This window comes from Nelumbo lutea, chromosome 1 (genome assembly GCF_056320005.1).
Source record: "Nelumbo lutea isolate HS-2025 chromosome 1, American lotus-T2T, whole genome shotgun sequence".
In the NCBI taxonomy this organism is placed as follows: Eukaryota; Viridiplantae; Streptophyta; class Magnoliopsida; order Proteales; family Nelumbonaceae; genus Nelumbo; species Nelumbo lutea.
This window is the reverse complement of record NC_142684.1, coordinates 152,411,252-152,483,340: the sequence shown is the minus strand read 5'-3', so window position 1 is coordinate 152,483,340 and position 72,089 is coordinate 152,411,252. Positions and strand designations below refer to the sequence as shown.

Genomic DNA, 72,089 nt, shown 5'->3' with positions numbered 1-72,089 from the left:
GACCCCGAAGTGGTTGTGATGGAGGGCCGCGAGGAGGAAATTCATCCCCAGGAAGCGGAGGATGCATCAGCTTCAGATGGCCCTGCTGCTGAACCAGAGTTCGCTCTTGCTAGCGAGGAAGAGAGCATTACGAACCATGTCTTCGCAGTGCGGAAGAGTCGGGACGCTGTCTTTCCGAACAAGGTCGTGCGATGGGCTGACATGCTCCCGAACCGACTCTTGGAGCTAGCCTCTAGCCATTGTATGGTGGTAAGTGTTTGGCTTTTATCCACTTTTCTCCTCTTCTTCCTTTTTCTCTCTTTTTTTTTTACTTACCTCGATTTTCTTTTGATAGGTCAACTCCGCCCTTCACGCATTGGCTTGCCAGTCCGCGATCCACTCGAAGGAGGCTCAGGACGCCAAGGTGGAGGTATGAAAGCTCCATTCGAGCTGGGCCCAGCTCGGGGCAAGGTGCTTCAGGCTAAAAAGGGAGTCGAGGGCCAGAAGCAGTTGATTCTGGACTAGGAAGGGCGGATCTCCTTGCTGACTGAGGAGAATGCCAAACACAAGGAGCAGATTTCCGTGATGACCGCAAAGCAAGAGGAGCTGATCGTGACAATGACTGAGGAGAGGACGTGGCTTCAACGAGAAATCGAAAACCTCGAAGCAATGGTCCAAGAGCGAACTCAGATCTTCGAGACCGACATCGAGGAGGCGTGGCCAGAAGAGAGAATTAAGATCGTTGAACACTTCCAGGGGTCCTCGGAATTCCGCGCTCTCCAGGTCAAATACGGTTCAAGCTCCTACCGCTCCGGGTTCAAGCTATGTAGATATCTAGTTTGGCAAAAGTTCCCTGATCTCGACCTCAGTGCCATCACAAGGCGGGCTTAGCTCCAGAAGTGGCTAGGGCAGCGAACGAGGAACCTGACACATTAGAGGAGAGCGATGATAAGGTCAAAGTAGTGGACCCCTCGGACGTGGCTGGCAATCCTCCCGCTTGAGAGTTTTTCCCTTTCCCTCTTTTCCATTTCCGTTTGAATCATGGATGTACACCCTGAAGCCATTGAGCTTGGGTCACAATGAAATCTTCTGTACTTACAATCACTTCGTTAATGAAATATACCTTTTTGATTAATCTTTGTGTAAAAATATTCTATGTGTGAGTGACTCCCGAATTGTCGAACTATCGAGCTGGACAACAAGTGAGGATAACTAACCATATAAATTTTCTAAGTAGAGGTTACCCCGAACTGTCTGCCGAGACTACTAGTAGGAGTAACTTCATGTAATGTGCCTCAAGGTGAGTGGCATTATAGAGCATATACTCGACCTGTCCACGCACGGGCTACACATTTAGATGTCGGTTGTCCCTAACGGGTCCAATCTATTGTTATATGCCAAAGTGGGATAGACATCGTAGTACTTATACCTGAGCTATCTATGCCTTAGGCATTTAGAGGTATTATGCCTATGCCGAAGAGGCGACTGGGACTTATATAGTAACGAGCTCGTCAATTCAGTACTTTAGCCTTTAGGCCTTGGGAGTGACTTATTGTCCACTCTTCTTGATCCTGCCATGCCGAAGAGGCGACTAGGGCTTACACAATGCCAATGTCTTTTTACCAACTCGACACTTTTAGTCCTTAGACTTCTGGGAGTGACTTACAGTCCGCTCTCCAGTTAGACGATCACAGGTAGTACCGCCTCAAATTGCTGATGTTCCATGCCTGAGGCACCTGTTTTCCTTCTAAGGTTTTGAGCTTGTACACACCTTCCCCGAGCTGCCGCTTTACTCGGTAGGGTCCTTCCCAATTTGGTCCAAGCTTACCAACACCAGGCTCAGGCACCATGACTTTACGAAGAACCAGGTGTCTAGTGCGGAAGTTCCACTTCTTGACTCTAGCATTATAGTACCAAGTCACTCTCTGTTGGTAGGCTGCAGTCCGGATGTATGCGAGGTCCCGTACCTCTTCAACTAGGTCGAGGTTGGTGCATAGCTTGTCATCGTTTGCCTCTTCATCGTATGCCTCCAAGCATAGCGTAGACACCTCGATCTCGGCTGGGATCACTGCCTCCGTGCCGTAGGTGTGGTTGAAGGGGGTTTCATCCATGGTGGTCTTCATAGTGGTTCGATAAGCCCACAATACACTTGGCAGCTCGTCTACCCATAGTCCTTTAGCTCGAGCTAGACGTGCTTTCAGTCCACGGAGGATGGCCCTGTTCGTGACTTCAGCTTGACCATTCGCCTGGGGGTGTGCCACCGAGGTGAAATTCTGTTGTATCCCCATCTGGCTACACTAGTTATGAAACTTGATGTCTTTGAATTGTTTGTCGTTGTCAAAGATAAGCACTTGAGGTAGTCCAAAGCGACACACTATGCTCCTCCAGAAGAAGTTTTGCACATTTCGTGCTGTGATCGTCGCAAGAGGTTTGGCCTCCACCCACTTTGTGAAATAGTCTACTGCTACCACTAGGAATTTCCTCTATCCTGTCGTTGGCGGGAATGGTCCGAGGATGTCGATTCCTCACTGTGCAAAGGGCCATGGGATAGTGAGATACTTCAGGTCAGCAGTAGGCTGATGGTGGACGTTGGCGTGCCTTTGACACTTGTCGCATCTTTTGACGAATTCAAGCGCATATGCCTTCATCATTGGCCAGTAGTAACCCTGTCGTAGCACTTTCTGGGCGAGAGCTCTGCCCCCCAAGTGTCCACCACACAGGCCTTCTTGAGTGTCACGAAGAACGAGCTCGGCTTCTGAGGGTTCCAAGCAGCACTGGTAGGGGAGCATGTAGGATCTTCGGTACAGCCGTCCGTCTATTATGACGTACTTGGCTACCTATCGCTCTACCCTTCTAGCTGCATTACAATCTGCAGGGAGGGTCCCGTGAAGTAGGTAGCTCGTGAGTGGATCGATCCAGCTCGGCTCTACTTGTGCAACAGGAGTGACCTCTTCTGCCCCCCCCCCCCCCCGAGAATGCTAAGCCGAGGCAGGTTCTCTATGTACACGGTCCTCATGGTGTTATCGCTTATGCTAGCTAACCGGGACAAGGCATCGGCCTCAGCGTTCTTGGGTCTTGGGATCTATCTGATGAAGCACGACTGGAAAATGCGTAGAGCCTCTCTGACTTTGGCTAAGTAGGCAACCATGGTTGGCTCGTGAGCTTCATACTTGTCGGTGACCTGGTTAACCACGAGTTGGGAGTCGCTGCAGATAACGATGTGCTTGGCTCTTACTTCATTCGCTAGGGCAAGCCCGACTATCAATGCCTTGTACTCCACCTCATTATTGGACGCGATGAACTCGAAGCGAAGCGCATACTCCAGTTTCACCCCGCTTGGCCCATATAGAATGATACCTGCTCCGCTAACTTGCTGATTCAACGAGCCATCCACATGGAGGATCCAAGGCTCCTCATCCCAAGTTGGCGTTGCTCTTACCGGGGGAGGTGCCGCACTGGTTGAAGTTTCCCCTCTATGCTTAGGCTCAATCGATTCAAGGACTACAGTGTTGAAGGTACATTCCGCGACAAAGTTAGCTAAGGCTTGGGCCTTGATTGTTGTTCGAGGCTCGTACTGGATGTAGTATTCGCTGAGTTCAATGGCCCACTTTGTCAATCTACTGGGGACCTCGGGCTTGAGCAAGACTTGCCTTAGATGTCTGTTGGTGAGGACGATGACAGTATGGGCTTGGAAGTACAGTCGAAGCTTTCGAGCTGCGGTGACTAGCACGTATGCTAGCTTTTCGATCTCAGGATACCTCACCTCTGCGTCCTGCAAAACTTTACTAACATAGTAGATGGGTCATTGAACCCGATCTACTTCTCTTATCAGTACCGAGCTGACTACCTTGTCACTCGCGGAGAGGTACAGCTTCAAAATATCTCCCTCATCGAGTCGAATTAAAACTGGGAGATTGGTCAGGTATTTTTTGAACTCGTTGAAGGCGAGCTGACACTCTTCGGTCCATTCAAAGTCTTTGCTCTTTTTGATTGCCTTGAAGAAAGGCAAGCAGCGATCTTCCGACTTAGACATGAAGCGGCTCAAAGCGGCTATACGACCGTTCAACCTCTGAACCTCCTTCAATTTGCGGGGCGGTTTCATATCTAGGATGGCCTTGATTTTATTAGGGTTGGCTTCGATGCCACGTTAGTTAACGATGTAACCTAGGAATTTACCCGAGGTAACACCAAAGACACATTTATTAGGCTTCAACTTCATATTAAATTTACGCAAAATTTCAAAAATACAATGTAAATCTTTTATTAAATCATTTGAAAACTGAGTTTTGATGACCATGTCGTCTACATAACATTCTACTTTTTTACCGATCAACGGCTCAAACAGTCGGTTTACAAGTCTTTGGAATATTGTCCTGACATTTTTTAGTCCAAAGGGCATGACCTTGTAACAGTACAGGCCTAGCTCAGTTATGAAGGCCGTTTTTTCTTCATCGGCAGGGTCCATCCTGATCTAGTTGTAGCCCGAGTAAGCATCCAGAAAGCTCAGCAACTTGTGCCCTGAGGTCACATCCATCAGACGGTCGATCTTGTTAAGTGGGAAGCAATCCTTCGGGCAAGCTCGATTCAGGTCGGTATAGTTGACGCACATGCGCCATTTACCGTTGGCCTTTTTTACCAGAACGGGGTTAGCCACCCAGTTCGGGTAATGGACCTCCCTGATGAAATCGACTACGAGAAGCTTCCTGACTTCCTCGTCGATTACTCTCCAGCGCTCCGGGCCTAACTATAGTCAACGCTTGATGTAGCTCCGGATTGATTTTCCCTCCCTTTGGACTATGCCGGGAAGGCTTTCCTGGGACCTCGGACACCTCTTGATAGTGATGAAGTGCGAGGTGAACCGCACGAACTGCGCCCAACTCTTTATTGTCCTAGGTGCGAGGTTTCTATACCATGTACGAGCTACTCCTTTAAAGGTTGTGGAGAAAGCAACACACATGCAGGGTTTATTAGCCCTGACTAGGTGCATTTGTGATTGAAATGCGTCTACGTGGTCATTCGGGTCGAACGACCTGTCATACTTGTCCAAGGAGGTACCTTGAAATCCTTGGGCATTGGGACGACCAGGAGCTTGGGGGATAGGGGAGACGGCATGGAAAGGAGCGGGTTAGTCTTCACTATTCCCAAGCTTGCCTCTTCTTTGCCTTTGGCCTGGTCGGGCTGACTTTGGACTGTAGCTCGGCGAGCCTTGCGACGCCGCTTCTGTCGCTTCTTCAATAGCTCCGCATTAGTGCTGCTAGCTTCGGTGTTGTCAAGCATTGTTCTTGCAGGGAGTTGCTCAGACTATTGGCGGCGGCTGCTGTGGACTGAGGGGCCTTGTCTGGAATCCGCAGCCAGAATCCCGTATCGGTTCTTTACGAGCGGAACTTCGAACTGTGGGGGCCGAGGTGATACGACTCTGGTAGGCTGGGTATCTCCTGACCTATTCACTTGCTGCAAGATGGGAGGAGTAACCTGTCTCTCCCTCCTATCGCGGGACGAGACCTGGCTCCCAAGAGGGTTCTGGATTTGGGAGGTCTCTCCCCGACGAGGAGGGCATTTGCTCTGACGGCGAGACTTGGCTCGTTGTGCGGCCGGATGCCGATGTGGAACCGATTGCTGATTCTACTGATTCTGCGGCAGTGGGGGAAACTGCTACTAGTACTGTTGCTGATAGATGTGGTGCAGGACTTGCTACTGATACAGCTGAAACTGCTGGACCTGTTGCATTTGGGCTTGCATGGCCCGCATGTAGTGTACCAGGCCGTCAAGTTGAGTTTGTCTAACAGCCGGGGGAATGATAGAAGGTTCGGCAAAGGTTGCACCTGCCGTAAGAGGGAGTGGGGCACTCACCGGTGCAATGACCTGAGGCACGTTCAGAGTGGGGACTCTGTCCATGGAGAGAGGTACGGTGAACTATTTGATGCACACTGTTGGGACCTGAAGTTGCCTCCCGGAGGTGTTCATGTCGACGTTCTTCCCGGCGTTACTGGAAGATGCCATGGAAGTTGAATTTAGGATGCTTGGTGGAAAAAGACTTTTTGAAGCGATTCCCACAAACGACGCTAAATGATGCAACGCAATCTGACTGCTCCTAGCTGGAGATGACTTGGCTTCCAGTAGACGACGGATCTTACTGATCTGCACAGAGAGAATCAGAGAACCTGGGGGTGCTTACCTGGCAAGGTCACTCCGATGCTTAAGTCAATAATGTGCGAGCTGAAGATAATTTAGAAAGGAAGAGAGCTAGTGAGTAGTGATTGCACGTACCCTTTCCCCCGAAGGGTTGGAGTCTTTATATACTGGAGTCCTTGCGGGTTTTTCGGAGTGGTTCAGGGATTCTTGCCGTGATGAGGCCCGTATCCGTATTAGTAGGAGATAGCGCTACCAATTGATAAGGCTTATCGCTTCCGCCCGATTCGGACGGGGGAGATAAGGCTGGCAGTTACGAGGTGTGATCCCATAAATCATGGAATTTGGTGGCGATATTTTCGGGGGTAACATGCAGAGGTCGGTCAATATTACTCGAACTAGTGCCCCTTGGGTCCGTCCTGGTATGAATGCCGATGTGCTTTGTAACTGAGGTGATCTTAATGCAAGTGTGCCCCGAAGTGAACTTGTCCCGAAGTGGATTTGCTTCCGAGGTGAACCTGCCCCGAGGTGATTTGGTTATCCAAGTTCGGTTCGTGGCAGACTTGCATACTTCGGAATGAGTTTTTGTCCTATCAATTAGATCGTGTTCAGAGTTAATCGGTGTACGCTCAAACCGAATTGAAAACGGGAAGATGAGTTAGTCGGTGTACGCTCAAACCGAATTGTAGAGTTAATAGATACTGTAGCATTGAAAACGGGAAGATGAATTGTCCCATTGAAAGTTCTTAGGCAGTGTACGTTCAAACCAAATTGAAAAAAAAATACAGTGAAAGTCACCGATTCTTTTGATTGAATGGAAGAAGTACTCGACACAAAAGACGACTTAAGCGTTAAGGTGCCTTCGTGAGAAGAATTCTCAACTAGGTTGGACCAATCCATCCTAGAAGACGTAGACGGGTCTGGATTATGAGCGGTGGACTTGATTATATCGGCAAAGGTGGTCACTGCGAGATGACAGTTTTGGGTATTCGGCGTTTGGGGGGTCGGGGGGAGAAGGGATCAATAGAGGTCGCTCAGTGGCCATGATGGAAAGACCAAAGGCCTCTTGAGCAACGAAGAGCCTCCAAACTTCAAAATGATGAAAGATTCAACGAAGCTAATTGACTTTTATCAGGGTTTTATTTTGAAAATTTGAAAAACATTGGAAGGTAAATTTGATATTTTATTTTCTTGGTTAGTACTTAACAATGAATAATAAGGATGAAAATAATATGTAGAGTTAGTCAATTAACTAAAACCATAAGGGTAGTTTAAGAAAATGTCTTAAAAATTAAGGCTGTCTTTGATTTGACCAAGAGTGCAGGAAAAGTTCTCAATGCACACTGTATTTGATTGCAATGCAATTTTAATTGAAATAATATAAATGCATGGGAGTGCAAATGAAAAAAAGAAAACAAATTCTTATTTATTTTTATTTTGGCTTTAACTGTATTCTGCTTCAGGTCTTAATTCACTTCATTTGTAATACAATCAAATAAAATAAGCTAAAGCTCAAAGTAAAAATAAACCATACTTTACACTCAAATCATTTGCACTGCTACAGTTTTGCATCAGTGCATATTTAACACAGCCTAAACAAATTTTAAGTTATTTGAAAAGTTGCTCTTAACTTTCTGTTTGTCACACTTTTTATCAAACCGAACATATCCTAATGGTTGATGATGAGTGTGGAAAGATTTTCGAGGAACTATATAATTAAGGGCAACTATTATATCATGTTCAATATTTCAATTACGTTTACCTTGATTATAACCCTTATCTTACATTTTCCTGATAATCTGTTAGAGCCTTAATTTTCAAGTTTCAATTATCTAAAACAACACTTTCGAAAAAAAATTATCTAAAACAAAATAAAATTTAGAGTAATAACATGGTCAATGGCTTTTTCACGGTAAGCATTCTATATACAAATATATGCATTATCAATTTATCATACAAAAAAGAGAGTAAACATGGACGACCATTGGGATGATGGGGAAAATTGCACATCAGGGACCGATGGATTGGACACAAAATCGAATCCGGATTTGCTGTGTGCTCCTTACGCGCACCTCACACAACTTCATAGCACATCCTGTGAATAACAGCACATAAGTTTGAGAGATGTTCATGACTTTCACTGTGAATCTGTGATGTATTGTGAGCCGTCGCGTATTAACCTGTATCGATGTTTTTTTTTTTTTTGAATTTGATTCAGATGGGTCGGTTTAAGACATGTTTATCCTCTGAATCACTGTCTGACCCAAAACATTCTCTGTAAGGATGTATCGAGAAGGCCTCGATATGATACTTATTGATTGATACAGTCTCATATATATCAAAATTTTAAATATTAATTGAGGTTGATATTTCATGAGTCGGATTTCAAACCTAACTTTACATTATGCAGGGTTTGGACTTTAAGCTGAATTTATTCAAAATTTAGCAAAAACCAAGCCCAAACCCGACTTATTAACAAGTGTAGATGTGATAAATGCTTTGTAAATAACAGATCTCAACTCCATAAAAAGGCTCAATCTGCTACTTATAATTTGCTTCCACATCTCACCCCTTGATATTGATATATTATTGTTGTACATTATGAATATCTTTTTATCATTCACGAGAAAATATTTTCAATATACGGTCGGTGGTGTTACGTGGTAGAGATGTAGTAAACTTTTTGTTTGTGGGTAGCAGTGTCCCGATTGTCCACAAAATCAAGTACGCTAGCCAATCCGCTGTAGTCATCCTTGACTCCCTACATCATTGTTCATGTCATATTTCAGGCCTCGTATGTGGGATGGGCCTGGTCCGGGCTTGAAGCACCGTATCTTATATACTTATTCCGGCCTGGTCTGGCCCATGATGAAGTCGGTGTGGGTTTTTTATTGTCGAAACCGGGATAAAAAGGAGTTGAAATCTACCCTACAAGATAATTTTCTACAATATTTCATAATACATCTCTGCCGTGTATTGAGAACATCTGTCGATGATGCTTTATCATTTTTTATACTTAGCGGAGATGTATTGTGGGTTGTTATGAGAAACTATCTTGTCGGGGCTGATTTGAATATCCATAAGATTCCAGACGAGAAACCATCTGTAATCTTTATTTGGAGATTAAAAATCCCAATCTGACGGTCTTAGACTGAAGTTCACCATTCTCTCGCAAGTCACCACTGCAACCCTAATACCAAACTAGGGTTTTAAAAACTTTTGGCTCCTCTCTTCTTGTTTCCCCTCTTTGCCGAATCCCAAACCTTCGTTTCCTTTGACCCTTCGACTTGCAGGGCTCAAAACCTAGAATCCTTTTTCTGCAACAATGGGTACATATTCATCGCTCATGTTCTTCGTTTCATTGAGCCATATATTTATATTCTTTTCTCTCTGATCTTAATGGCGATAAATCTCATCTTCTGGCAGGTATTTCTCGTGATTCCATGCACAAGAGACGAGCCACAGGAGGCAAAAAGAAGGCTTGGAGGAAGAAGCGAAAGTAATTGTTGAAAGTTTGAAACTTTAATCTTCAAAATTTGATCATTGCCTTTTCTTCTTGACTGTCTTGTGAACCTGTCCTCATCCAGCTTCCCTCTTTCTCTTTCTCTAGGTACGAGCTCGGGCGACAACCGGCGAACACGAAGCTGTCGAGTAACAAGACGGTTCGGAGGGTTAGGGTTCGAGGAGGCAACGTGAAGTGGCGCGCGCTGAGGCTCGATACCGGGAACTATTCGTGGGGGAGCGAGGCAGTTACTCGGAAGAGCAGGATCCTGGATGTGGTCTACAATGCGTCAAACAACGAGCTGGTGCGCACACAGACTTTGGTGAAGGGTGCCATTGTTCAGGTGGATGCGGCTCCTTTCAAGCAATGGTACCTCCAACACTATGGCCTTGATATTGGGCGTAAGAAGAAGAGCTCCTCTGCCGCCAAGAAAGAAGGCGAGGTATGTACTATGCTAGCCATATTTCCTTCGTTTCGAGTTGTACTTTCTTCAATTCTTTGCTTTGGTTTCGTTTTTATTGCTGGGTTAGTTTTGAGTAGTTTAAATGGTCTTTTTTTTTTGAGAGGAGGTATATTTCATTAAAGAAAAACCCTCTACAACTTGAGTAGTCTAAATGATCTTTGATTTTGCGGCCATCATTTTTTTCGTCAGGTCAGTAGAAATTTAGATTGTACCTGCAATAGCTATTACTTGAATGAGGTGACTAATGCGCGTTTGGAACGTTTCTAGTGTTTAAGGAACAGAAGAGAACTTTCTTTTCTTTTTGTTTCCCTTCTCAGGAACGGCAGAAACGTTCCAGTGGAGAGTTACCCAATGTTGCCTAATTTGTCCTGTCTTAGATGAATGCTGGAACCCTTGGAATTATTTGGAATCATTCAAGTATGTTAATTGTTTTTCGTTGCTGTGTTTTGATTAGGATTTTTGTTGTACCATGTACCCCTTTTTAACAACAAACCATTCCAAGTTGCTAGTATTGTGTCTAATTTACCTTCGTAGAGATTAGAGAGGGTCCAAGGGGTATCTCTGTTGTGGCATATCATGTATTGTATATTTACTCTCACCTGTACTGGTTACATGTTTTGCAGTGAAAAGTACAATTTTATCTACGTATACATTACATCATTTAAGAATTTCTAATATTTATTTTATAATGTGATTCATAAAAAGACCTAGAAAAGCTAATTAATTCAATAATGGACTGGTAATATTAAATTACCTCTATACAGAAGAGCTGTCCTAGAAAGAAAAAAGAGATGGCATGCGAAAAAAAGACCATATTGATAAAAAAGAAAAACACAATAAAGAAGGGTAAAGTTGGAGAGACAAGTTCTACTTCCGTTGTGTTAGTAACGCCAGCAAAATTATAATTCATTGAAGTTCTAGATTGCATTTGGGTTGTAGTCATGGTTGTCAAGGTGCCAAGGCAAGGCTAGGCAGCAGGGGGGGTGCCTTCAACTTCTTCCTTTTTTATTGGCTCAGGAAGCCATCAAGAGTTCAACACAGCTACCCTAATTTGTGTGCTGATTGAAGCCTAACAAATTATAAAATAATAAAGAAAATAACATAAAAATTTTGAAAATATTACAAACACGAAATGAATAATTTAATCTAATAATGTCTATTGTAATATTATAATCTCACAAAAAATTGTTATATGGTGCCTTCTACAACAACAACTAGGTGCATGGGCAAGGTGGCCTTCCATGAGTGATGGTGCCTAGGTATGTTGACAACTATGCCCTAGTTTATCTTATCATCTTAATAGTTATGGAGATATATAAAAGGATGGTGTCAATCAACTTATTAGCTACTAGGAGAGCTCTCTAGAAAAATAACACAATTTATAAAGTATGATTTCTCATAAATTATGGACTCCCGGCTAAAGGAGAAAAGCAAGAAAACTGAATTCCTTTGAGAGACATGAAATGGCTTTCTCTAACTGATATTCTGATGTTAGCTGTGTAACATTGTGCCTTCCTGACCATGGATCAGATATTTCTGAATGTCGTTACTGGTAGTGATTAAGACCTGGATTCGTAATAATGGAAAGCTTTTAGTATTTTGTTGTATTTTCCTTTAAATTATTAGAATGATGTAGCTGGCCCCATTAAGTTGGGACAAGGCTTAGATGATGATGAATATCTGAATCATGTATGAGGTGGCCTGTTGAAAAGTAAGGGCAAAAAAAGGATAAGATAGCTTTCTCTCTATCCATCTTCTTTTCTAATATGTGGAATTCATTACATAATCTATCCTACTGGTTGGATATATGGTTGCAAATTAATTTTTGATGTATGTCTGGCCCCGATAGCTAGGAATAAGTGCCAGAATAAACTTTCTGCAATATGGAGTCAGATCAGATCATCAGAACTAGCAAATCTATACCCAATTGCTCTCCTATCACATCCAAATAGATCATTTTCTGGCTTTGTGGAGTTCATAACAAAGATGCACCTTCTTCCTTGTCTAAGAGTAAGCTGGTGACTGGTTAGATTGGAAATGCATGCCTGTGGGCATGGTTTTGGTCTTCCCTAGAATATTTCTTTAGCAAGGTCAGTCTTGGCTTTTTCATGGAAGACTTCTTTCTCTATTTTTCATGTGCATGCTGTTTTCCTCTTTGTTCAAACTCTAGTTAGGGAATCACGGAAGTGGGTAATGTTTGGCCAAGGGCATATAAGCTGCCTTATATATTGAAGGTTGCTTGGCATTTGTTGAACAAGTGAAGCATGCTTTATGAAGCATTTCTTCTCCATAACTGGTTGGCTATTTTGTGAATAACTTTTCTTATACAAGAATTGATCATCAATATTCACAAGCCTCCAACTGTAAAAATATATCATTATTTCTGTGTATGAAAGTACATAAAGTTACCAACTGAGTGGTGTCTTGGTTGGTACATTAGCTGGGTAATCCCAGCGAAGATGTAGATTCGAGTCCCGCTACTCGCTACCTTGGAGAGTTGTTAGTATGTTGCAGTAAAATACAAAAAAGTACATACTGTTGTACTTGAATGGAATTAGTTGAGTGGCAAACATGCATTTGCATGTGCAAGAAGTGGTTGAAATGAGTATAGAAGGGAGAGAGAGAGAGAGAGTAAAATTTTGCTATTAGTGTATTGACTTTAGATCAAGGAATATATTGGCATTATAAAGTAAATATACGAATAATTAGAATTTATAAGTACATGATTCTTACTGCATCCATCTTAAATATTTGTATTCTGTTTGGATTATTCTTTTGCATTTGCTTCATTTTTTCTATGATTATATTCCTCTGCAAGAGCAATAAGATGTTGTGGGTTTGCTAAAAGACTACTCTTACTACTTGCTATTCTTTGCTGAAAGGTTTAATGATTGGGTTGATTTCTATTACTAACAAGATACTGCCTGATTGTTTGATAGGAAGGTGAGGCTACCACTGAAGAGGCAAAGAAAAGCAACCATGTTCTGAGGAAACTTGAGAAGCGGCAACAAGGTCACAAGCTTGACCCACATATTGAGGAACAGTTCAGTAGTGGCCGTCTGTTGGCTGCAATTGCATCTCGGCCTGGTCAGTGTGGTCGAGCTGATGGGTATGTGATACTTCCACATTTTTACATGGTACCAAAACTTTGAAGCTTGGAAGCATAATCTTTGTAGATGTGGAGACTGTTTACTAATCTCAGCATACTTTGTGTAACATGTGATGCAATTCATAGATTGCCATTAGATGTTTGATCATCATCATCATCATCATCATTATCTTTGCTTTTGGGAATTCAATAAACAACATGTCCAGAAAATTAGTGGCAGTTGTGTAAATTCTATGGATGAGTGGAAGAAGGATAGGATCTGGGGTAAAGTCATCCATAAGAACCTAGGGCTTGGTAAAGTGCATATAAGACTACCGACAGCTCTATTTAGAAGTGATTTGTTACAAGTTGAAGGGACTAGAACTAGAGACAAAAAAAGACAGGTAAAAGAAATACTAAGAAAGGATTTAAGCACTAACAGTTTTACAGTAGATGCGCCTTTAAACAAAATTGATTGATGAAACAGGATTCATGTAGCCTTTAGATGTTTGATATGGATTATATCATATTTTCCCTTCTTTCTTGTGTTTTTTCTCATTATAAATACAGAGTAGACATAAATCAATAAACATGTACATTAGATCTTCTATGGACCAATACCATGCACACCTATATTAAGGTCAACTCATTGTAGATAATAAAAATTGAATTCTCCCTAGTGTATCCAAGCTTGATTTCTATCCTCTTAAAATAAATTTATAATCTTTTGCCTTTCTAAGCAATTATCAAGGATTTTATAAAAATATAAAAAAGATCATATAATTATAACTATGATGACCAATTATTGTTAAATGGGGAATCTATTTGGCAACGCATCAACTTTGTTTATGATCCCATTAAATGGGAAATCTATTTGAAGGTTTCAGCATCTTTTGTGGAAATTGCATTGTTCCTCTGCCTTATTTTCTTTTCTTTTTTTTTTTTGGAAAGAGGGGGAGGGGGGTATTGTTTATTAGACGTGGGTTATCTTTTACCAACTTCGCGGTGGGGGCTATCTTCTAACTTGCTAATTGGCTTGACATTGCAACAGATACATCTTGGAGGGCAGAGAACTGGAGTTCTACATGAAGAAGATCCAGAGGAAGAAAGGGAAGGGTGCAGGAGGTGCTGCTTAAGATTTCCAAGGCAAACCTTCGCTTGCCAAGGAAGAGTGTTTATCTTAATGTCGTGATTTTTAATTTTATATTGACTGTAGATCAGCTGAAATGGGTTTTAGTTAATTTGAATAGGTTTTCTTGTTATAAATTAATGGCTTAGCCGAGTTAGCTATCCGTCTATATTCTAATGAAAATTTGAACAGCTGGTGAGAATGGCCTTCAATCGTATGGCCTGTATATTCGTTTTATTGTGTTATTTTCCATGGATTTTGAAGGTTTCAAACAAATTTCTCAGTTGGGCAAGTGTTGCATTTGTTATCCATCAACCATCAATGATTCCGTGTGGTGCGAATAAAACTTGGACAACCATGTTAAATGTTTTTTTGTCATGTCTTCTTAAAATTCCTTTACTGCAGCCTTGGTTAAATGAGGGGTTCAGTCATTGTTGATGAAAAATATATCCACAAGAGACTATCTTTCTTTTTACCAAAAAAAAGAACAGATATTTCTTAAAATGTTTGTATATTTGTTGGACTTGTTTACAAGAATTAAATAGATAAAAATAGGGTTAATTTCTTATACTATCTTTATGGTTTGGTTAATTGACTAAGTGAACCTCTCATGTTTAAAAATTGATTCAATTCCTTGTTCCCTGTTTTAGTTCTACTCTTACTGTTTGCATATGTTAATATTCCATTAAATTTGTATTCAATCCTTAAGGAACCCAGATCTGAATAAGGTCTTTAAGGCACGGTCCTGGCTCAGGATTGACCAACTCTCACCGAGCCTAGTTTGCCTAGGATTGCTCAGACTTCAGAGAAGAAGAGAATGGCTCTGTGCCTCGTGCTCGGGTTCTTCTCTTCATTAGCAACTATTATGGCTTAAAGAAGCATCAGATGTAGAAGCAACATTCTTGGTGAAGCCTGGGTGCCAGGCTAAGCTTGGCTTAAAGGTCGTTGGCGACGGAAAGAGGGAGATGGAGAGGAGGGATCTTTGCAATAAAACCAAACTTATCTTGAATTGCATTTGACCCTGCAACCCATGGCTGGATTGAATCCTTCCTCTTCTCTTCACCCCTGCAAACCAAACTTCTTTTTTCCCGATTGTTGGGGTTGGGTGCAGCTCTGCCACCGTCTACATCAGCACCTTCGTGGCTATATCAGCAATAGATTGGAGAGTGTTTGAAGGACTTGAGCGAAAGTATTGGCAGCAGAGGGGTGGCGAACAGCGGACCAGTTCTACTCAGATGTCAGATCTAGGTGGCAAAGGAGTGCAGATAAAAACCCTACTATCTGTGATGGTGATTCATCAAACCCAAAAATTTTGAGGCGAGCTCTTGAGCATTGATCTACCTGAGAACAAGAGAGAGGTGTAGGATGAGAGAAAGAAAGAGGGGAGACGAGAGAATGACCAAAGAAGCCGCCGTTGATAGGAGTTGCAGCGGCAGTGGCATTGGTGCAAAGAGGCAGGATTTGATGATTTGGGCAGGGATTCTTGGGCGGTATCCAATGGTTTGGACTTGGAAGCGAAGTAGCAGCAGTTGTGCGGACTTGAAGAACCCAGATCTGAGATCTGAGAGATACTCAATCCTGATATCCGGTCATCATCCGCCATTCCGGTAGTTTCAATGGTTCTGGATCTTTCGGTAGTTCTGACAAAGAAAATGAGGAGGGGAAGATCTGACTAATCTATAGTGGAGGGTAAAATAATCTTTTTTACATCTCTGTTGATGCACATTAATGACTAAGGAGTAGTCAATTGTCAAAAACAATAGAGGTAGCTTTAGTCAATTTTCAAACAGTAATTTAAACAATAAAGGTAGCTAATTTATTCAATTAGCTAAACTATAAGGGCAATTTAAAAAATGGAATGATTTGGAAAATTTTATTCATGTTATTCTAAATTAACATTATTAAACTTTCTCGCAAAAAAATGAAAGAGGTCCTTATTTTAATAGAAGATTTGGAAACGACAAATCAGTAATTCGAAGTTCGAACTATAACTAAAATAGCGATTATCTGAATGGTCCAAGTTCTAGTCATTAGAGCTATTTATCCTCATATGGTCATATTAAGTGTTAGTTCGTTAGAGACTTAGAGCTATTAATCCTCATGTAGTCATATTAAGCATGGTTTTTAAAACCGATCCGGTGACCGAACTGGTCCGGGTCCGGTTACCGGGTCAAACGGTCTGACCATTCGGTCCGTTCTGACAAAAATAAAAAAAAAAATCAAAAGAAAATAAAAACAGTCAAAACTATTCGAATGGTTCAAATGGTTAACTGCCCGGTTCAATGGTTTGCTGACCAAAATCAATGGTTTTGCGGGGAAATCTGGTTTTTATAGAAAACAAAACCGGTCACCTAACCGGTTCCCAGTTTTTCTGGTCCAACTGTTTGGTTCGGTCCGGTTTTGAAAACCATGATATTAAGTGGTCGTTTGGTTGGCGACAGGACAAGTATTAGAATTGGAATTAATTGAACATTTTTTTTATTTTGTATTAATCTATTTATTATTTTATGAATATATCATTATTATTTTATCAATATTTTGTTATTATTTTATAATTAGTATTTTAGTATTTATTATTAGGTCCGGTTTTGCAAACCATGATATTAAGTGGTCGTTTGGTTTGCGACAGGACAAGTATTAGAATTGGAATTAATTGAACATTTTTTTTATTTTGTATTAATCTATTTATTATTTTATCAATATTTTGTTATTGTTTTATAATTAATATCTTAGTATTTATTATTAATTTATGAATATTTTATCACCATATTATTATAATAATAATATTTTTATTACCATATTTTATTACTAGCGAGTCCCTGTGTAATGGACGACCTAGTCCTTAGCCTCCCTGACCAAGAAGGGATGGGGATGGAGATTGCCTCAGTGGGGACAAGGTGGGGATAGGATTAATAGGAATACCCGATTGGGAAGGAGGATGGGGATGGGGAGTGAAGTCCACACCCTACATTGACATGTTATATTAAAAATAATGTTATTTATAATATTTATTATATTATATATATCAAAATATGTTTAAAAACATTATTTGCATTCTAATTTTTCCTTTATTTTAAATAAATACCTTTTTGAAAACAAAATTTTAATTAAAAAATTCGAGGATTCCGGTCCATGATGGGGAACTCATCTTCATCGGGGACTGGGAATGTAGCCTAAATTTTTTCTCAACAGGGATTAGGGTTAGAGATGAGGATTAATTTAAAACTCGATGTCAGGATAGGGAGTATGATCTCCACCCCAAACCCACCCATTGCCATTCGTACCCAAGGGGCCATCCCTAAAACCCATAGCACCCCCCAAACCCATAAAATATAGTTCCAATAATTATGGTAATTATAAATGTAGTATCCAATACTTATGGAGATTATTAAAAATTTTTAATTATTTATTTTGAAATTTTATAATTTAACTTTCACTAAATTAAATTACCAAAATCACAAATTATTGCTAAAAATTATAGTAAATATCAAAATTACTGAAAATATAAAAAATAAAATTACATTTATTGAAATTAATTTTCCACTAAAAAATTATTGAAATATTTTAATTGGTATATAATAATATCATTAAATATTAATAAATTGACCAAAATTACAGAAAATGTAAAAATATAAGTTTATATTTATTGAAATAAATTTCCCAATGAAAAATACCAATATTTTTAATTATTAAATTTGTATTCATTAATATTTTAATTAATTATTAATTTTTAGTAATTATTTATTTTAATAATCAAATTTTCAAAAAATCCTGAAATTAAACTACCAAAATCACTAATTTTCATCTAGTAATTTTTGTAATTAAAGTTTCCAATTTACTAAAATTACAAAAATTATGTATTTACTGACTAATATTCAATAATATCTAATTATTGAAATTATCAAAAATATTTCACAAATTAAGTTAACTTTCCAAATTAATTTAAACCACATTTTTGGTTTTTAGATGGTTTGTTGGGCATGTAATGGATTAAAAAGTGTTTTAGGAGGAATTTTAGGAGAGATAGGTATTTAGGGAAAATTTTAGGAGGGGGTTGGCTAAGTGATTGGGAACATGTGTGTGTGTGTGAGAGAGAGAGAGAGAGAGAGAGAGAAATGGAATGGGACTACTCTAGCAAAGAAGAGAGGGCTACACAGTAGGAATTTGAGGTGGAAGAGAATAAGATAGTTTAGGGGAAATTTTAGGTCAGCCCAACACAACATCCCACGGGCTGTGCCAGGCCTGTCACGATGGTCTGTGTTGTGCTGGGCCTAAGTTTTGAAGTCCACAGGTCAGCACGATCAAGCGGGTTGTGCCACCCGTGGCCCAGCCCATATATACTATTTATATATATTTATATATATACATAATATTTTTATATATAATATTATATAAATCATAATTATATAATAATATATAGTATATAATATATTAATAAAACAAATAATTTTTTTTATTGCTAAAATAAGTAGGATGATATAGTGACTCCCAGTCCAGGTGCATATTTTAGTCGTGTGGTGGCAATTGGGGGTTACAGATCCAGAGCCAGGAACTGGTGTTATAAGCATCATAATCAGAAAAAATAAATAATAATAATAATAATAAAAAGCCAAGCCCATCCAAAGACGGTATGGACTTGGGTGATTGCATGGGCAATTCGATTCGTTTGCCTTAAAACATAATCTTGTTCGTGGAGTGTGTAAGTGTGTTCTCATTGGTGCTATTGCTATCATGTCTGAAAGGTGAAAGTATCTCAATCGTAGTATACATTATGTTTGATAGAATCTCTCTTAAAAATATTATAAATCTAAAATCTAAATAAGTTGTCTCCAATGACCGAAAGTGCAAATATATTATAAAACCGTAGTAATTTAATTAAATTATTTTTTAACTAGATAGTAGATATGTACGAGTATGAAAAAGTGTAGAGTTTAAACGTTTTTATTGCAAAAGCAAATCTCTACTGAAGCTTCCCGACTTTTAGGTCTGAATAGTAGTTTTACTGCTGGTCATGGTCATACATTGCTTTCTCTTTAATTTATGCGTGCTCATGGCTCTCAGCATTTCCATCTGTGGGGTGTGGAATAGCAACATTTGATATCCATTTGTAGTTGTATAAACAGAGGTGAAAATACTGACAGAAAATGAGTGGATATTGTAGTGCTGTAGACACAATACGTAAGAGTACAGAACTGCATGAAAAATGAGTCAAATGACGGCACACCACTAGATACTAGAACAAATATAAAAGAACGTCACCTAACATCCTTATATCCAGTGCACGAGATAAGCATCAATATATCAATACTCTCATTTCATCCTGCAAACCCATTAATATGTTAAGCCCAACTTCATGCAAGGAGCTAAATTAGGTTTATGGCCCAAAAGGGTGTATTCAGATCCACCCTATTAATTTCATTGACTGTTGATTGGTGGTTTCTGCCGGAGGGGGAAAACTTTTCAGATGTCCCCCTAGCCTGGAATATTTGGGATCAAAAGAACCAAAGAGCTTTTAAGAACCAATCAATCAACATTAGGTACACCTACTATATTGACTGAGGAAGCACCTCTTGAACATTTTGGTAATAAAAAATTGGTGCATTGACTTAAATGCCCCTTGAGTTACTCCCTTAACTACTAAGGGTGCTTCACCACTATGTGCTGCTATTTAAGTTTTCAGCAGTATATCCATGCTCTTCTCATGGCTCCTGATATAACAATTCAATGTCATGAAATACTTAATAGGGGTTTATATATATACCCATCCTTCTTTTGTCAAGGGTTTCCTCTTTCTCTTCAGTAAATGACTACAAAATCATGTTCTCATTATTAAAAAGAACAGCATGTTATGGCTTAAAAATAGACCTGATAAATATTGTCAATGATATGACATTGGAAATTTGGAATCACAAATGAGCATAAGCACTTTGGCAGGTCAAAATGCCAAAAGCCAGTTGCAAAAAAAAAAGAAAGAAAAAAAAGCTGGTCAAAGTTTGGTGGACCTTGATATTTCTTTAGATGATAATGGTCAAAATGACAAATTTGAATGAATTGGAGAACTCTGGTTCCGATATTGGAAGGTCCATCTCATTCTGCATTTCTTAAAGCCTCAATAAAAGCATCTTTAAGATGAGGGTTTGAAGCTGCTACTCGCTGAGATGTGATGTCAAAGTCCTTGCCAGATCTGATATAAATAAAACAATTGTCATCAGACCTTAAAGGCTCACTAAGTACTCAAAGAAGGCTGGGATAGCCTCTAAAAGACAAGATAATTAGCACCGCATATGACAATTCAGTATCATGGAAGAGAAAATTAACGACTGAATAAATGTACTTCGCAGATTAATTTTGGATTGTCCAGAATATAGATGATATGGTAATACTGAGTTCTGACTAAAGTCTCCAAGGTGTGTACTGACAATTTTGCACCATTATAATTTAAATAGCTCAGAAGTAATGGAGAGTAAAGATGGGGGGAGATTTGACTATATACTCAAGAACAATTTGCATGTGATCTTGTTGCATAAAGTTGGAACTATAGTAACAGTTAATTTGTTTGTTTGTTTCTTAACTAAATGAATAAAACTATAGGTTGTTTGTGATTAAAAAACAGTTAATTGTTTCTTACGGATCAAATATGCATCCTCCTGCTTCCTGAACAATCACGACTCCACCTGCCACATCCCTGAGTGCATAGCTCACAACATTAATCATAATGCACAGAGAAAAAATGTTGGAAATTTTTAAAAGGAGAGTATCTTCCAAATCTATACCAGGGGCCCCCAAATCCAAGCTCGTAAAAGAGATCAAGCCTCCCACATGCAATTCCACAGAGGTTCAAAGCACAGGAGCCACTCATCCGAAGAGATCTTACCTGATAATCTCAGATCTTAGTATGCTTGGGGGTTTCACATTTTGAGTATCAAGAGGTTCAGCTTTTACCTTAAAAAGTAAGCTATTAATTCTATTTGTAGTAGCATCTACAGTTGCCTTGTCACGCTTTGTTCCAACCTGTTCTTGCACAATATTATATGTTCATTAGCTTCTACGCATGTTCATGGAGAAACTTAAGTATTACCTCATTAGTTAATTGCAGTAAAAGCTTTTTATGGTCAAGTATTTTTCCATTTCATACAGTTAAAGTATTCATGTCTATATAATAGGATAATCGTTGAAAAAGGAAAAAAATAATAAATACAGATGCTTAAATCAGTGCACAAACTAAGCAAGCAAAGATTATACTAAATTTTCAAGTACTACAAATTCATAATTCATGTCCAAATTGTGTGTGCGTGTATGTGTGTGTGCGCTGCACGATGATACCTGGAAGATGTCTAATTTTCATGGTCTGTTCTCTATTCATCCAAATTTTCTTCAGTCTTGACACAGAAGCATCCTTTTTTACCCGTGACAACAATCATAGTAGTTTGTTAAAAATCCATTTAATAAAACACCAATGATTGCACCAGTAAGACTAAGGAGTGGCATGGTGTTTGACAGAAAATATGGCCATCGATAGCATAAAATAGGATAGAATTTATGTAGCCAGCCCCATATAGTTGGTATTAATGCTGAAATGAGTTGATTTGAGTTTGACCCAAGCTGTTCTAACTTTGAAGTTCCACTACCCACATATGTAAAAGTGATAGTTGGATATAAGCATAAAACATTTGAAGTGGCTTTGATCTGAAATATAATCTTTGGAGGGAGGCAACTCAACTCAATGTTAATCCCAACTATTTGGGGTTAGCGACATGAATCCCATCCTGCCATTGTGCTCTCTCAAGGAGGGCAATAAGATTTTTCTGAATATAGACTCATGACCAGGCACACGATCTTCCAGGGACATCCCTATGGTCTTTGACGCATTGCCCAGCCTTCTCTAACATGTGCAGTGTTGCAACAATCTTCCAGGGGCTGCTACTGTATCAGTTCAGATGATTCTTACAGGACCAAGATAGGTGATTTGAGCTAATTATTTAAGATGAAAGAGGTTCCCTCAATGTGCAGCCATGATGCCTTCTATGTTGATCATCTTCAATGGTAGAAGGGGCCTTATGAAGGCCAAGGAATCTGGGTTGTGTAACTTAACAGTGGAATGTAATAACCATATGGATGCCTGGGTTTGAGAAGTTTGTGCTACCATTATGACATAGAAAACTCAACTAAGACTTCCTTTGATAAGTAACATGAAAAAACTCAAGCAGCAAGACCATGAGAAGGTATGTTGTTCATATTCCTAGGGAGGTGAAATGCTGGAGATACCATCAATGATTTTCTAAAGCATCTTATTAGTCCATGTGAGTTCCCTAGTGACCTTTTTCTATATCATAGGGACGATGATAGGTGGTCGATATATGCTTGCAAGTAGTTTCTTTTGTACTCAATAAATTATTTCCTTCCCACCAGAAAGAGAAGTTCAGACGTCACCATTAGTCCATTACCTGAAGGACAGGATACATCCACCTGAGCTGTGGCAACTTAGTAAATCTAGAAGAGAGAAGTTGTTTTAGTTCATCTAATTCACTACCCATTATTCTCTTTTGAGAACAACAAATTTCCCCTAATTAGTAGGAAAATCTGAACAAAAGAATTCATATATAATATAAACTATAACTACCAAAATTCTAGAAAAACACTGTTTCAGAATGATAGAAAAAGGAGAAAGCCCAGAAAGCTGGCAACTGAAGCAACATGAGCATAGTTTCACACTCCCACTAGAAAGTTTCTTCAAAAAAGTAAAATACATAAACAAGATATTGCCATACCTCTGTTGCAAGGAGGGATTTCACCAGTTCTGTTTGAGAAGACACTACAGTATTTCAAGTGATAGCAAGTTGCAGTTTAGAATGCCATGGAACAATAGATGGAAAAAGGGAAATATATGATTAAATATTAAGAAAAAAACTCACCATTTATTTTGTTTCCATTAAGAAAAGCACCTTTTCCAAGAATCCCAGTAAACATCTATAAACCATAAAATTAAAAATCAGACTTGACTTCACACTTTTCTTGATCTGTAGTATATTGTCTTATTGAAGCAAAATTCTATACATAATAACTAAACCTGAAAATAGAACTTTTAACCCCAAATAGGCCGTTCTTGTCATACTAAATTCATGAAATTCCACAAGTATGAAATACAAAGAAAACAACTGACTACATAATTGCATAATGAAAAATACATCTAATCTATTTAAAACAAACACCGCACAAAGAAAATCATTAATAAATTATTCCTTTTTTTTTATCAATAACACTTTCATTAATTCATCAGTAGAAAATTTACAAGTGGAAGACAAACACACTTATCTTCCAAGAGTCACAAAGAACTTCAACAAAGGAAAGAAGAAAATACAAAGATACAAGGACACTAACATTACAACTTAGCCCAAAACAAGGAATCCCTTTCTGCCCCTTGTTTTGCTAAACCGTCAGCCAGGGAATTAGCTGATCTCTTAATCCAACATGTCTTAATTTCCATCTCCCGCATCAGCCACCCTATCACCACCTCTGAATCCCCTTCAATTACAAGTTTCTTGATGTTCAATTCCTTAGCTTTCCGGGCTCCTTCCATAACTACACATATCTCAGCTCTAAGGGAGTCACCCACTCCAATTGGGCCTGAGAACATAGCAGAGATGACCCCATTTTCATCTCTAAAAACACCCCCGATCCCTGATTGTCCCGGGTTTCCCCTACTGCATCCATCAAAGTTTAATTTCAAGAATCCACTAGGTGGGGGGGTCCAAGCCACACTCATTACTGACTTGGTCTGCGTGCAACTTGCAATTTCACCCCACTTCCTCAACATGTCATCCACAATGTAATCTGTGAATATTTCCAGAGATTTCAGCCACTGAACCGCCCTAAACTGTAGGATAGCCCTCAAATCTGCTGTCCCTCTCTGAGTTTCTGAGAATATCCCGGAGTTCCTTTCTTCCCACAGTGTCCAACATACTGCAGCCCTTAGTCCTCTCCACACTGTCCTTCCCCTTTTTGATCGCCACCTGAAGAAGGAGGGGGCGAAAAGGCCCTGCATGTCTGATGGGGGATTCCAGCTACATCCAAATAAGGAGAAAGCCCAATCCCACAATGACTTCGCGAAGTGGCACGACACCATTAGGTGAAAACCAGTCTCCCCATCTGCTTTACACAGAACACACCACTGAGGTGACAAGCAAGTATTGGGTATCTTCTTTTGGAGTAGATCACTAGTGTTGATTCTTTCCAGATAGGCTTTCCAACAAAAACTACCAACCCTAGGAGGTATAGCTCTGCACCAAACCTCACCAACAAGAAAAGGGGACAGGGTAGGACTGGTGGACTGACTTAAGACTTTGAAGAACGAAGCACAAGAGAAAATGCCATTGGGGTTAGGTGTCCAAATTCTAGAATCCGTCCTAGTGGGGTCTAAGATAACGTTATCAAGAAGTGCAAGAAGGCTCGAAATACAGTCGAAGTCTGAATCCCTCAAATCCCTTCTTAGACCCAAGTTCCACCCAATCCCAGAAGTGGAAGAGCGTACAAAGACGAAAACTAATCCTTTAGAGGGGCGTACAAAGACGGAAACTAATCCTTTAGAGGGGCGCTCCCCACCCAGGTTTGTTCCCAAAATTTTATGGAGTTACCGGAATTTAAGTCATACCTGATATTAAGAATGAAAACTAGAAGCAGGTCATGAATGGCTTTCCAAGGAGAGTTGCTTGTGATCCTAGCTCTGATTCTAGCGTCCCATCCGTTGTGCTCCAGCCCATGAATACTTGCCACTATTCTAGCCCATAGTTTCTCCTTCTCCATAGGAAACCTCCACAGCCACTTCCCCAACAGAGTCATATTCCTTCTCCTAATACTCCCAAGCCCCAAACCACCACACGACTTACTCCTGCATACTATTTCCCAGCTAACTTTGATCCCTCTTCTCTTCTTCCGGCTCCCATAGGAAATCTCTCATTAACTTCTCTAATCTGTTAGCAATCTTCACTGGGATTTTAAACACCGACATGAAGAAGATGGGTAAGTTAGCAAGCGTGGCCTTAATTAATGTAATTCTCCTGCCAAGAGAGAGGTAATTCTTTTTCTAGGATACCAATCTTTTTTCAAACCTTTCCATCACCGGGTTCCAGAAGCTCTCTCTCTTGGGATTATCACCTAATGGTAATCCTAAATAGTTCAGAGGCCACCCCGTGACTTCACACCCCAACACTTCAGCACTCTCCCTAATCTCTCCCTCCTCCAAATTCACCCCCACTACAAAGCTTTTCCCAAGGTTAACCTTCAAATTGGATAGTTGCTCAAACAGTTGTATCACCGACTTTAAATTCCTGATAAACCTCACATTACCACCTTCACAAAACAGAATCGTGCCATCAACAAACTGTAAATGTGTGAGGGGGGTTTCCATCATCCCAACCCTCCAGCCTCTAATGAACCCCCTAGAATCTGCTCTGTGAATCAATTTCCCCAAAACCTCCGCAATTAAAATGAACAAGAAAGGAGAAAGGGGGTCTCCTTGTCTTATACCCCTACTGGCCGAAAAGAAATCTACCACTGTCCCATTCACTAGCACTGAATAATGACAATTCCGAACACAGCCCATGATCCACTTACACCATCTAGCCCCAAACCCGAATTTGGTTAAAACTTTCCTCAAGAACTCCCAATCCACCAAGTCATAAGCCTTTTCCAAGTCCAGCTTACAGACCACTCCCTTCTTCTTATCCCTCTTAAAGTTCTCCACACTCTCATTAGCAGTTAAAATCTAGTCTGTAATTTGTCTTCCACTCACAAAAGCTCCTTGATAGTGTTCAATGATATCCGACATTACCTTCTTCAGCCTCAAAGACAACACTTTTGCAATGATCTTGTACAAGCTATTCACCAAGCTTATTGGCCTAAAATCCTTCGGGTGGGATGCATCTTTCTTTTTGAGAATTAAGGCTATAAATGTAGAGTTCACACCAAGATTGACAATTCCTCTCCTGAAAAACTCCTCAAACACCTACAAGAGATCATCTTTCAAAATATCCCAACAATCCTGATAAAAAGCCATTGTAAACCCATCCGGCCCTAGAGCTTTTGTTATATCCATAGAAAACACAGTCTCCTTGATCTCTTCTATATTAAAGCTTCTCTCCATCCTTCTCCTATTCTCCACCCCTACATCTGGCCAATCCAAACCTTCTACCCACACCCTTCTACTCACAGGCCTTCTTAGAATAGATTTGAAATGCTCCACACAGGCCTTGGCAATCTCCTCTTGCTGTACTAACTCGACTCCATCTACTACCAATTTGGAGATAAAGTTCTTCCTTCTCCTGCCATCTGCTAAAGAGTGGAAAAACCTAGTGTTTCTATCTCCCTCTTGCAGCCATTTACACCGAGATTTTTGCCTCCAGTTAATTTCCTCCTTGTGCAGGCAATCCTCTAACTGTCTTCTCAATTCTCTCCTGAGATCATTGTCTTCCTCTCCAAATTCTCCCCTTTCCTCTTTAAAGTCAAGGCTTTCAATCTTCTTCATCAAGTCTCCCTTTCTTTCTTCTATCCTCCCGAACTCCATCAAGTTCCACTCCTTAATTCTTGCTTTCAAGAATTGTAGTTTCTTATGGAATTTTATCCCCCCCCCCCCCCCACTCCACCGACGAGTTACACTCATGCCACCATTCCCTCACTTTGTTAGTAAACCCTGGATGCAGTAACCACATATTTTCAAATCTAAAGGAGGTAGAACCTCCACACCTTCTTTCCTCCTTGGATAACACTATGGGCCAGTGATCCGAGGTCACCTTTGGGAGAGCTCTAGCACCCAAAGTTCCCCAATGTTCTTCCCAATCCAAAGAGAACAAGAATCTATCCAACTTAGAGCAAATGGGTCTAGATTGGAGATTTGACCATGCAAATGCCTTATGCGCTAGGAGAATCTCTTTAAGCTCAAAGGCATCCACAAAACTGTTAAACTTCCTCATGCTTTTTGTCACCCTCTGGTTAATCTTATTGGACTCTTCCGAGAAACTTATCACATTGAAGTCCTCACCCATGCACCAAGGCTCATCCCACAAACCTCTAACATCAGCCAGCTCCTCCCACATATAATCATCCTCTTGCTGCTTAAACTTCATGGAAACCGAGTACTTTCCGATCAACTCCTCCATCCCTTCAACCACATCTTTCTTCTACATTGTTACGATCCCCCCGGAAGCACCCCACGATGGAGCCACCACCTAGCTAATCCCCCTGGCTTTCCATACACTCCTTGCCCATTTGTCACTAAACTCCATTCTCTTAGACTCTTGCAATAGCACAATGTCTGGGTCATACCGTCTTATTACCTCTTTTATTGTTGCTCTCTTTTTCGCACTCCCAATTCCCCTCACATTCCAACTAAGAATCTTCATTCCACTTCTTTTACAAACCCCTTGCCACCTACCCGCTACTTTCCCCCTTTCCTTCTATTTCCTTTTACCTCGAGCTTCTTGTCTCCTTCTACATCTCTCTTTAGTCTCTCTACTTCACTCAACCTCCTCTTCTTTGTTATTATCTGCATCTTCCTCTTCTGTAAGCTTTCTTTCAACTCGTTCAAATCCTCCAGCCTACAGCCCAATTTCCCTACAAATTCTGCTATCGTGTCTTCTCTCACCGATTCCACCACCCCTACCCTTCCTACATAATCCCCTTCATCTCTATCCACCTGTCTTTCCTTCCTCTCCTCTAGTCCCACCTCAGTTCTTTCCTCTCCAACCTTCCTCCCCTTACCATTACCTCCCTTCTTCCTTGCTTTCACCCCGTAACCCTCTCCATCTCTACCCTCATTCCTATCCCTCCTCTCCATTAACCCCTCCTCTCTTCCTTCCTCCCCTTCCCTCCTCCATATCAGCTGTCCTTCCACATCCTTAAACACTCTTTCAATGATTTCCCACACTTGTCCACTTCTATACCTTTCTTCCCGCACCTTCCCACAATCCTTCCTTCCCCTCTCCCGGCCTCCTTTTCTTGTTCCGAAGGTTGGTAACCAACTGCCTTCCTGAGTTGGTTGGGAAGTACTTCTGTCCTTTGGTCAACCTGGTGATCTTTCCACTCTACCCCTGGGTCACCCCTAGATAGCATATTCCTGCTTTGCTTCTGGTTCTCCTGGTTTTCCCCTTCTGAAAAACCTTGCGCACTCTGTGGTCTTGGGAATGAGATAATCCGATTGCAGTCTTCACCCTGGAATAATCTTGCAATATTCCACCCTTCCATATCACTACCAGCACAACTGCCTTCATCGTTTACACTGCCCACGCTAGAGCCATCGACAGAAAGGTCCTTCGGTTCACCATCGTCTTCACCGCACTGCACCCACCCTTCAAACTTCTCTTTCTTCTCTTCAGTTCTTCCCCTAGTGAAACTTAGCTCCGGCCTCTCTGAGAAGCCTCGCACGGGGCTAAGCTCCTTCAAGCTACGTCGGGAGACCCACTATAACGCCCTCTTCTTTCCTGGTTTCCGACGCTGTGCACATTCCCCCTTTTGGCTCGCGGCTAGGGACGATGATAGACCGAAACCGATGTCTATCATAGTCGAAACCCCAATCACGTGTTTCTTTAGTGGCTCACGCGCCTTATAAACAAACTGGGTTGGCCTGCTGGCCTAAGCATGGCAAAAATTCATTCAAGTGGATTTTGCTATTTAAAACAAACATGGAAAGTGTAGATGAGTGAGTTTTGCTTCCTGTGAGCATTTTCTTTGTGTGGTGTTTGTTTTAAATAGATTAAAATAATTTAAAACCATCAACCAATAAGTTTAACTCAAGATACTATGCCAAAAATGCAAAATCATTAATAAATTATTCTAAGCATGGAAAAAATTCATTCAAGTGGATTTCGCTAGTTCTCCAAGTTACAATATAAGGTTTATTAACATTTATTGGTAAACCTTCTGTAAAGTGTAGACTGGACAGCTGGCCTAGGCAATTGGTGTTCCGTATAAGATTGGAATATGATAGTGCTAGATGAAAGTATTGCTTGTGATAATGAACTCTAACCTCATCAAGTATTGGGTTGTACACAACACCAACAGTAGGAATCTTTTCAATTGTAAGACCGATAGAAACACATACAAAAGGGAACCTACATGTAATTAGGATGTGAGACCAAATTAATATAAAGATGAAAAAGAAAAGAATAAAATAAGAAGCGTCAAAATAGAAGAATTCGTCGTTAACCTATGAACAAAATTGGTCGTTCCATCAAGTGGGTCGACAATCCATGTTGGGTGGTCGGTCAGTTCTGTAGCACCGCATGCAGCAGTAGTCTCTTCTCCAATAAACTAAGAGAAACATCGATTAAAACAACTTAAGAAAATGCTAGTAATACACAATCCCAGTTTTGGGCTTAGCATAAAATTAATCACCTTTATACTTATACATATGGAAAAAGAAAAGAGAAAAGAAGGAAAAAAAGATTCACCTTATGCTCCGGTAAATGCTGCTTAAGGTGATCAACTATAAGAGCTTCACATGCCTTATCAGTTTCCGTTACCAAATCCACCTTCATTAGAAAATGAGAATAGGTAGAATAAAAAAGAATAAGCAATTAATTACAAAAGGCTACAATTTGTATTCCACAAGCACAAAAAAATTCCTTCGAATTCTGATTTTGAGATTATTTTGTAAGAGGGGAGAATGCATCAAGTCATAGACAAGTAAAAACTCAACATTCCATTTGTTTTGTTTCCCCGAAAATTTATATATTCTCATGAACCCTGAGAATTTTCTTCGAGTTTCTAACTTTCTATCTTTTCTTTTTTCTGGCAATATATCTCAACAACCTAAATGAAGGCAGAACGCCAAAATGTGGAACAGACTCAAGACTGAAAATGCCCAAGGTCCCCACCAGAAGTAAACTAACGTCAAAAGAAGAAAAGATGAAAAAGGAAAATAAATGAAAAAAACCTGGCCTTTATGCTCGACATGCTTCGCCTGGTGAAATCCTTTGCGAATTATCTGTGAAAAAAAAAAGAGGAAAAAATGAAGGCTTGCAGAAAGCGAAACACCAATAAGTTAGAAAAGAAAATAACCAGGAGTTTGAGAATTCAGGGATTCTAATTACCTCTCCAGCCTTCTTTGCTGCATCAACGGCAACGGCGAGGAACTCTGCTAGAGAATCTATTCAATAAAAATTTCAGGACAGAATTAGGGAAAATAAAAATCACTAATAAACATGGAAAAACGATACGAAGAACAGGAAGATGCATCGAAGGGGGAGGGGAGCATCGCCTACCACTTTCACCCATTTATTCGCAGTTGTTACGAGAAGAGCAGGAAACGAGACGCTCTGTTTTGCTATGGAGTCTGGGCACTGGGCTCTGGCTTCTCGCTTCCAAAGATCCTGGGATCTTACGTAGTAGTCGTGTAATAAAAGAAGTGAAGCTTCAGTGCATTATATATATCGAGAGAATAATAAGTAAATAATAAATAAATAAATTGTCAAAAAGAATGAATGCCCCCGGATTTAAATAAAATTACAAGCCATCGGACGGCCTGGATGAATGGAAATTCCATGAAGAAGCGCGAACGAGTGATTGGGTTGAATTTGGGATCACATGATCTGTCTGACGTAAGTTAATGGTGTGATTTAACTACACGAGGCGAAGCAGACTACACTGCCGACTGCCGACTGCCGACTGCCGCCTGCCGAGCTCCACATATTTTTTATGTTTTCTGAGGGGATTCACGTTTACGAGCAAGGAAGGATTCGAATAAAAAGAGAGACTGAAGGGTGGTGGTTCTGGAGCTGGACTTCTCGTGTCTCCCGAGAGAATGGAATACTGGGAACACGTGGTGGATCATTTTCATTTTCCGTCCACACGAAATATTCCATCTTGTGGCATTTTTTCCTAGTAACATTGCTAGTAGGGAGCTATAATAAAATAAAGAACATTTTAGGAATATTACAAGGGATATTCGGAAATTCTGGTCCGTTATTATTTGGTTCATCTCAACTCAATTGTCATGGGCCAACACTCCAGCAGTCAAGTTCAACTTGAATTCTTGATAGTTGATGGAAAGAATATACTCGATGGGCTGGGCTATTTTTAGAAGTATTGTGCGAGATAGGATCCAATGATCATGCCCCACACCAGCTTTTTAATACGGGGCCCATAATTGTTCAATCTCTCACCGTGGATCTAATGTATTTTATCACTGACGTGGGATATTATTAATTTTTTATTGGTCCCACAATCCTTTACTCAATATTCCAGCTGTTGGGAGCATCAGCATCAGCATCATCAGCCTAGGCAATTGGACACGTTTTTGGGGAAGGCATGTTAACGCACGCAATCAGCTTATCTTTCTTTTCGGTTAAATGGAAAATTCTTGAGTGTTCTTTGGCCCCCCGAACCGTCGCATTGAATATGATTTTGGATGAACAGTTAGTTGATTAGTTGAATTTGAGCGAATCCCTATCAACTACTACTATTTTATTTTATTTTTCCAAAATGCCATGCATTGACTGATGGGATCTCCTCATCTCCTAGAAGCAGAACAACTCCATAAATATTTTCTAAGTGTGGGCATTTTTCAGTCTAGTCCAGATCTTCTATCCACAACAATTCTACTCACATCTACCTACATAACACCACAGCCATTCATGGAGAATATCTCATCCTCTTATATGTTGTTATGCACGGGAAGATATTTCCAATAGTGTTTTGTGGATAGACATGAGTAGAGAGTTCTTATGGGTAAGTGATCCAGAATCCTTTTAATCACACATTGGGAACAACTCCTATGAATTCAAATACATGTACGGGAGATTTTCTAATATGTGGCCGGATATTGTGCTCCTTGTTTAGGCTGATGATCCTCCCTCTTTGGTGCCCCATGTGACTATTGTGACACTTGCAAGCATTTCTTAAGGCTGTGTTTGGAACCGATGTAAAATTTCATTGGTGTAAATATTTACGTTGATTCAATTTTGTCGTCGTTGGGAAGGAGTGTATAATCATGATCAATGCAAAACTCTATTCCGCTTCAATTTTGCATATGTTTGGATGAAGTGGAGTTTTATACCGTAAATCAATGTAATAGTTTACTAAAACAGAATTGTACATCGATTATTGATGTTCGATGTAAATATTACATCGATAAAATCAATGTAAAACTTACACTTTTTTCATGCACAGTTCTCGAAATTCAAACGATTACTTTTGAATGGTTTGATGTAAAACATCATTTTACATTGGTTCCAAATGCAGCCTAATCTTCTCACTCTTGACATTGCTGTTCAGTCAGTAGAGTCTAATATTTTGTGCTGTATTTATTTTTATTTTTTTTGAGATTTTTGGACTGCAATCCCCCTAAGAAATTGAATTTGTATAGCCCCCTCCTAGTCTAGTAGTAGCCCCCGTCCCCCAATAAACCACATCCTGCCCGTGAATTTGGCATCAATCCACGGGCAGGATTCAATCCACCCATAGTCTACTGGTAGCTCCACCTAAGGGGCCAAGGGTGGACAGAAAGGTAAAAACCCCGTTTTTTTCACTATTTTTACTAGATCTGTCTCCCAAATTTGTAATGTGAGTATTATTTATGAATGAAACTTGCCTCTTTGGCTTCAAAAAATAGTTATTAATATTTTAACTTTAAGCCTAAGATTAAAGAAAAAAACAATTAAACGAACCAACCGATATTGATCAATTAACGGACCATGAGCACCCCTTCCATTTCTTGTGTTCAGCTAACAAAAGGCATTTAATTTTTTTTTTCCGGAAACACCATAAACATTCCAGAAAAACGTTGCCTTTCCATCCTACTAACAGTATAAACCTGAGCTAATGTGAGATAGAAACTGCACTCGCAGTTCAATGCCAAACCCACTCACCCGGCCACCCCCCGGCTGTGTCTGAAAAAGGCCCTAAAATATTTTGTTTTTTCTTCATCGTGTGTTGGGAACATCTCCTGATGATAGTACCAGAATCGATGATGTCATCATCGGGAGATGATCCCAATACATGGCAAGGATGTGCTGTGGGACATTGTGGGGTGCAGATCTGAAATCAATGTTTTTTATGTATAATTTGCTTTTGAAACCATCACATAAAAAAAAAAGGGACTATAGTTGATAAGGGCAACTTTTGGGCCCTAATATTAATAAAAATAATACTTTTAATATAATTTTTAAAATAAATTAATTTTTTAAAAATTATATCAAATAAAGGCAAAAACACTGTTCATCTTCTTCCTACTACAAACCATCCATCAGTGTCGTCGCCTCCGGCAACGCCTCCGCTCACTTCCGCACCAACCTTGCAAATCTCAATGACTACCATCCACCAGTGCCGTTGTCGCCACCCCCGCCTCCGCCACAGCCCCATGAATCTCAATGAATACCATCCACCAGCATCGCCACTGCCGCCTCCGCCCACCTCCTCCCCAGCCCTGCAAATCTCAATGACTACCATCCACCAGCATTGTCACCGCCTTCGCCCACCTCCGGCAACGCCAATCAAACGACATGAGGTGGCCAATGGCATTGAAGGATGGTGGTCATTGAGATTTGCAGGGCTGGGCTGGGGTGGAAGTGGTTTGGAAGAGAACAGATGAATAATGGTTTTGCCCTTATTTGATATGTTTTTTAAAAAGTTAACCTATTTTAGAAATTATATTAAAAGTATTATTTTTATTGATATTAGAGTCCAAAAGTTGCCTTATCAGCTATAATCCCAAAAAAAAAATTAAAATGTATTCTTAACAAGCTCATGGGCTTCACTCCCTGGATAAAAAAGTATGTTAACACGCGCTCATGTCACTACATCAAGCCTTGCATTGAGAATCCCACTTTGCTGGATTCATTGCTGTCAGCATGTTAACACACATTTTGAACTATATTTTTGTTTTAAGATGCAAAGGACAAAATCATTCATGTTTTTGAAACCATTAAAGTAATGCTTCAGTTGAAAAAGAAAAAAGAAATACATACACAACGAAAGAACATTAATTCAGTGTTTCTGTGTTAAGAACCAATTTGTTTCAGAATCAAATCGTTTTGATTTGTTTTTGAAACCAAAACAAGAAAACCAATTCACATCGGAGAACACCCCCTACTTTTGCTGCTTCTCATACGTTCTCACAGCAATCCTATATTTTAAATTTTAAATTGGTGTCTTAGTTCATTAGAATTACATGATCAGTTGGTTTCCTTGTTCCCGCAAGGGTTATCACACGAGTTGTTTCCAATTAAAGCTTTCTGAGGGATACTTTGACTCTTAGGGACTCCTAATAAAACGGTTAAGCCAACCGCGTGGAGGGTCTCATCATCACTTTATTTTCTTATCAAATCATAGTAATCCAATACGAAAAAGCAGAGCAGAAGAGGTGGAGATTAGAATCGAATGACAAGAGAAGTGGAAAGAGATTTATTGTATGCATCTTGTTGGGACCAGGTGTGTCAACCAAAAGACAGAGGAGGCTTGGGTATTAGACCCCTAGAAGTAGTCAACAAGGCAATGCTCAGATGATTCTGGAGATATGGGTCAGAAAAGGAAGACCTCCTTATTAAGGAAGGTAATCTAAGCCAATATCGAGATGAAAGGCAAGGATGGACTACAGTGGAAACCCAAATGCCTTATGGAGAGTCAGCATTTGGAAAGGTATTTCAAAACTCAAGCAATTTTTTGGCCTAACATCAGCTTCAATCCAGGTAGTGGTGAACATACAGCTTTTTGGAAAGACCCCTGGCTCAGCAATCAATCCTTGAGACCCATTCAAGGACTATTTTGCAATTTTGGGAAAGCAAGGGGTGTGGAGCCCTGTGATGAAACGTAATTTAAATGACAGGGAAGTCCTCCTGAATCTGTTACGGATGTTGCTAGAGCAGGTCCAGCTTGATTAATCTATGCAAGACAGTGAGATGGAAGTTGGAAGCCTCAGGTGATTTCACTGTCAGATCCTTTTTTTAGAGTTTTGAACTAAGGTTCTTTGGTCCACATTATGAGACCACCTTGTCAGAAGAGGTATGGCCAAAAACAACCAGCGTATCTTTTGCCAGTCAGAGAGAGAGAGAGAGAGAGAGAATTCACTTACAGCTTATGGTGTCACTTTTTGCAGCAGTTCAGAGTGACAATGGTGTTCCCTGAAGATCTGGACCCCCTCATAGCATGGTAGTCTGCCAAAGATGTTTTGTAGGAGGGGAAAAAAGTTACGGCAATTAGTTCCAGGTGCATCGTGTTGGATTATCTAGTGGGAGTAGAACAGGAGAATTTTTCCCCAATCAATCACATAGCTAGAAAGATTGATTGGGAGGGTGAAGAGAAATTTGATTGAATGGACCAAAGTGCTATAAGAGTTGGGCATGAAACCAGCAGTAGATTACAAACCAGTGGGAAAGAATTCCTTTTGTGGATGGGTAAATGGATGACTAACAGTAACATTTTCTGTAGCTACTTTACTTTTTGATTTCTCATTCCTATGTACGATGCCTTGGTGTACAAAGGTCATGATGTATCCTTTTGACATATTCCCTGTTTAATACAAATCATACTCTTACCTTTAAAAAAAATATACAATTTTGTTAAAAGACAAAAATATTGAGGGGAATTAATAATTATACTACTAAATTAGAAGGGTGAAATTATCCTTGAGAAACCAGAAGGCAATTTACAGTGGATTTATCATAACTCAGCAAAAAAATTGAAGAGAACCCACTGAATATAATGTAATTCGAAAACCAATCCAAATTTTACATTATATCAGAATGTGATCATACATTGGCTAGCAGCACTACTTAAGGCTGATCTCTGGGTTCCAGGGCAGCAATTTCTTGTACAACTTGAGCTTTATCTGCTTCAAACTGGTGATCCTCTGTAATGAAACCAAGTTTAGGAAAGGAAAACGTAGCACAAAAACTTTTACAATCTAGATTCTAGAATGTGCTTGAAAGAAGATGACGAAATTCCTTTTGTACCTTTCTCAGTCTTGAAGTTGCTAAAGAATCGAAGAAGTTTGCTTCTATTTTTAACAAGTATGCCAACAATTTCAGGAGGTTTATTTTGATTAGCAGCAAATAGCTGTCAATAAATAAAACTAAGTAAGTATATTTAAGGAACTAAAGGTGATTACATAATAAAAAATGGCCTCCATATATCAATATCAAAGAAAATACCTTGAAAACATGAAATGCCTCTAACTGAATGTTCTTGCTTGATTCCTGCAAGCCAGGGATCCACCAAGTCCATACTTAGGGGGATTTAACTTGAGAAGTAACAATAAACATGTACTTTAATAGTTTAGTATCACGCCAAGAAAAAGTGGATGCAACAAATTTGCAATAAGTTGTAGTTAAAAAAATTGGTGGATATACATATAGGAAACTATATATGAAAGGTGGACTGGTGATACAAGATTCATGCAGGATGTAGCCGACCCCATATAATAGGTATAAGGCATGGATAATGATGATGATGAAGCTATACACAAAAGGAATTTGCAATATGTTGCAAAATAAAATATCCCTTCTATAAAATCATCCTTTAGAAAAAGGAATTATACATCTACTGATACGTACATGCTATATTTTGATAGAATGAAAGACATAGATCTTACCCTCAGAAGATTCATTAGGATCATCAAGTTGTCCTTTGAACTAACATACCGCATCATGATGGATGAATTTGCACGATCAAGTAAAATGTCTCCAAGCAGCTGAAACAAATTAGCAATGCTGTCAGCAAAAGGGTTGCCATGACATAGTCTAATGATGATCAAACAAAACTATAACCAGGATCATAGCATCTGATATGGAGCAATAGATTGGTTGAAGAAATGTGAATCCATTTAGAATCCTCATTGAAAGAAATGAAGTGCTCACAATAAATGCTTAGGGCAATTCTTTTATACATCTTAAACAAATACAACAATTCTTTAAATGGAACTGAGATTAAACCATGTAGTTCACATAGTTTATGACAACAAATTATTTGGTTCACACAGTTCTGTCCAATTTCCTAATCAGACTGGTTCAATAACTCAACCAATCTGAAAAAAGGACCAGTTCCCATCCAGTCTGGCTTTTAAAACATTGGTTTGAGAATCACAGGGACATTTTTCTCAGTCCAGAACATTTCTTGATTCCTCTCCACACAGCATACTTTCCCATAATTTAACCTATTCAACCAACATAGTTCTATCCTTAATCCAGCCTTTTTGCTAAACTAATCCCTTAGCAGTCTCATACAGCTTCAACCCCAACTACACCTAACTGACCATATCCAGGAAATGCTTAAATATCACACAACATCTTACTAGTTTAACCTACTGGTGATTCTTGTAGTCTGGAAATCAACATTACTGAGATTAATTCTGTGAGCAGCTCTAATGTTCGTCAAATCCTAGAAACACAGAATCTATTACCCACCCTAACCTTAACACATCTATTTGTGGTCAGTATCTGCATGTATGTTCAGCCATAGGATAGCTGCACAAGATTCCTATGCCCAATAGAGATACAATACTAACAACAGTCCATAAAGATAATTCAATAATTTCACAAGATAGAATTAAGTGTTCAGGGTAAAATGATAGGATTCAATGCACCATTACTATCATATTATTCACTAACAAAGCAAACAGAATTTGGAACTTCGAACATCACACTCCTGATTACCTTGATAGCTTGCCTTCTGGTAATATAATTGGAAGATTCTAGAAGCTTAAAATTATACTCTTCAAAAAACTGCAACCAGAAAAGGAGAGGTTAGAGAAGTATCACAGCTAAGAATAGCAGCCAAAAAGGTTCATAAATAAAAATAGTAAATGAAAATGAAAAAAATGGTTGAATATCTTTTGCTCCAGTCATAAAAAACAGATTAAAGGAATAAAAAGAAAATTACTTACTTGATTCAAGTCATATTGTAAACAAAATTAGTTACACTTCTAATAAAGAACAGAGATTTTGTAAATAAACAAAGTAAAAGAAAATTAACATTTACCCAGTCATAATTTTCTGTAAGAAATTCAGCTACAGTAGACTTGTGCCTTGTCAAGAGTTCCTGAAACAAAATTTAACAGTAAAAACAAGATTTTTTCCATTTGAGCTTGTAACTAAAGCACAAAATAGACAAATTATTTGACATATAAAGAGTCACAGTAAGTTAAAATGTAGTATATGTTTCTTTTCAACTCAATAAAGTTTTACTAGTAACTGGAATATCCCCGTTTGGTGACTGCTAAAAGAAATGTAGGAACTGAAGCAAAAGTGCATCAGCACATCATATTCCTGTGAAAAGGCAAAACAGATTACTTGGTGGCTGTTTCTTCTCCTTTTTGTCCTAGTACTAAAAATGGTCACTATGGGCATCATCACTGTGTTAAAAGACAAATAATTCATTTTATGGGCCAAAACTGGCAAACAAGTTAAGGCACTCCCTTAGGCTGTGTTTGGTTTGAAGGAAAAGGTAGGGGAACCCATACAAGGTTTGTACAGGTTTCCCTTCCTTCCCTACATTTCCTTCAAACTTAACATAGCCTTAATAAAAACAGAATTTTTTCAAGTGCTATTGAAAGCTACTGAAGGCGTAAAAGAAATTCTAGTAAACCATGTCAGCCAACATTATCATGTTGAAACATCAAATCCCAAATGGCCCAGGAAGTTTCCACATGGCAAGTCACTTTGTGGTGCAAAAGTGAGTCCCCAAATTCATTTCCTCATCCAATATTAATGAAAAGGATTCATGGTCCAAAATACCTTGCCACACTTTCAAGATAAGCTATTTCTCTGGGGAATCTTAAATAAAAAAATTGAGAATTCAGAGGACTACTATTGATCAAACAAGTTCAATCAGAGGTGGAATAGGACTGGAGTCGAGTGCAGAATTTGGCAATTAGCTAATCCAGAGGGTCCCCTATCTAACAAATGCTCTAGATTGGCCACAAGATCCTCCATGTAGATAAAACAGAATAGGTCATACTGATAGCATAAAAAAAGGTACAGGTCATTCATGTAAGCTCCCTATTTGACCCAATTAGAAAACTTATGTACAGCACAGCACCATGAAATGGCATCAAAGTACAGCTTAAATATGGCTTATTTAGTAACCTCAGAAACTACATCCACATTCTTTCAGCATTAATCCCAAGCATCTTTTAGAAGGAAAATAATAAAAGTTGTGGTAGCTTTGTCCAGTTTGGTGGTAGATGGAGACTTCACAAGAAATAAGTTCTTAAGCCCTTTTCCAAGGACGAGGACTTCATGTGTCTTTGGAACTTGGGGAATGCAGTCTTTAAAAAGCACAAGGGGTTTTTTGCACCTGAGGAAAAGGCACAATAGGAGGTATGCACCTTTTTATGAAGCAAGGCACAACATTTTTAACATCTCAAAACAAGTGTGTAAAAATGCAAAATAAAAAAATAAAAAATAATATTAATTAAAAAAATGCATACTAAAATTTTAAACTAAATGTTTTAAAAACCTATTATCTCAAATTAAAATACATACACGTAACAAATAAAATAAAAGTAAAATGAAAAATGTAAAAATAAAATTAAACATAACATATAAAACATATTCAAGCACTCAACAATTCAAGTGTGAAACTTTCAATCTCTTTATTTCTTTCCAATCACATTATTCTGATTCTATGAACCACTTTGTACCGAACTCCTTGAGGCAAGCCCAAATAAGTCCATGCTAGGTTCTTAATTAATCCATACTTAAAAATTGGTATCGTAATTTGGTTTTAGTTTCTTATCTTTTAAAAAAATGTCCCATATTAGGAAGAATGAATGAACAATATTAGTAAAAAAGGGATTCTTGGAACACCAATGAATTAAAGGGGTTGTGCTTGGGCCTAGGCGAAACACATGCCCTGAAACTAAAACTTTCTTATTTTCTAAATAAGGAACTAAAACTAAATTATAAAACCAATTTTTTAAGTACAGTTTAAAAATTCAAGAACCTAGCACAGACTTATTTGGGCTTGCCTCAAGGGGCTTGGTCAGGGGTCCACGGGAGCCGGGGAGGAGCCCCTGGCTCAGTCACAATACTTAAAAAAGTACAAAAAAAAGCCCCAAATCTAACAAAAGTGCACACATGGGTTGAGGCACAAGGTGCATCAGGCACATGCCTTTTTAAAGGGGCTGCGCCTGGGCATAGGTGAGGCACAGGCCTCAAAATGCACCTTACCTGTACACCTAGGCTCGCCTGAGGTGTGCCTTTGCAATCACTGAGGGGTGGTAGTGGAAGGGAACTTTTTGATGGTCATCAGATGGATGAGAGATAACTCTAATGTCTAATGGGCTTTGGAGATCTAGACCTTTTATCAAAGGCTGAACCATTAGACTCCAAGACAAACATCTTCCCCACAATCCCTCTATTAGCTAACTAGATTACAAATGAACTTCCTATAAATAATGTGGAAGAGAGAGTTGTACTGGGGCACTAAGATGACTGAATGGGAAAGTACTCTCTACCTTTTGTATCTTGGGGAGCTTTTACTGTATCATTGGCCAATTAGTGAGCGTGACTGACCTAGCCTTATCTTTGGGTCATAATCCTTGTAAGTGGCTGTATTTTCTTCTCTTGCTCTTTTACTAATAAAATTTTACTGTTACTGATAAACCAAAAAGAAGATTAAAAAAAGCAATTAGAGACAACTCAATAGTTTTCCCTCCCCTAAGTACAAAACCACTCATTAAGTTATGCCCAACATACTCAACCTTAAAAGTTGCTGAAGCATCTGATGCAATGTCAAAATTTGGGAGTTGTATATAATCAAAGAACTTCTTTATCTTCTCTGGCTCCAAGACATACCTGTGCAATAAACCACATAAAAAATAAAATAAAATGTTTATATAATTTGAATGTATTGAAGAAAAGGATAAAACCAATGCAGAGTAGCTCTGAAGATTAAAGATTGCACTCCATCACTAAGGATTGAGACATGCAAGGGCAAGAGAGGTTCTAACGTTTTCAAGGTGTTTACCAAATTCCACCATTCACAGGTAATTGCTACAATTCTATTAGTGATGGCCTAATGGTAAGAATGCTTGTGTTTCACATTAGTGTTCTAGGTTCAAATCACATCACCTACAAAAATTTTATTAGAAACAAATATGTGGAAGAATGCAAGCATATGGGGCCCTATTTCACTCTTCCTTTGTTCCTCTTTTCATGATGAGATTCCACTCTTATCACCTAACAAAAGTTATTTTCTCTTGTTATCAGCAAATATGACAACATGCCAAAACCAACAATAGTTCCTTCTCTTCTGATATCTAGTTGTAAATTAATAGCAATCAGGATAAAACAAGTTCTGCTGCAGAGCTTCTAAAGCAAAGATGATTTGGGATTTGGGAACAGTGGTTTTGTTGTTGGAATGGAATATTTTCTCAAGATGATTCCCACCTAAAAGGTTTTGATCTAATTATTAATAAATTCAATCACAAATTCAGCCATGGACAGTATATTATTGAGCTATACTGATCCTATTGGGGACGAAACTCAAGGAAGAACTACCATTAGTGCTTCAAGGGCTAAAGTTGGCACATTTCATGGAACTACCAGGCTGTGATCGGTTGGCTGTTAGCTGGATTGAATGCTCTATGTTTTATCAGGTCTCAGATTAGAGAAGCAAATCATTGGTGCTTAGTTTGAATTGCTTGTTCAGATGGGTGCCCAAATCAGAAAATAATCTTGCTGATGCTCTTGCTAGAGGTAAAGTTGAGAGAGGGCCTTGTATGTTCGGCCCTAGGCACTAGGGTACAGAAGCAAGGTTGCTTCCTTTTATGGTTCTATTGAGATGTTTTGATCATATTATTAGCCATGTATATTTGGTCCCCTTCACTTTAGTTGAGTGAGTGGGTACTCCTTATTTTATTTCTCATAAATGAAATTTCCTTGATTGTGGGTTATTGATAAAAAATTTATTAATTCAGCCATCTTAGACTCAGCACTTATCTATGACCACCCTATGATATGTCAGGTTATGAAATTAATAGCACAGAAACAAATGCTAAACAATATCAGGCATATAAGATGCACAGAAATGTACTCACATATGTTGCTTAATATTTCCTGTACACTTGCAAGAGGTCGAGGGCAAACCATTAGAAAATTAATGAATACAGATACATATACAAGTACACTTTAGACCAGTTTTTTATTGAGGTATTAATCAATATGGCTCTGCCAGTGCTAGATTGTTGGTCACAAATCTAAATAAAGGAGGATTGTGTCAGGTTGGCAACCAACTTGAAGAAAAACCGTCACATGGTAACAGAGAACAATGGGTAAATTATAAGCTAGGAGCAAGAAGCTAATGGAAAATTAATACAGGTTACTAATAAAATTAGATTTTTTTTCAGGAAGTTCAAAAGCTGATCCAGTTTGTATACAAATATTGAGTGGATAGATGTTTTTGTAATTATCAACTGTGGGGATCAGGTCATTGAGAAATCAAGTTGAATTTAAATGACTTAAAAGCAGGTGAATAGGTGAATAAATTAAACTTCTACATGCTATACTAGAATTCTAGGTCATTTGTATGATGACTTTAGAGTAGTCAATAGTCGATGCATTAATGACAGCTAGGCACCATAGTTTTTTGTTCTGGGAACTGAAAATCTGTCAATAATTTTTTTTCTAATTATATATTACAGTCAACTTTCCTGCCCCTTTGTTAGTTATGTCTAAGAGGAAAAAGTGTCAACAGAGTATCCTCAAGGAAGTAAAGCATAACTTGAAGTCCTTATCATCTCTTACTTCTTTGATAGACATTTAAACAAACCTTTTATGAATACATCTATTACTTACTTAATCTCATGTTCACTCACCTTTTCTTGACTATTTGTACAACAGAAAAAGCAAGTGAGCATGTACAACCTGAGTTTGACAAAAGAATAATTCCTTCTTAACAAATTTACAGAGACTTCTAAAGGTAAATATTTCTAGAATCAACCACAAGTTTGTTGTAAAGATACAAAATCAGATCTGCACAAATAGAATATGTAATAATGAAATATCAACCCTAACATAAACTATGCTATGAATAACAAAGTAACCAATCAAGAGATAAAAGGAAATGCAACTTCTTATATAAAGCATTTAATCATAGAAGTGATAGAACCATGAAACTTATTGAATCACATAATAGATAATACATGTTCTTGTTACCTACTTTGCAATGCTCTGATGGCGTATGCACTCTCTCAACATTGTGCCATAATGTAAGGCAATGTCTGAGTCATCATACCTACAAATAATAATGGATGAACATTATAAGAGTGATAAATTATAACAAAAAATGGATAAACATATCATAGAAATAAATCCTAAAGACACAACCATCCAAACAGAAGGTACTCTAAAATAAATATCTTTAGAAAATAAGTAAGCATGTGAATAAGCCTGTGAAAACCATTACTCATAAGCATTAAGTTGAAGTCAGCCAATAAAAACTGTTTTTGTCTCTTGCTTCCTTGTTACTAGAATATATGGAGATTCTTAAATTTCATTATTAATAAAACTGGTTTACTATTTCTGATAAAACAGAAGAAAGAAAAAGAAGAAATCATTGTAATCATAAATAACATGAATAAGGATCTTAAGACTCTATCACAAATATGTACAACATTATGAGAATATTGAGAGTTTTAACCCTTCTTTTATTTACAAAATCAAAACAAAGTGAACTTTTCTTTCTTTCAAAGATTTTATAACTTCTTATGTTAATAAAGAAAAATACTTGTTTTTAAAATTCCAATAAAAACATCTTTCTGGTTCTTTATTTTTCAAATTAGCAGCCATCTATGTTCAAACAACACATAGTAAAGTAACAATAGCTACATCATATGCAACTTGGTTCTTCTTGACTTCCTAACAAAACTAAACAACAGAAAGTCAAAACAGATTTCAGAAACAATCAAGTTTTATTCAAAAGAAATAACTGTATATTTATCCACATAATAACTAAAAAACATGCATACAACATTCAAGAGTGTGTATCTGTGTGTCTATACAAATACAATATCAAGAACCCTTCCAAAAAAATTAGTTCAGTTATTTCCAAATTGCTACAGATAATAGCTCACCCTGATATCAAAAGATCCAGAAGATCTTTGTTTTCTTCCAAGTAGTTAGAAGCAATCAACCGTGACTGAACTTGTTGCCTTTGCAAATTAGCAACCACTTGTGTAGCATCTTTACGAGCCTACAAAGGATGATCCTCATAAATGGTAAGTACCATACTAAACAGGCTTCAGATCACACAATTCATTTCTCAAATCTCAATCTGATCCTTAATTCAAGAGTAAAAATTGCTTAAGTAAAACAATATTAGAAGCAAGAAAATATGAACCAATGGGGCAACTAGCAATATTTCAAGTCTAACATTAATTCATGCTTACCTCTAAGTTCAATTTAGGAAGACAAGTAATTAAAAGGCGTAGAGTGTTCTCTCTGAAGAACTCTTGAGTCAACTGTGCACAAGCTTCTGCAACAGGTTCTGCTTCACTGCTGCCATAAAGAACTGATTTCAACTCTCGTATTGTTTTAGTTAATTCTGCCATCTGGAGAACAGTCAAAAGTGTCATAAAGATACAATCTAAAACTTGGATATTAACACACAGTGGCACTTGAGATTGCATTGCATATAACTGGCAACATTTACCATAATTGCAAACCATGAATTTTTGTGAGGAAAATTAATATACATGCTCAAAAAATTAATCTTTTTATCCCCTATTGTCTCACTCAATTGATTGTTGCCATAGTAACATGTCACGGTTTTGAAAAGATATTTGATAAAGCATTAGCACAACTATGTTTCTTTCAGCCATCTATTTAAAGGTATGCTTTCTGATGTTTGTCTTCTCCATGATGCTGACTCTTTTTTTTTTCTCAAATTTATGGAATTTCAATTACAGAAAAAATCTAATATATATATATATATATATATATACAGAGAGAGAGAGAGAGAGTTTTAGTTAAACACACAAATAATGTATGGTTATCAAACTCTACATTGATTCTCTTGGAAACATACTGCAAAGTAATAATCTCCATTAGAACAGAAAAAATAAAAATAAATAAATAAAATATACCATATTAACCAACCAAACACACTGAAAAAAGGATGACTTCCAGCCATTTCTCATGCATGTACTATCATCAAAGTTCAACTTTTTCCTTCACATAATAGTTATCGTTGATTATTGTACCCTTTAACTAAGAAAGGAGAACACAGAGATCTGATATTTACCCATTTTCACGACTTCCTTTTTTTAATCTTAGAGACCTACACGCCAACAATTAATTAAAGCTCATGAATTCCACCAATATTCGTGTCAGTGAGTTCAACTTCAGATGAAATCACACCCCATTTTTAACCAACAAAGAGAATAAGGAGGAAATAGAAGGAACCAGACGTAGTGCAAGACAACATTGATCCCGTTGCAACGAGGGAAATATGGGTGCAGAATAAAAAAATCAGGGATTTACAATGCAATTAACGGCAAATAAAAGTAAAGAAACAACAGAAAGAATAAGAAAGGAAATAGTAGATAAGGAAGAAAATTGATGATCGAACCTTCTCCTCGTCCCGTTTGCTGATTTGACGAGTATTGTAATTAAGGTCAACATAGATGAGGAGGTCACGCGTCTGTCGGACAAGCTCGACGGGCGTCTTTGGCTTCGACTTGAAAAGACCCTTCATCCTCTTATGCAGGAGTTTCCGGAAGGAGCGCCCCTGCCGGAGGATACTGTTGCTTCTAGGAACCAGAACTGGGATTTCAGTTTGTAGTCAAGAAAGAGACGGATGGATATAATCTTTCCCTCTGTGATGATCTATAGGTAGTATCAAGGCCTTAGACGAGCAGGGAAAAACAATTCACAATAATTTATTCTGCAATTTAAAGTTTTTTTGAGAGCAAGAGGAAATTGATCCATCGAAGGAAGTTTAGATCTAACCTCTCTGTTTTTTACAGGTCTTTAATTAATTTCCTATAAACATTCTTTTCTTCTTTTTTTTTCTTTATAAAATACATAAAAGAGATTCTGTTTCAACGGATTGTTTTTTTCCTTTCCTTTTTTTTCTTTTCTATTTTTGTTATTACGGATTTAGTTTCCGTTAATTAACATTAATGATTAATCCAGTCACACTCGTATTTTTTTGTTTTATTTTTTTTCGCAAAAACGGTTGGTTGTTGGCGATTCTGCATTTTAAGGGAACGGAGTGTATGTACTGTCAACTGTGTACTCATCACCCATTAGATCTTGAGGTAAACCGTCAGATCGGAACTTCTATGATTGGATAGAATCCATTGATCCTATACAGCAACCATGTCACGCTTAGGGATTCAAAGATACCGACCTTCCTTTTAAGACTCGATGATACCAAAAACACTCGATTAAAAGTCAAAACAAAATATTCAGAGAGAACCTACTTATTACCGTATTTTAAGAATCGGACTACAAAAGACCCGTGCGATGCACGGGCTAGTGTTAAAAGATGCCATATTTCTATGGGTATGGGCATGAGAGAGTAATTCGGATCTGCTATCACAAACTGTTAATGTTTTCGATGTACAGCAGTGGGTAGGGATGTAAGAACAGTTTGTGGATAGTAGATCTGCTCCAAGCATGGATAGGAATCTGCTACCAATAAATCGCTCCCCATAAGCCACATATTGAGAACATCTCCCTTATCATTGTAATCATATGTTGGGATTATTGGGAGCAGGTATGAATTCATGATTATAAGCCGGGCTGGGGTTTTTAAAGGGTGAACATCTAGGCTGACCAATGTGAATTAATAATATTTATATTTTAAAAATTTTAATTTTAATTCAACTTTTTTTTTGAGAAACAAAATTTTAATTCAACTTTATAATCAAAAGTTATGAAAAAATATATCCAAAAATTATTGTATATATACAATATCTTATACCATATATAGATGCCATATACCACATAAACATACATATTGTCTATATATTTGGTCAAGTATTATATTCAATATATAAGATATTATACTATACTTTATTGTATACAATATCTGTAACGGGCTGCTTACCCTTTATTACTTTTATGAGAAAGGGTATAAAATCCATTTTATTATATTTGTAATACCAGCTTTAATGGCTATTATAATAGCCATATTTGTGTATAGAGGTTGTGGCACGGTCCAATTCGATTTTGGACCAGCTTGGCATGGCTTGACACAACGGCACGTGGGTCGTGCTAGGCCCGATATGATGGTTCATGCTGTATTGGACCTAGAGTTTTAGGTCTGTGGACTGGGCCAGCATGATCCACCCAAAATATATATATATATATATATAATATAAATTATAATTATATAATAATATATTAATAAAATAAACAATTGTTTTCAATTTTATTGTACTAATTTATTTAATTATTTTATATATAAGCAATTGTATACATCAAAATTCATATAAAATCAAAATTTTAAGTTTTTTTTTATTTTTTAAATAAATATGCAAAGATAACTTTGGCCCGATCCATGGCCCAGCTTAAGCCAAGGCTTGGCCCATGGGCCAGTCTAGCCCGTGGCACGGCACGACATGGGCTTGGGCCATGGGACATATCGGGCTGACCACCAAACTATTCACTAGGGAGGGTGGCACGAAACATAGGCCAGCACAGCGCGGCCCACACTTTGTGCGGGCTGCCCGCGGGCCATGCTGTGCCAATCTAGCATGACCCACTCTACACCTCTATTTGTGTATTTAATCCATCTCTAATTGTAAGGGTTAAAAATTTAACTTCAATTATTACTTTCCACCTCATTTAATCCCCTTTCATTAAGTCTTATACTTAAGGTATTAAATCTCATTTTCTCTTATTAAATCCTATATTTAAAGTTATTTTCACTAATAAATGCTACTAATTAGATCTATGTCAATATTTTTAACAATATAAACCCATATATTTTAAACATGACATAAAAAACAAAACTATTTTTTATTCAAGTGGTGGCTAAGCAATTCAACCATCCGAATACGATCAACATATGAAGTCAGTTAGGTAATAAAAATTTTAAAATAGAAATAAATATACAAATTAAAAAAAATAAAAAAATTAGACACATTTAATATATTTTTATTAATCAAATTAAAAAAAATAAGTATAATAAACAAGAATTATTTTTATTGATAATGAAAATGAAATGCATAATTTAGAACTAACCAAAAATGAAATATAATCTTGGGTTAAATGTGTTAACCTTTAATGCCATAAATAAATAATAAAATATAAAAATACATAAATTTTGCCAGAAAAATCATTAAAGTACATGTATAATATCATGTATTTATCTTATTAAACAAAAAGTAAGTGTGACGTATCAAAATTATTTGTATATACAAAAATGCAAAAAAAATATAGAAATTTTTGAACACATCTATAATTCTATAGTTACACTACTATTAAAAATATGAATATGATTGTGGAACTTTTTTTTTACTAAAATATCCAAAAACGGAACTGCTTTGGTTTCCGATTTTCAGGTTAGAGGTTCAATCGTCTAATTTGAGTGGGTCAAGCCGATAAGAAGTAAAATATAATGTAACTTCTTATTTTGACCGTTAGATTAGATTAGATTAAAGTCCACCATATATATACATTATTATGAGAGGGGAGTATGAGACTTTGAGAATGAGGTAGCTGGTGAAAGTTGTGAAGTGAGAAAAAAGAAAGAAGAAGAAGAAGAAGAAAAGAGTTGTCGGAGGTGGTTGTCACCATGCTCACCGATTGTTGTTGCATAACTGTTTTGCTCTCAGAAGAAGAAGAAAAAAAAAAGAATGAGGAGGAGGAGGAGGAACCGTCACCACGAGCTATCGACATGTTTATTATCACCACTGTTAGAACATCGTTTACCATCTTCTTACATCTCTCTAGATCTCTCTCAAATTCCAAATAATTTGTTTCATTGTTGAATCTTAAATTTTAATATAAGATCAATGTTTAATCTCTCATCTCTTGCATTGATTTTTCGATTTCTTCGTTGGAGTTGCAATTTTTTTTGTTACAATTTAAAAAAGAATCACAAAAATGAGAAAACTTAAAATAAAAAATGGATAAACTAAAAACACTAACTAATTTTGGCCGAAATAATTGAACAGGATTATGAGATATGAAAGTTTATTTTTTCAAATTTTTTTCTAATTTCTATTTTAAAATAAATAAAAATTTTGGAATTAGTTTGAATGCAACCTCATAACCATTAACAGGTTGAACATTTTAACAATTAAACTATCCGGCCTAGAGATTCTCTAATCATTTCAACGTTTTTTTTTTTTTTTTTTTGTAAAATAGCAGTTCAGTGCCAAAACAAAACCGGTGACATGACCAGTTCTCAAGCCAAATGGTTTGACTGTTTGGTTTGGTCTATTTTTTAAAACAATGGCTAAAATACTCAATTTAGTTCCTATTTAATTGTAAGGTTTAATTTGTAAATTGAACTACTACTTTTCACCTCATTCAATTCTCTCTATTTACATTTTACATTTTTTTATAAATGAATAAAAGAAAAAGTGATACACCAAAAAGATAAAACACTACAAAAAGAAAAGTCTAGTCAAGTAGGTAGGCCTATCAATGACACTTGAAATTTCACAATTCGATTTGATTATCACATATTTGGATGAGGTATTTGTGTAATCAGATTTGAATTTTGCATTGCAATCTGCAACTAATTAATAATAAAAAACAAAAAAATGAAAACGAAAAATAAAAAATATATAAAGTTTATAAAAAATTTTGGATACATTATTAATATAATTATCAGAATTATTATGTACAAAACACTTGCATACTTATTAGTATCAACAAATATTATATTCCATATGTACTGATTTCTGAACCCAATAGCACGCTAAATAATAGGAATTAGGACTTGTGGTCACTTTTGATGTCCATTTCCAATTCTTGAAACTTTTTAATTTTTTTTGTATGTGTATTGCCTCTAGCTGTATTATCCATTCGTTGGGTTGACAAGCGGATGGGAGAATTATTATTATTATTATTATTTTGGTAAATAAGTGCTTGACATTTGATCTCTGATGAAATTGGATTTGATCCTTACACCACTTGCAATCATGCATTGGGAACATCTACATGAATGTTTTAATTCATTGAGAGGTATTCCTAATATATGGCTTCAAGAGGCTTGTGAAAACGAGTTGAAGAGGACCAAATCCTAATCCATCCATGATCCCCACTCTGCCTGGCCATTCAGAAGGAAGCAACTCTTTGGACAGGCTAGTTGGGCTCTCGGCCTTCATGGGCCTAGCACAATTTGTTGATGTGAAGGGAGGCATTCCCCATCTCCCCTCGTCTCCCATCCTGGCTGATACTCAGATGTGGAGGGTGTTCTTCCACTTAGCTAAAAGCTTATCCCAATATATATATATTATAATGGTGAGGAAAAATTCAATCCTCACAAAACTGTATTTTTCAGCTGTACAGGGAAACATCTCATGGGGAGATATTCCCAATACATGGCTGCAAGAAGATGTGAGAACAGTTTTATGAGGACGAAGTTCAATTTTTGTGTAGCAATATCATGTTTTAATTTCCTTACATTGTCCATATGCAAAGGAGAACCGGGTTTCGGTCCCTCCTGTCAAATCACCTCCATCGACTATGGATTTCCAGGAGTTGGTCCAGTTGGATATGGGTACCATGTTCTTATTGGACTCAAAGGTTTTTGACAGATGTTATGCATATATTGGAAAATTTGGAGAGCATGATATGAAATTGAATGGTGTTCCAAGGAGTCGACTCGGATCCGAAGCAAGAGGTGGAAACCTTTTGGCAGGAGTGGAGTCGCTCCACAAGCCTACCCCAGTGGGAGAGAGAATGCAACTCTCAATTACCAATTTCACAGTTGGTTTTTGCTCTACTTAATTACACTTTGTCAAGGAAATTAATCAGAAGTGCTACAACTCCAGAAACGACCAAGGGTGTCATGATATGATAGTCATTACAAGATGTTCACATTGTATGTATTTTTAATTTTTTTAGGGTTTGTATAATGTATTTCCATTGGAAATTAACCGACAAGGCTGCAAAAAATTTAATCGTTCTAACAAGACGATGAATAAACCTTTTATTGGTATCATGGTTTTTGAACTGCCATTAATCTGGACGGTCAGACCATTTGGCCCGGGAATTGTTCAGGCAACCTGTTCCGTTTCACTTTAAACCCATTCCCGACAAAAAACTGTTGAATAAATTAACAACTTATTGATTTGGGTGATCGAATTGTTAATCCATCAACCCGTTTAATGGTTTTGACCGTTTTTTATTTTTAATTATTATTTTTTAAATTTTTTATCAAAATACACCATCCATTCAAACTAGACAATCAAATTCTTGACCCAAAAATGGATGACCAAAACGATTCCTTTCAAAATCATTTTTTAAAACCATGATTAATAAACCACAAATATTTATAGAATCTCTGCATTCTCTTGTTTAGCTAGTCCTCACCGATAAACTTTCAGACTTTAATTTTCTTTCTTTGCCACTATCAGGGCCCAAGGAAAGAGTAGTATGTGCATGATAATCTTGGATCGACTCCCAGAGATGATGCCTCTCCTCTCTACCAGGGTTGTCAGTAATATTATGTTTGCAATGATAATATTTGGGCTGGCACTCTTAATTTGTAACGTGAAATGTGGTTCCACAACTACCTTAAGTCACCTGAAAGTCCAGCAGCTTCGACAAGATTGATGGAAACAGCTCCAGCCAATCTCTGACATCATCTTCTGCACAAGAATATCATGTCATGTCATGTCAGGTGTTTTCTTTATCCTCCGGCTGCACGCATCTTGTCCTTGCATGCAGAATCAATCAATGGCTTACTTTCCCTAAACGCTGCTGATAATGGTAGTGCAATTGCAAATGATTTGGTGCAAATTCTGCTTTACATTTTACTGCATTTTATCTTATTTTATTTTATTACAGTCTAAATGAGTTGAAATAAAATAAAGGAATTTTTTCCTATTAGTATCCAATACTTTTGGACCTAATTCCGCTTTAATCTCCGAATTTTAAAGAGTGACAATTAAAATTTTAAAACGTATAAATTTAGTATTTACCGTTAATTAATACGTTAAGTGGTATTTGAAAAAATACATTCGTGTGTCATCTAATTTTCTTTTATCAATTATTTAAATATTGATAAAAAATGATCAGTCTCAAATTCTTGTTTCTTTTATTCAAGAAAAATGGAATTATTAGAATGCCCACTGAAATATGACCCTAATTTTCTTGAATAAAACAGGCAACGAATTGAAATTGTGCATTTTTTGTCAACCTTTGGATATTAGATGAAACTTGAAGGGCATTTGTATCTTTTTAAATGCCACTTAACGGTTAATATTGGATTGGTACGTTTTGAAAGTTCAGATACTGAATTATCGCGTTTTAAAATTCGAAGACTAAAGTGACACTATACCCAAAGTATAGAGTACTAATCAGAATTTTTTTCTAAAATAAAATCCTAAACAAAATTAAATCAGAATTTACATTCTTTTAATTTATAATCCACACTAATTCAAATAAAATCACACTACAACCAAATGCGGTCTTATGGAAAGAGAACTCCAGGGTGCTTTTGGTTATGGCTTTATCAAGTACATATAAATGCTGAGAAAGAGAAGTATTGAATTCTGTCATTAATTAAGGGAAAAAAAAAAGAGAACTCTGAGATGCTTTTTAGTCGGGGAGACACGAACATGAAAGAATGTGCGCTTCAAATAGAAGTGTAAATTGGCCATGTTGGGTTGGCACGGCATGGCCAGCATGCGAGCCGTTCTAGGTCGCATCTCCTTCTAGGATAATTTGAGGGTTCGGCCCAACATGACCCATGGAGCTTGTGCTGTGCTAGTCCGTGAGCTGAGCCTTGGGCCATGAATTGGGCCAAGCTATGAGATGTCTATTTTAAAAAAAATAAAAAAAATGTTTAAATTTTATTTTATATGAATTTTAATGAATACAATTGTTTACATATACAATAATTAAATAAGATACTATCATAAAATTAAAAACAAAATTTTATATAATATATATATATATATATATATAAGTGTGAATGCAATAATAAAATTACCTTCTATTTCTTTGTTTGAGAAAATGTATAAAAGTCATTTTATTATAGTTGTAATACTAGCTTTAATTGCTACTATAATGGTCATATTTGTGTATTTAATTCATTTCAAATTGTAAAGGTTGAAAATGTAACTTCAATTATAACTTTTCACATCATTTAATCACCTCTCATTAAACCTTATACTTGGCATTCTCTTATTAAATCCTATATTTTTAAGTTATTTTCACTAATAAATGCTACTAATTAGATATATATCAATATTTTAACAATATAAACCCATGCATTTTTAAAATGACTTAAAAACAAAACCATAATAAAATTTTTAAAATAGAAATGAATATAGAACTTTACAAAAAAAATATAGAAAAAATTAGACATGTTTATTATATTTTTATTAATCTAATTAAAAAATAAGTATAATAAGCAAGAATTATTTAATTGATAATGAAAATGAAATACACAATTTAGAATTGTTAAAAAATGAAATATAATTTTGGGTTAAATGTGTTAACCTTTAATATCATAAATAAATAATAAAATATAAAAAAAAACAAAACTGAAAAATACATAAGTTTTGCAAGAAAAGCATTGAAGTACATGTATAATATAATATATTTATTATATTAAACAAAAAGTAAGTGTAACATATCAGAAGTATTTGCATACATAAAAATACAAAAAAAAATTATAGAAAAATTAAACACATCTATAATTCTATATTTGCAATACTATTAAAAGTATGAATAAGATTGTGGAACTTTCTATTGACTACAACCAAGGTTTTAAAAATCGACAAAAAAATGGAACCGCTTTCACTTCTAGTTTCCGGGTCAATAGTTCAACTGTTCAATTTGAGTGGGTCAAAATGATAAGGCGTAAAATATAGTATAACTTTTTATTTTGATCGTTAGATTAGGATTAGGTTAAAGTCCACCATATATATACATTATAATGAGAAGCAAATGTGAGACTTTGAGAAGGAGGTGGCTGGTTAAAATTGAGAAGTGAGAAAAAAGAAGAAGAAGAAGAAGAAGAAGAAGAAAAGCATTGTTGGAGGTTGTTGTCACCATGTTCACCAATTGTTGTTGCATAATCGTTTGCCTTGAGAAGAAGAAGAAGGGAGGGGGAGGAGGAACTGCCGCCACTAGCTATCTCCATGTTCATCATCACCGCCGCTACAAACACCGATTGACCTCTTTGTACATCTCTCTTATCTCTCTAAGTCTTTCTGAAATTCCATATTGTTTGCTTCATTGTTGTATATCATATCTTAATATAAGATTGGCGTTTAATCTCTCCTCTCTTGCATCAATTATTCGATTTCTTCGTTGGAGTTGCAATTTTTGTGTTGTTACAACTTAAAAAGAAACACAGAAATGAGAAAGCTCAAAGTCAAAATGGAAAAACGAAAAACACTAACTAATTTTGGCCATTGGAAATAACTAAACAAGATTATGAGATATGAAAGTTTCTTTTTTTCAATTTTTTTCCTTTCTAATTTCTATTTTAAAATAAATAAAAATTTTGGAATTAGTTTGAATGCAACCTAAGAATCATTATCTAGGTCGAACATTTTAACAATTAAGCTGTCTGGGCTAGTGGTTCTCTAATCATTTCAACATTTTTTTTTTGTAAAATAGTGGTTCAGGGCCAAAACAGAACCGGTGACATGACCAGTTCTCGGGCCAAATGGTCTAACCGTTTGGTCAGCTCTATTTTTTAAAACAGTGACTAAAATACTCATTTTTTAATTTAGTCCCTATTTAATTGTAAGGTTTAATTTGTAAATTGAACTACTTTTCACCTCATTCAATTCCCTCTATTTAAATTTTACATTTTTTTTTAAAAATGAACAAAAGTAAAAAGATAAAACACTACAAAAAGAAGAGTCTAGCCAAGTAGGTAAGACTGTCAATGATATTTGAAACTTCACAATTCAATTTGATTATCACATACTTGGGTGAAGTATTTATGTAATCAGATTTGAATTTTACAAAATGCAATTGATTAATAATAAAAAACAAAAAATAAAAAGTACATAAAATTTATAGAAAATTTTGGATATATTATTATTATAATTATCATAATATAGAATTGTTACGTGCAAAGCACGTGCTAAGCCAGACCAAGCCATGCTGGTATATAGGCCATGGGTGATATAGCCCAATTTACAGCTCTAACTTCAAAATGTTACTAGGATTAGATTGCCTAAATTACTAAAGGGAAAATTCCCAATTAGCACCCTGTACTTTGTGGCTAGTGTCACTTTGGTCTCCGAACTTTCAAAACATGACAATCTAATACTTGCCATTAATCAACAGTTAACCTACTATTAAGTGACATTTGAAAATGACACAAATGCCATTCGAGTGTCATTTAATTTTTTTTATCAAACATCTAAACGTTGACAAGAAACTAACAGTCCAAAACCCTTGCTTCATCCATTCAAGAAAGTTGAGGTTATGTTTGAGTGGGCATTCTGTTAACCCCAACTTTCTTGAATAGAAGAGACAAAGATTTGGGACTATTAATTTGTTTTGTTAATATTAGTTGATAAAGAAGATTAGATGACACTCAAAAGACATTGGTATCTTTTTCAAATGCCACTTAACGGTTGATTAGCAGCTAATTAACGACAGGTAATAGATTATCACGTTTTAAAAATTTGTATGTTAAATTATTTAAATTTCCAGGACCAAAATAACACTAAACCCAAAATACAGGTACTAATTGAGAATTTTCCCATTACTAAATAAGGATGATCATCCCATCTAAGCCAGGTTTTAAAAGGCGAGATAGAATAGCTGAAGTACTGAACACAATAGCTATTTAATACGCTGAGGAATCAATGATAACCTCATTCAAGTCATAATAATTACATGGGACCTACAACCATTCAATCTCTAAGTTAGCGTTTATGACTGAAGTGGGGTATTATTATTTTGGCCACAGCCCATTAAACGGCCATTGAGATCGGCTAACCGGAATTATTAGAAATGTAGTATCGGTGTTTTTGAGATATCCATGCTGGGCAATGTTAAAGCATTTAGGTTTGTTCTATTCAGAATCATAGAAAATTTTATTTTACATGTATTAATACATCAGTATATCCAATTCCATGTAGATGGGACAAGGCTTAGATGATCGTATAGCGGGCTTCAAAGAAAACATTGTGCACTTTTTTTTAAGAGTTAGACAGTGGGGGTAGCCCATCTGCCAACCCATAACTTCTCTCTATATGTAGGCAAGATTTGATTCCAAGTCTTCAGTATAACGAATAATAGACTTTGCCAAATGGTTGATTGGGCATCTTACTGGACCTGAAAATTTTTGGGAAAGACAATCCAATAAAGTTTTATTTTATTTTTGGCACTTTCAAACCAGATGTAAATTTTGCATTCATTTCAGATTTGCATGCATTTTATTAAAATCAATCCAATAAAGTTTTCTTTTTTTTTTTTTAGGTTCCTTTCCATAATGTATATTAAAATCAAATCATCCCTGTTATTGATGTTAACATAAAATTAAGTTAAAGATTTTCTGAATGGGGAGGGCATAAAAAGGAGCATTCCTCTCTACTTTAGCTGTGGAATCAATAGTAATAAAGCTCTACACCACACATAAAATACATGGGCCTATAACCACCATTCATCCTTTTAAGAAACAGAAAAATCAAAGACAAACCAAGCGTGGCCCATAGCACAATTAATTGAACCAACTAGATGTTTGAACTGTATGCTACTACCATGCTAGCATTCTGTATCATTTCAGCCTCTAGATATGATGCATAGAACGTTGTACCAATTGTTGGAGGAATTCTCTCCAACCAATCTAAGATTCTTTCAGGCTTGGTAACGGTGCAGCATAGGTAGCAGAAGCGAGATCGGATTCAGTATTCATAAAATTTGTATTCACATCGTCTTCACAACACTTGCAGTCATGCATTTAGAATATCTCACTTCTTCGATAGGGATTTGCCCCTTTTCTTGATGTCAACATCTTCACTGCTATAACTGCTAAGGTTGGTGCATAGGTATTCAATTACTGTCCATGTTACCTTTTATTTATTTATTATTTTTTTTATCTGTAATCTGTGGATTATTCAGACTTTAATTTGCAGAGAAGCTGATGACCAGCCTATATATACTAAATACGGTGTAATACACCCACCATTTTGTTCCACTATTCATGCGGTAAATTTTGGTTTTATTTCTTCTTTAATTTAGGAGATTGAATCAGACTTAATTTCTAATTAATGACTCATCCTATCTAAGAGAACTAGAAAATCTTTATGGTGAAGCACTTATTTAAATTAATAAATTAAATTAGAAAGTTGATCACCATTAACATGGACCCTACACCATGCTTTTAGAGTGGAAGTAATTACTTTTATTTTCTTGGGTGGAGTGGAGGTAACCAACCAACCATGCTTTGAGTTGTAGACCACTCTAGTTCTTATAAATTATACAGAATTCCAAATGCCTCATTCCCTTTTGTTTTCTCATGTAGTTCTTCTGTTGCTTTAGCAATTTTAATTTTTTTTTTTTTTTAGAATTTTAAGAAAAGTGGAACTAAAGTGGATAAGGTCAAGTTAAGATTCTTTAACGGGCAAGAATTCTCTATATCGATCCAGAGTTCTGTACCCTGTCACCAGTCAATACAAGAAAAGACACCATATGTCTTTCAATAGGAGGAGGAGAAGATAAGAGAAATTTGAGAATCAATCTTTCCCCTTCCTCATGAAAACTTGAAAATTAAAGATGATAAGGAAGATAAGTTGACTCAGGCTTGACTAAATACGGAAACTGAGTTAACAGTTTCCGTATATTTCCCAATATATATTGCAGAATTTCTGGGATTTCCAATTCAAGCCCCACAGCAAGAGTCAACCCTCTATTGGTGATTCCCATTACAATTCCTTTCCCATTTCACTGAAGCGGCAATTTGGGGAAGTTTGTGGTGGTGTTTACCGGTGACCAGTGACTCTCTCTTCAATGTAGTGGCAATGGCAGCCGTTGACCGCAACCTTGGTTATCTCCTCGCTAATCTCACACAGCGTGTTTTACATGCACATTCCAGTGTGTGTGCATTGTAAATATCTCTCTCCTTGTTATGTGTGAGTACCTTTTTTTGGGACGCTCATCCAAAACTCTTTAAATAATGTTTTGAGTTGGATAATTATTGCATTGTATTATAGGTAGTATGATAAGGTAGAGGTTGGTCGGTCTTCAAAGGTTTAGAGAAGATAATGGGAGAAAAAAATTATAAGGAAGAAAGAGAGAAAAGAGGAGAGAGAGGAGAGTCTCTTTTGTGAGAAACCCTAGGTAAAAGCTATGTCTTGTATTGTTTTTTTGAGATAGAATTGATATTCTCCTTTTATAAAGAGAAAGTTAAGATTATCAAGGAGAAATCCTTTCCCATTAGGAAATGGGACATTTTTTGTTAGGAGATGAGTTATTTCTTTTCTTTGACTATTAAAGGGTCATTATTAGATAATCATATCCCTTTTAGATTCTCTTTGTATGTAATCCTAGTATATTAACATGGCGTGGGTGATGTCATCATTTGGCATGCATACTTTTATTAAACTCGCATGCATAATTTAAAAGCGTATGTGTAATCGACATTTATTCCCGATCTACTGTGATTCTGCAGTTCTATAATGGTGTCAGGTTCATCGCAACTCCGCATATATTTGGGGTTCATCGCAAATCTGTGTACGTCTTATAGGTCATCGTAGATTTGTGCATGTTTAAGATTTATCACAGATTCACACTATTTGAAGTTTGTCACAACCTGTCCCAAGTACGAATTCATCGCACATTTGTGATGAGCTATGAACTTATTGCAAACGTGCGATGGGTTATGGATTCATCGCAGGTGGGTCTATATAGTGCTAGTTTGACATGTTCTATAATCTGATGGTCTTAATGGCCACTATGTACATACACTTGGTTTGAGTGTAATGAACATCTTAGGCTATATTTGGTTCCATGAGAGTCTATTGGAAAAACCCCACAATATCAATACCACATAGGTGTTTACATTTATTGTGTATGAAACCATTGTTTGATTTCAATATTTATCAAATAAACATGGTGGGAGGGGGGGGGGTTCCGAATGCCTTAGCATTTATTGAAACAAAATGCTTAGGTGGCATACTTTAAACTGAGGTGAAAAATAACTTTATAGGATGTTAATTGAAATGCCCATACAACACCCAACAAAAGCAATAAATGATTAAAATAGTGTTTTTCAAATAAACATTTATTTGATGAATACCCCGACAATAAATGTAAACTGATGCTATCCAATTTGAAGTTTTTTTGAAAGGATGGTGCAATCAGATAATCCTGTCAATTGAATGAGACCAAAGTGGAATGACGAATCTGCACATCGAGATCCACAACCACAAGAAGAGTTAAAGGCCTGAGGAGTTGTACCCCTTGTAGGCACTCAGGGTCAATCGGACGAATAGATCGGAATGATGTTGGTTCTAAGCCAAGAAAGTGATGTGAAAGGGTGCTGAATGAATGGAGAGTCAAAAATCCTTCACCTGTGAAGAATGCATGTCTTAGTAGAATAGGGCTTTCGGGATTGTGGAATTAATTTCTTTGTCCGTGTGAAGCATTTCTTCTGGTCACGCTCTTCCATCATACTGTTTCAGAACGACGATACTAACGCGACTGGAAAAGGGCGACCACAAAAACCTACCACGTGACATCGTCGGCGAGCTCGGATACCACCCGAACACAAACATCCGTTTCAATTTATGTGATTTTGAAGCAAACGTAATTTGTGATTCTGAAACAAACGTAGTGTATGTGTGACAGTGGGATTGCTCGAACAAGAGAAGCAAAGCGCAGGACCGTGACAGTATGTGGTGTGGTGAGATCACTTACAGAAATCGGAAAACACGTCCTCCATAACTAATCAAAAGAACTTTCTATTAAGAAAATATATATGGTCTGGAACTATCTTACAACGTGCACAAACTGCATGATTGCCTTTATTCCTATAAAATAAGGCATCCGAGCCTGCTCTCAGGTTCATCACATTGGTCATTGGGCCAATATCCAATCCCCTTTTTATCTTCCCCACCTTCCACCACTAACTCTAATCTGATCTTAAGACGAAAACACCCTATTTCAGAAAGTCTCACCGGCCACTGTCTTATTGGAGGAGGTTTGAAATCCAAGTCCCAGTGTATGTAGTTGAATCTGAGATGCAGTTGCAGGAGGTTCTCTATGCATATAGTTGTGTGTTCTACTGGTGACTAAGGATAAAAATTGGAGTGCCTTATCCATTGCGGGACTCTCAGTCAGTAATCAATCTTTTGGAATGTGATGTGTTAACATTTCATGTAAATCTCTTAATTCTGTTTCTTTCTGTGATCATGTTCGAAGATCAGCTGTTTAGCCGGTTCATAGAGTAGCTTTTAGTTATGAAAACAGGCAATAACCAAAGGTTTGGTTAAATACCCTATATATGGAGTGTGGAGTCTGATCGGATTGCTGGGCAGTACTGTATATTTAGGATTTGTTGGGTTCACAGTCAGAATTGCAATCGGAATCAGAATACTTTATCTTTTTGGTTTAGATTGAAATTAGAATTGATTGATATCATTCCCAGGGGAGAAAGAAGAATGGACATTTTCTCAAATGGGAAAATATCATTCCGCTAAAATAAAATGGAATTTCATTTCCATTAACCAAACAATTGGAATCTATTTGATTCCAGATCCCTATTCCCGTAAATCAAATGGACCCCTAAACCTTTTTTATTGAAAGAACCAAAAAAAAAAAATCAGAAGCTAGGCTTTGTGAGAATGATGAGTGGGGTCGATTTGGTTCTAAACGTCACAACCACAAATAATTAACACGACCCCCATTAGTTCGTGACTGGTGGAAGTGGGGCAATTAATTATCCTTTTTGAGAAGTAGGGCAATAATTATGCACCACTATATTCTATTGTGTAGGTTGTCTGGTTCCATCCCTTCATCCAATTTCTCCATTCATTTTTAAAATAAGATAATGAGATGCTAATCTGTAAGTCACTACTATTCACAAATATCTGCATCTTCGTCCTTACAGTAATTGTCTTCTTTTGCCATCTCCTGCCACTATGCTTGATTTAATAAAAAAAAAATGGAGGAAATAAAGAAAGTTGGGGGAAAGTTTTTATTTTTTATTATTTTTTTTTTTTTGTCAAAACTGTCAATTAATCAATGAGTTGTATCATCTAAGGCTCTTTTTGATTTGCAGGAATAGAGATTTGGAATCGGAATTAGAATGATTTACTCTGATTCCAACTGTTTGGTTGAGCAGAATCAAAATCTTATTCTTATTCTTGCTAGAATAGGATTTTCTTATTTGAGAGGATGGCCATTCCCTATCTTTCTCTTGGGAATGAAATCTCATTCTTACTGATTTTAATTTTCATTTCCATTCCTATTTGAAATAGATTATAGAAACAGATCATTTGATTCCGGTTTCAAAGGATTTTGATTTCAATTCTAATTCCAACTATAAATAAAACAGATCCTAAAACTATAAAACACGAAACCAGTGTCATATAAAGAATATGTCCTTTACACAAAGAATATACTAACAGGCTATTGGCATGCATTAAAACAACTCATTTGTACTGTTTTGTGCCTATAGATGTGAGAAGAGTTTCTAGGCGGCAAATTAAGAGTGAAATTCATGGGAAAATATTTTCAATGTGTAATTGGGGCTGCCTTTGGAAAAGATGCAAATAAGTGTGAATACAAATATATGTAGTGTAAAATAGTTTATATAAATTAGAAAATTAGGTTAGTTTTGCATTGATAAATTTATCTTCTTACCAAACAGACTTTTAACTGTACAGGATGCAAACATGAATTATAATAAAGTATATGTTTTTTTTTTATCAAAAACCCACTTGAATGCAAATTTACTTCTTTTTTATTAATGTACTTTTATATCTTATTATCAATATAAATATACATTGATATGTCATTTGTCAATGCATAAATATAATATTTTCAAATATAAATAAAAATGAACCAAAGTACAAATTTACCCTGAATTGAGATTTGAAGTTCATTTGCATCGTTTCCAAACGCAGCCTGAATGTGCATGCTTGCAAAGTGCATGTAGGATTTATACTTGGAGAGATCGGGTTCTCTCTTTAATCAAACCCAAATCTCCTAAAATCAAAATTTGTACACATGACATCTAGGCATCCGGCCATGCATTAAGAATATCTCTGAATGAGCCGGAGATAAAATCATACACGCCCGGTAAACTACATATCACAGTTGAACACACCAGTGCTATGAATCCAGCAACACCGTTCATTATAAATAATTCAGCCGGGTGTTTAGGTTTTTGTCTCCGGTTAATCCGCTGGCCTGTATATGAAATTCTTGGAGAAATGTTTTCAATTTGGGATTGGATGGCCTTGAGCTTTTTGCTTTCAAGAGATTCCGTCAGCAATTAATTGCCTTCTTGTTGGATGCTAAATAAGGAAAATGGACAAAAAATAATCCATCCATGAAATTTAAAATTATAGGAAATTTGGAAATGTTGATTGGAGGGTGTAGGCGAATAAACAATATGCAATTAATGCCCATTAGCAATTAACATTTTGATATTACTCGACAAGTTAAAGATTTGGATCAAGGACGTAAAATCCACTTTTTAGGTTCTATTGAGCATTATTTAAGATAGATAGCATCTTTTCAGAGTTGAAGAAGTTAATTAAACAAATAAAGAAGATAAAGATATTTTCACTCTTCAGAGTTGAGAGTTGAGAGCCCAAAGTCCAAAGATTTGTGTCGATATCAAACTAGCATAACATCAGCACTTTAATTCCTTCCTCTTTTATTATTACAACAACGGAAGAGAAACTAAAGTATCAGAGTTGTAACATTTTCATCTTCATTATTGTTATTACAACAACAAAATACAAACTAAAGTTACTTTCATTTTACCCCACGCCAAGCAAGCAAGAAGCGAGTAGATCAGTGATATAGATCTAAAGTCTAAACATGTCTGAAGGATGTCAGGTTCCTGGAATTCGTCCAAGACTGCTCCCACACGACGGCCTCGTAGTTGTTGGTAACACCCTTGTTGGTTGCCTCCAATATAAGCCGATAATTGAATCCGGCGACCACTTGGGACTCACCGCGCACCACCTTTTGGAACTGGAGGTTGGTCTTGGCATTCTTGTTATACTCGGTGACAGCAAACTGCCCGATCTCTTGAACATGTGAGTCATTCACATCTTGAATGGGTTGCCAGCCGCCGAGTAGCGCACCGGAAACTACGTTATCGAAGAGAAAGAAGGAAAGGAGGAGGGGAAGCAGGAAGAGAAGAAGAGACTGGATCTTCTTCATTATAGCCGCTTTGTTGGAGATATAAACAATAACACAACACTTAGAGACAGACAGGGAGAGGAAGGGTCGATCCTCTGGAATTTATAGTCGGAGCTAGTTGGTACACGCGGTCAGTCGGTAGGGCCCGCCCCGGCCTGGCACATGGATGGAGCCACATGTAAAATAATTCCCGCGGCAGAGAATTTCAAAACCACCATTCATATTCTCCAAATTGACGATTTACCCACACCACACATCACATATTCACAAAATGTGCAAAACCCGCAGCCCTAGCTAGCGGGGGATTGGAAAGTGGGAACGCGATTAAACTGGGTTGAAAAAACGAAAAGAGGACAACTACCAACCAACTGGCACTGGCAGGCAAGCATCACTGCATCAGAGAGGAGAGGACTGTATTCAGATATGGATTTTACTTTACCCGTCTGGTCTGGTTGGCATTTTGTACGTAGCTTGTTGACCTCTGAATAGTGAATAGTGAATAGTGGAATACCCACATCCCCACTGCGTCCAATCGTCCATCTACGCCGGGAATAATTAATTGTAGATTTAGATTTGAATTTCGAGCGTTTGGATGGATGCACGATGTACCCAACCAAGGCCAATTAAGTTCATATGCGTTCGTTCACATGTTGTGAGGGAATTCTGTCCATGCAGGTAGTTAGTGCTAATCAAAGGGCTCGAATGATCCTGTGCTTCCAACAGGGCATGGCTCCACAGATTGGAGCCCGTCAAATTGTTGATTAATAGCTTGATCGAATGCTTAAGCTTAGACCCCCACGTCAGTTGAGTCCAGCCGCGACCGTGGTGGCTGTGGTTGCTGCTGCATTGGCACCCACGATGATGATGAATATAAGGAAGAGCTGGAACTGGAAGAGGATCGATCAGAGGAAGCAAATATAATTGGAATTCATTTAGGCTCAGCTTGGATGAAGTACAAATACAAATATATAGAGTGCAAAACTATGCATTTTGTATATGTTTGTACTCAGCTAAAATCAAACTCTAAAATCAGCATGCTTGATTTAAATCAGTCGAAAAGGGTATAAGTGTCTTATAAAATCATTATTACATAGTAAATGATATTTATCTATCGGCACACGTGGGCACTGCCGCGCTTGATAACCTAAACCTAGCTATCACCATTGTGTACACGTAGGCTCACTTGAGACTTCCACACGCATATGGAACATTCTTGAAATGTTTTCCAATTATTGTGTATGATTTTGCTTCCAATAAAGTTAGACTCCTAATTATATATTCTAGATCTATTGCGAACATTCATGTCTATGTAATTAAATACAAGTGAGCAATTCAATTACTCCTAATTATATATTCTAGATTCTTAATTATTATGTTAATGTTTTAAAAACCAATTTAGAGGCTAAACCATTTTTGTCTTGCACGTCACTGTTATCGATTTGTGCCACATTAACAATATATATTGCAAAGACTCATGGTTAATGGATTAGTATATGTTTTTTAATTCTGTTTTTTTATTTTTTTTATTTATAAAAAACATTAAAAAATAGGTTTTTAAAGATAATAAAGTTTTTGACACACAAAATGATGACACATTTAATATACAATTGGTGATCTATTCATTAGGTCAAACATATCAATAGTCCAACCGTCTAAATTGGACAATTTTTAACCAAGTTAATAGCTTTTTACCAATATTCGGACTTCATTAGAATCAGACTTAACTAGAATCTTGATTGGGGTGGCAGTTTGAACGATTCAACCAATCAAATCGACAATGGATTGAAAACACTGCATGAAACCTCGCATGGGCCTATACCACAACTGCGTGATATAACCAAGTATCAAGATACGTTTAAGTAAAAACCTTCGAGGGAAAGCTTCAACAACCTGAGCTGTCAATAGGGCTCTCCCAGCGTTGCAAGTTAGTTCACCCAATAATGCATCTAGCAATATTAGGAGTATGTGAACTAAGGGCAATACTTGGCTCCTATCATTCATCCAACCACATTTCAATTTTCAAATCTAAACCTTAAACTCTAAACTCTAATATCATATAATGTTAATTCTAAATATGGGTGTAAATGGATCAAATCAGTCAACATCTGAATTCAAATTTAATTAGAAATTTTGATATCGGAATTCAATTTAATATCCGGTGAATATTAAAAGTAATATTTGAATTTAGTTATATATATTCAAATATTTAATTATATTCAATTTCACAAATTAATTATTTTAAGTAAATTAATATATAATATGTTGTTTATATAAAACATATAAATTATTTATATGATTTAAATATTATATATAAATAATCTAAAATGTTTAAATATTTTACATATTATATATATGACCTATATAATTGGTTGATTTTAAAAATTTATTGTATCAAATCTGGTCATATCTAAATTCAATTCATTTAGTTAATCCCTATACATGGTATCTGAATTTGATGGAATATGAAATTGAAAATATCGAATTATTCGAATTTAATTCAATTATGTTAGAATCTCAAATTCCAAATTAGATTTTTTGGATACACCACTAATTCTAAACCCTTAAATCTTAAAACCCTAAGGTCGGTACAGCTTACCAACTTGTATTTCTGATGGAAACCTGGGTAAAAGGGAAGAGCAATCCTTTGGACAGTATTCTTATTTTGCACCGTGAGTCATCTTTATTGGGCACATTAGAAAGACCCTTTCAAGTTTCAACCCAGGTCTTCATCATCACCAAGAGAAATAACTAGACCTTGTTCGTCAGTGAGTGTAATGGGAAGATCGCCTCCTACACCTATGTGGAACCATGTTTGGACTACAACCCGAAATCTCCTCCAGAAAGGAGCTCCCATGTCACATAAATCAGTTCACTTTGTTTTCACCTCTACAGGTTTTTCTATTTTTCTTCTGCAGTTTTCTTAATCTATGCTGCAACTAAAACGGTATAGAAGAGCATACATGAACTTTGTTGTTGTTTCCCCCTCATCCAACTCTTCATCTTACAGTTACTGTGATTGTGATGTTGCTTTCTCCATATGCACTTCGGTTGCTCGACAGAATTACTAATCTAATAATACAAGAAATCTGGAACGCACTGAACTCAACAAATAAATTTAGTTTGTGAAAAGTATAGCCAATGGAAGGAGGGTCAGTGGTCCAATGCACATCACAGTCCACTATGGTTTGTGCTTTCCATATGTGCTTTTAGCCAAGCTGTCTTTAGATATTCAGATATTTTTGCGCAGCTTCATTCTATTTTGCTCGTTAAAATTTAATTTTTTTACTTAAAAGGACTTCTCCATTTTCGGCTGAGGTCGGAACACTATTTTCTCTTATGCACAAGTGATATCAAAGTGATAATATATAGCTTCTAGTGCCATCCGATGTTACATGTTCATTGGTATTAAAGTAGAAGCTTTAGTTGCGACTTGCGATGCTCATGACTGAAGGTTTTGATTACAGGGTTCAAAGCTTTAAATCTACTAATATAATTCAGCAATTAATGTCTACACAAAATGGTGGATAAGTTAATGAAATTGATACGTGGGCAACAATAACTTGAGCCACATGATTAGTCGATTGGATGTGTATGAAGTATGATTCTGAATACTACTACTACATCTTTATTCAGCATTTCAGCTGCCGACATCTACTGGCTTACTTAACTTCACTAAATACATTGCCGGCTGCAAGGAATTGACAACGCCGGCGGTAAGATTTCCCACAAAATTACAGCACCGTAATAGGAAATCCCGAGTGACAAAAATTATACCAGTATGATGACTACATTTTGCATGCAGGAAGGGGAGAACCACATAGACAGTCGTTCCCAAAAAAGGCCTCAGCCGAGAACTTCGACGCTGGAATTTGACCGCAGAGATGGTTGTAGCTGACGTTCAGCTTCTGCAACCCAGAAACGCTACTGGGTATCTTTCCAGATATCAGATTTCGAGATAAATCCAAGTACTTCAGCGTTTGCTCCTTGGGAAATATCAAGTTCTCCATATTAAACTTTAACTGATTCCTTGCAGCCCAAAAGCCAACCAAGTAATCGGTGCTGTTTAGCAACCCAACAGGACTGCCGGAGATTTCATTGTCGGAAATATCAATGTAGTCGTAGAAATAAGTCTGCGACGGCTTCCAATCGTCTAATTTGAACTTAAGCCCACACCCTGCGAGCTTGAGCGAGTAGATAATGGAAGACGAAGTTACCCATGTCGGTATTTTGCCTAAATGGAAATGGTTGTAGGAGAGATCGAGCGACTCAATTCCTTTAACGTACATTTCCGGGAAAGGGTCGACAAGATCATTGTGAGATAGGTCGAGATTGAAGATCTTGGTGAGATTACTGAAGCTCTTCGGCACAACACCCGAGAAACCGTTCCAGGAAAGATTAAGCGTGTCCAGCGCTTTGAACCTTCCAAAGAAATCTGGAATCTTTCCGGTGAGTTTGTTGTGATCCAGTTCAAGGTAGATGAGTTGAGGTGCGAGAGCAGAAATAGACGGTGGGATTTCGCCGGAAAATCCGTTGTAGGATAGGCTTAGGATTGCAAGGACAGGGAAAGATGAGAAGAAATCTGGGATTTTTCCAAGGAGAAGATTTCGGTCGAGACGCAGCATGCTCAAGTTCTTGAGTTGGCTGATCCCAAGTGGTATCTGGCCAGAAAAAAGGTTACCCCCAAGATTGAGCTGAGTTAAGTGGGTGAGTTTGGATATGGAAGCCGGAATCGGACCAGAGAACAGATTCCCCTCGAGACTCAGAGCGTCGAGTTGAGAAAGACGGTCGATATTGGCTGGGAGTCGACCGTAAAGCTTGCAGTTTTCGATGTAGACGAAGAGGAGTCTAGGGAGGTTGAAAAGCAGTTTGGGAAACAAGCCGGTGATATTTTGGAGATTGTGAAAGTAAATCCCGTCCAAGTAACGGAGCTTGGACAACGAGGGGGAGATGGAACCGGTGAGATAACTGTTGGGGTTGTCGGTCTGAGCGTACAAGGATAGAGCAGTGACCCGGTTGCCAACCAGGCAAGTGATGCCATTCCATGTGCAGCAGTCGGTACCAGCTTTCCACGAAGTGAGAATACCCGATGGGTCTTCCGTTATACCCGACTTGAAACCTAGTAGGCTGGCTTCATCGTCCGGGTGGCATTTGGCAGCATTGCCGCGTAAGAAGTGGAAGAAGAGAAGCAGCAGCAACAGAGAAGGAGAAGGGAATAAGGCCATTATCCTCTTAAAAATGTTCAAAGTCGGGAGGTCACTCAGGCTGGTGTGGTGGAGTGACTGAACCGGGGATCATGGACCCTATAGGCTATGTCCTATATATATATATATAAAGTATTTGGAGTATGGGCGACAATATAGCAAAGAGAGTTTGATGATGAGAGGGGGTCTGGTCTTACAAAATGTCCGACTGTGTGCTTGAGATTTTACTAAGAATAATCAAGTCAAGGAGATGTGCATTGATTTGATACTGTGGGTGGGATTGGGAATTGGAAAGACGCTGTTTGACTTATCCACTTGCTGGTGAGATCCACTGAATCAATGGGAGAGAATAGACAAGGGGTTTCCAACTGTTCAGTCCGGGATTGGAAAGACAAAGTTTGAGTTATCCACTTGCTGGTGGGATCCACTGAATCAATGGGAGAGAATAGATATGGGGTTTTTCAACTGTTCAGTCCAACCCTGGAAATCGGTGGAATGAATAGGAGTGGCAGGTGGCAACGCGTCTATTTCGGGTGCGGGGGACAGTCAAGGTTGACGGCCGGCTACTTATGGGTACTGGGTCAGGGCAACGCCCATTCGAACAATTCGAACAAACTTTTATACAGCCTTGTATTGAAAATATCTTCCTATACTTTATTTGATGAGAGAGAAATCAGATGCCATGCTAGGGTTAAGGGTTCTCAAAATCCGCGTTGTGTTATTTGTGCATAAGTAACCACATCCCGCAACCCGCGTGTGGTAATGGGAATATGGAATTGCTAAATTTTTTGGCTTTTGCAAAAAATTCGCCTAGTGTGCTAACTGGCCTGCCATATTTTGAGCAATTTGGGCTGAACTCAGCCCAGCCCAGCCCAACGGAGCAAGCCTCAGTATTGTTTTAAAAGGCTTGTGAGGCAAGGCTATGAAAAATACTTGGCCTCAATAGCCTTAGACCCCATCAGCAAGGCTTAGGCCTTGAGTTATTTGAGTCACATGCATCATATGTATATATAGTCACTCTTCATTAGTGCAAGTAACAAAATAGGAATGCATTATTCTTATAATAATATTAAAAAGATTGATTAGGAAAAAAAAATACTTTGATAAGATTCTAACTTAAATTATGTTGTATATTTATGGTAGCAATACCCCTTTTTAAGGTATTTTTAAAAATTAAATGACATAAAACTAACTTTGTAAAATTTAAAAAAAATTAAAAAAAACTAAAAAATTATGCATGGTTCAAAGTGTCAATAATCAATACATCCCTTTCAATATATTGGGGTGTATAATATATCATAAAGTCATAAAAGATCCTAATTTTATGTTTTCATGTCTTTATTGTTTATGGATTATATCTTTTTCTTTTTTGTTCAAGGCCTACGTCTCAAAATGCCTTCAGGCTTGCCTAGCCTTTGCCTTTAGCCTTTTAAAATTCACTTTTTTTCTCGAATTCACTTCTAGTCTTATAAAAAAATCACTTTTATTATGACATGATTTTAGGATATGGCTAAAACTGAACATCATAACCTTACATGCATTGTTGTGGCGCCATAGAATATCATTTCATCTAAATTCAAAGTGGGGTCACGATAATACGTCTCAAAACCATGGTTTTCAAAACCGGACCGGACCGAACGGTCAGACCGAAAAAATTGGGAACTAGTCAGGTAACCGGTTTTGTTTTTCCTCCAAACCGGATTTTTCCCAAAACCATTGATTTTGGTCAGCAAATCACTAACCCAGGTGGTTAACCATTCAAACAGTTTTGACCATTTTTTCTTTTTTTAGTTAAAACGGGCCAACCGTTCGACCCAGGAACTAAACCCCTGACCAGTTCGTTCTTTGAGTCGATTTTAAAAACCTTGCTTAAAACAATGTGGTAAGAGAAGTGGTTTGATTGGGTTGAGTAGAACTTCGTGGGCTCTTTATTATTTTTTTTTTAGATCGAAGGGGGCTATTCAAGATAGGGGATAGCACTTATCCAAGCGTCACAAAAACAAATATATCCAAGATCACTAGATAACTCAGCTAAGGAGAAATCAACGATCAACCATAGAAATATGAAAAACAGGCAACTTCTATGCAGATGCAGCCCAAGCTTCAACAAGATTTATAGAAGTAACTTAAGGTTTGCATTTCACCGAGATCGATCGGATTGCGCATACATTCATTAATGAATGGCTTAGATTGGAGGCCAGATTGATTGGAGACAAAATCAAGCACAAGAAGCTGGGCTACCTATCAGGGCGTGTTCACTTGTGCCCGGTGTGTATGATCTTCAGCTCATCAAATTCCCTTAGATTGCTAGGTCCAAAATGCAAGTTTAGCCTCTTGTTCTTACCACTGAAGTGTGTTTTCAGTATCATGGTCCGATTCTAAAAGATCCGGATGTTGCACCGTATAATGTAGATACTTGCCTTGATTTGTCAAAATGTTTTAGTTTTTAATCCAATCAAAACATTTGAGCAAGTACAGAAAAAATGAAATCTAAATCTAAAGTTGTCTGGGCCAATAAAAGGTAGAAACCTATATAGGGGTATAAACGGATTGAATTCGAATTGAATCAGGCAATATCCGAATTTGAATTCGATTAGAAAATTCGATATCCAGCAGATATTGAAAATTATATTCTAATTCGAATTTGCCCAATTAGTTATCTTAGGTAATTAATAAATATATAAAATAAACATTTTATTTATATAAAGTATATAAATATATAAATTATTTATATAATTTAATTGCTCACTAAATAAATTATATAATCTTACTTATTATATATAAGAATTAAATAATTGATCGAATTCGGATATTTATCCAAACGAATCAGGTCATATCCAAATTCAAATCCGATTAGATATTTGAATTATCTAAGTTCAATTTGATTATTTCAAATCTCGGATTCGAAATCAAATTTTCAAATACTGTTCGCACTCCTAAACCTATAGTCCCTTCCTTTCCCTACCTTTTTTCTTTCAAACCAAACGCAACCTAAATGTTTTAATAATCTTTACCCTTTTTTTATCTTTTTCTAGTGCCTTGAGATAAAAAGGGAAATCCGAATCTAAGAATTATCCCTTATCCTTTATTATGCATATCTAGACATCCAACGATCAAAAAAACATT

General features: G+C 37.3%; 4 protein-coding genes and 1 pseudogene across 6 annotated transcripts; 1 reads left to right on the top strand and 4 right to left on the bottom strand.

Moving 5' to 3' along the window:
• Positions 1–9,350: 9,350 nt before the first annotated feature.
• Positions 9,351–14,582, top strand: LOC148878432 (small ribosomal subunit protein eS8-like). Its single transcript, XM_088954550.1, has 5 exons — positions 9,351–9,437; positions 9,535–9,607; positions 9,719–10,052; positions 13,013–13,182; positions 14,213–14,582. Exons 1-5 carry the CDS (start codon positions 9,434–9,436, stop codon positions 14,295–14,297), a joined length of 666 nt encoding a protein of 221 aa, XP_088810676.1. The 5' UTR covers positions 9,351–9,433; the 3' UTR covers positions 14,298–14,582.
• A 5,478-nt stretch (positions 14,583–20,060) lies between these two features.
• On the bottom strand, positions 20,061–31,161 carry LOC148878431 (inositol-phosphate phosphatase-like). Of its 2 annotated transcripts, XM_088954525.1 has the most exons (13): positions 30,789–31,161; positions 30,544–30,658; positions 30,373–30,428; positions 30,216–30,266; positions 29,731–29,811; positions 29,487–29,590; positions 29,307–29,391; positions 23,203–23,257; positions 23,059–23,102; positions 21,233–21,301; positions 21,064–21,164; positions 20,919–20,975; positions 20,061–20,474 (listed from the first exon to the last, which is right to left on the bottom strand). In XM_088954525.1, the coding sequence occupies exons 2-13, from the start codon at positions 30,554–30,556 to the stop codon at positions 20,378–20,380; spliced, it is 813 nt and encodes a 270-aa protein (XP_088810651.1). In that variant the 5' UTR covers positions 30,557–30,658; positions 30,789–31,161; the 3' UTR covers positions 20,061–20,377. The 2 variants fall into 2 exon arrangements, with proteins under 2 accessions (XP_088810651.1, XP_088810662.1); XM_088954536.1 differs by lacking the exon at positions 30,789–31,161 and having other exon boundaries at positions 30,544–30,710.
• A 4,690-nt stretch (positions 31,162–35,851) lies between these two features.
• On the bottom strand, positions 35,852–46,273 carry LOC148878430 (putative MO25-like protein At5g47540). Of its 2 annotated transcripts, none has more exons than XR_016102168.1 (11): positions 45,845–46,267; positions 44,664–44,825; positions 44,349–44,467; positions 43,436–43,510; positions 40,977–41,070; positions 38,252–38,311; positions 37,927–37,995; positions 36,867–36,965; positions 36,427–36,515; positions 36,229–36,331; positions 35,852–36,125 (listed from the first exon to the last, which is right to left on the bottom strand). XR_016102168.1 is itself a non-coding variant. In XM_088954450.1 (11 exons), exons 1-11 carry the CDS (start codon positions 45,968–45,970, stop codon positions 36,049–36,051), a joined length of 1,029 nt encoding a protein of 342 aa, XP_088810576.1. In that variant the 5' UTR covers positions 45,971–46,273; the 3' UTR covers positions 35,852–36,048. The 2 variants fall into 2 exon arrangements, 1 of the variants encoding a protein (XP_088810576.1); XM_088954450.1 differs by having other exon boundaries at positions 36,427–36,471; positions 45,845–46,273.
• A 17,156-nt stretch (positions 46,274–63,429) lies between these two features.
• On the bottom strand, positions 63,430–63,783 carry LOC148878429 (cysteine proteinase inhibitor 1 pseudogene; annotated as a pseudogene).
• Positions 63,784–67,269: 3,486 nt separating this feature from the next.
• On the bottom strand, positions 67,270–69,762 carry LOC148878428 (uncharacterized). Its single transcript, XM_088954423.1, has one exon. The coding sequence runs from the start codon at positions 68,982–68,984 to the stop codon at positions 67,548–67,550; it is 1,437 nt and encodes a 478-aa protein (XP_088810549.1). The 5' UTR covers positions 68,985–69,762; the 3' UTR covers positions 67,270–67,547.
• Between the last annotated feature and the right edge of the window lie 2,327 nt (positions 69,763–72,089).

What these genes read in the sequence shown, in the direction of transcription:
- LOC148878432 (XM_088954550.1), top strand. An exon ending in GCTTGGAGGAAGAAGCGAAA is followed by an intron (nt 9,608 to 9,718) that starts GTAATTGTTGAA and finishes CTCTTTCTCTAG; the next exon opens with GTACGAGCTCGGGCGACAAC. An exon ending in CCGCCAAGAAAGAAGGCGAG is followed by an intron (nt 10,053 to 13,012) that starts GTATGTACTATG and finishes ATTGTTTGATAG; the next exon opens with GAAGGTGAGGCTACCACTGA.
- LOC148878431 (XM_088954525.1), bottom strand. An exon ending in TAATGGAAACAAAATAAATG is followed by an intron (nt 23,103 to 23,202) that starts GTGAGTTTTTTT and finishes GAAATACTGTAG; the next exon opens with TGTCTTCTCAAACAGAACTG. An exon ending in TTAATAGCTTACTTTTTAAG is followed by an intron (nt 21,165 to 21,232) that starts GTAAAAGCTGAA and finishes TGAGATTATCAG; the next exon opens with GTAAGATCTCTTCGGATGAG.
- LOC148878430 (XM_088954450.1), bottom strand. Translation starts at nt 45,970, where the DNA reads ATGAAGGGTCTTTTCAAGTCGAAGCCAAAGACGCCCGTCGAGCTTGTC. An exon ending in TTCCTAAATTGAACTTAGAG is followed by an intron (nt 44,468 to 44,663) that starts GTAAGCATGAAT and finishes CATCCTTTGTAG; the next exon opens with GCTCGTAAAGATGCTACACA. An exon ending in CGCCATCAGAGCATTGCAAA is followed by an intron (nt 41,071 to 43,435) that starts GTAGGTAACAAG and finishes TTTATTGCACAG; the next exon opens with GTATGTCTTGGAGCCAGAGA.
- LOC148878428 (XM_088954423.1), bottom strand. Translation starts at nt 68,984, where the DNA reads ATGGCCTTATTCCCTTCTCCTTCTCTGTTGCTGCTGCTTCTCTTCTTC.